General features: G+C 42.8%; 1 protein-coding gene across 1 annotated transcript; it reads left to right on the top strand.

Annotated features, from left to right (window-relative positions):
* Positions 1-2,033: 2,033 nt before the first annotated feature.
* Positions 2,034-39,361, top strand: Thegl (theg spermatid protein like). Its single transcript, XM_051198415.1, is given in 9 exon segments — positions 2,034-2,742; positions 17,446-17,479; positions 20,928-20,993; positions 23,775-23,903; positions 30,207-30,349; positions 32,072-32,166; positions 37,206-37,337; positions 38,609-38,784; positions 39,117-39,361. Coding segments are annotated over 9 exon segments (1,515 nt in total). The 5' UTR covers positions 2,034-2,117; the 3' UTR covers positions 39,232-39,361.
* Positions 39,362-62,743: the final 23,382 nt, after the last annotated feature.

Below are 62,743 nucleotides of genomic sequence, written 5' to 3'. Positions count from 1 at the left end.
TGAGTTTGAGGCTGGGCAGTGGTGGCTCTCACCTTTAATCCCAGCACTCGGGAGGAAGAGACAGGTGGATCTTTGCAAGTTTGAGGCCAGCCTGGTCTACAGAGAGAGAGAGAGTTCCAGGATAGGCTCCAAAGCTATCCTGCACATCTTAGAATGAGTCTCCTAGTTCTATTCCAGATATTTTCCACAAAAACGTTTTATTTTTTCTATAGGACAGTAAATTTAAGTACCCACCCCCAGTATTGTGTAAAAGATGTCTTTAACTGTACAGTTGACAGAAGATTTATTCCTTAACATTTTAGTTCCTTCCCTTGAAGATAAATACAAGACTGAGACTCCACCAATTCTGCCCTTCTTTTCCATACTATTATGGATGCCACAAAAATGAGATGAGCACTTTCCAGGCTTACACACACACACACACACACACACACACAGAGAGAGAGAGAGAGAGAGAGAGAGAGATGGCACTGAAAAGCTGGCTCATCACTTAGAGGGGTACTGCTCTTACAGGCAGCTGCTAACTGCCTATGATTCTAGCTCAAGGAAATTTTTTTTTTTTTTTTCAAAAACAGGGTTTCTCTGTATTGTTTTGGAGCCTGTCCTGGAATTAGCTCTGTAGCCCAAGCTGGTCTTGAACTCACAGAGATCCGCCTGCCTCTGCCTCCTGAGTGCTGGGACTAAAGGCGTGTGCCAACAACACACCTATAACCTATGTCTTCAGAGACTGTGGCAAGAGAATCTTCACAAGTACAAGAGTTTGAGACTAACCTGGACTAAATAGTTACAGACCAGCTTGAACTGCAGAGTGAACTTGTTTCAAGAACAAAAGAAGTTGGAGGAAGGGTTAAGAGGAGGGGGTGAAAGACACAAACAAGGCTACAAAGTATTTGGTATGTATCAGAAATATCACTATGAATAAGTCGATGTTCACAATCGTGCTGCTCACAAGACTATATGATTAATAACATTTGTGGTGATACAGGCTAGGGGTTTTGAAATGATACAATCTAGGGTCCTTGGTTGTTTTCGCTGCCAGTTAAATTAAAAGGCAGGAAAACCTGCAGCGCAGTAGATAGCAGCAGAATCGTCAGTTGAACGACAGCGTTTATTGGGGATGAGAAAACACACATGCGCAGACATACAAGGAAAAGACCCTCTGCAAAGCAGAGGAAGCAGACAGTCCAGTCTCTTCGTGAGAGGTGGGGTTTCAAAGTCTCTGAAGAGTTGTCCTCCCTTAATTTAGGGTTGGTCAGTTGGAAGAAAGTGGGGATGGTTGACTGGCATGTCTTGAGCAGGATTTAAGCCAGTGGTCCACCAGCAGGGGCCTGCAAGTGGAAGACAAGTCTACAAAGCCTTTAAGTTACACAGCTTTTGTCTCAGGTCAGGGGGGTGAGGAAGCTGGCCAACTTAGAAGTTTGCCACCTTTGTTAGCTAATCACATCCCCTCTGTCTGCTAGCAGTCTAACTCCTAGTCTCACTTTTTGATAGTGAAGCCCATAATGATACACAAGATGTCCTTGAATACAGGTCTTTAGAAGTGTTTCGTCCAAGTGTTTCATTGTGACGGTGTGCAGAGTTTCAGGTAAAGGAAAGGTTAGTGATCTAAACTATTCTGATGAATATTAAGCTCGTAATGTTCGCCCCATTCTCAGCCTTCATTCTGACTGCTGAACTTTTACTAGAAACCGATAACTGATTGCCTTAGCAGGGAGATTGGGGGGAGGGGGATCTTAAAAATCTATCCATTCCCAGGCTTTGTAAAGAGTATGGGGGAAACCTCGGAAACCTAAGCAGTCAAGAAGCAGGCAGGTTCAGTGAGTTGTTTTAAGTCTTCTCCCTTCACACCGGAAGCAGGGGAAGACACCCTCTCTCCAGGTGCTCTGTCTTCTGTGCTGCGCCTAACAGAGCCCCACCCTAGGAGAGCAATGCGTCTCCATAGCAACCGTACAGCGTAGGCACTGAGATGATGGGCGGGGCGGGGCTAGACGGCTCGTGGGTGGAGCTGAGTCTGTCCGGGGCGGGGCGCGGGCGGCCCCAATCTGTGCACGCAGCGAACTGCGCTTGGGCGGCAGGCGGAGAGTTCACACCCTGGGTTCCCGGAGCTTCTAACTGGAATGGAGGAAGGAGACTTCTTGGGTTCACCCGTGTTGTCTGGGGTGACTGGTGGGCAAGACACGACAGAAACACACACAAACTCTGAACTCCACCCGAAACCCCTTGTGCTCAGGCTCCTGGAGGTGAAGAACGAGCTTGGGAGTGAAGAGGTCAAAGGGGATGAGGAGGAAGAAAGACAAGAAGAGGACAATGAGTATGAAGTGTTCGCTGAGTCCAGTAAACACTCTAAGACTCACAAATCCCATGAGGCCTCCACATCCTCCAAGTCCCGCAAGGGCAGTGAATCCCTCCAATCTCGAAAGAGCAGCGATCCTCCCCAGTCCCGCAGCACCAGCTATCCTCTCCAATCCCGCAGCTCCAGCGATCCTCCCCAGTCCCGCAAGACCAGCGATCCTCCCCAGTCCCGCAAGACCAGCGATTCCCTCCAGCCCCACAAGGGCAACGATTCCCCCCAGTCCCGCAAGGGCAGTGAGCCATTCCACGCCCGCAAGGGCGGTGAGCCACTCCAGTCACTTCAGGTACACGCAGATGAAAGAGCCGATTTGCTTCCCAACGCGGTGATTACGACCTCCCCATCTTTGATGGCCAGATACATACCGCACCTCCAGATGGCTTCATTGAGCGGTAGGTTTCGCCCCCACCCTGCTGAATTCTATCCACCCAGAACTCAGAAATCCAAGAAAGGAACTTGACTCTTTTGTCTACCTGCTGCTTTGCAGCCAGCTCTTTACAAGGAACTTCAATGGGAAATTGACACTCTAATAGTGACAGAAACCACCTCATCATTTTCAGGATTGAACCTGGTGCCTCACTAGGCAAGCACCCTAGCACCGAAAGCCCTTCCAAATCCTTCAATTCAGCACACCAGTCTATCCTGCTAGGCTGCACCTCGATTAGTCATTATTTGCAGTTGATTTTGTTGTTATATAATTTGTCTTACTCTGCAACGACAGATCCTCGAAGGGAGGATGTTTTGCTAGCTTTTGGGGCTTGGGCCCAGGGGAAATGAAACAAACATTCAGGGGACATACAAGAACTGAAGGAGTTCATCATCCGGTCAGTCCTCCTCTAACTTACAAGGTAGCAAGGCTGGTTGGTGGAACTTTAACGGAAACACACTTGCTTTTTACCACTTAAACTCACTTCCAAGCTCTCCTTGGAGACTGTTTGCATTGGGCCTGTGATCCCATGTCACCCTTTTACCACATACATATCCTACCACCTCCCTAGCTCTGGCCAGCCACTATTCTCCTGACATATCTCCAACCCAGCTAAATGCCAGCAGTCTATATACCCCTCGTAGTTGACTCTTTCTATACAAAATTGCATTATTGTACTGATTGGTTTTATTTCAATCTCATTACTACAAATTTTAATTGGAGCTGGGTATTTTCTGGCAGACTTGTATTCACTGGGTAAGTTGGTTTCCTCAGGCTCTGATGTGACTAAATGCATTCCTTCTTCTCCTTCAACTTACACACTTTCATACTTCACCCAATGGGAGACATTACCTCCTATTTTATCAAGAATAGAACTATTGATCACAAACTCACTTACTTTCTTAGCACCGGGTTATTGGCCTCCCAAGACTGGTTACTCTGTCTGCCTTTTCTCAGCTTCCAGGAGAGAATTGTGCTTGTGTTGATGAAAGCCACCTTCTCCTCACATGCCTCAGATTGCACTTGTCCTCTGAAGAACTCTCCTTTCATCTGTCTCCACTCCTCTACAACATCCATTTCTCCTTTTCTAATGAATCACTCCCATGAGCCAACAGACTCTGAGTGCTGTGATTAAAGGCATGCACCACCACCGCCCAGCATCCTTTACTTCCGTAGGTCTCTTCTCCATTAGAACTGCTCCAGTGTGCCAGGCAATGTCAGTGCACACCTTCAATCACAGCCCTCAGGAGGCAAAGATAGGCAGATCTCTCAGTTCAAGGCCAGCCTGGTCTAAAGAGCAAGTTCCAGGACCGCTAAGACTACACAAGGAAACCCTGCCTCAAACAAATAAACAAACAAGCAAAAAACAAACAAAAAAAACAAAAAAAAAAAAACAAAAAAACAAAACCTTCTCTAGTGTACCCCATCCTGGTCCTGTGTGTGTGTGTGGGGGGGGGTGTCTCAGCATCTCTAGTTGTGAGCCACTGAACTTCTCATTCTGATAGCCTCATTGGGAAGATTTTGGCTTTCACCCCATCTGGGACTCTCCCTCCCCCTAGCTCCCCTCAATTGCTGTGCCATTTTGGAATCATTTTTTTTAAGTACGCTTTCCAGCTAAGCCCAATATTTTGAACTCAACTCTGTGCCTCCTTTTTACCAAAATTCACCTCAGAAAGCACCTTTAGCCCACTGATTCGATGGAACTTTGACAATATGCCACCACACCTTCATGTTCTTTCTCTTCTTACCTTATCTTCTGTGACCCACTGTTGCCACTATGCCATATTTTAATGATGTGCTTGCTCTCTGAAAGTCCCAGGCTGGCCTTGACTAGGATCCTTTTGAATCCTCTTAGTACTGGGATTACAGGTATATGCTGTCATGCTTACCCAATTCTCTCTGGTGGTAGACAGATGTTACAAGAGGAAGGTAGACAACTATGGGGATTGGTCTCTAAATTCATGACCTTTGAACTTTAAGTGGCCTCCCCATTCTGCTTAGCAGTATCAAACTACATTTCTAAATGCTTCAGAAATCATTGTCCATTCCCTTATTTCCCTATATCGCCTTCAACATCACCTAAGCAAAAAAGCATACAACTGAGATTGGAGAGTGGGTAAGAGGGTTTGTTATGTGAACATGGGGACCTGAGTTCAGATCTCAGCACTCTGTCATGAGTGTGGCTGTAACTTCTTGTAAACCCCACCCAGCACAGGGAGCAGGAGGAGGAAACAGACAAAGGCTCCCCCTCTCAGAGGAATAAGGTGGAGAATGGTAAAACAGGACACCCAGCTATCCTGATCTGCCCTCCTTGAGCACACATGTGTACACTCACACAACACTCATATGCACTCTGAAGTCTACCACAATGCAGCACCTATAAATAACCCCTCTCTCCAGTTACTGTCTTTGACATCTATTAATGGCCATTCTGCCTTCTATCTGTTGGATCTCGTCTAACTTTAACATTTAAAAAAATTAGTATGTGTGTATGCTAATGATGCTTACATGTGGGTGTGCATGTGTGCCATGGTGCTAGAGTTGACTCAAAGGACAACTTTATAGGGTCTACTTTTCTGTGAGTTCTGGGAATTGAATTTGGATTTGGTTATCAGGCTTATGCAACAGTCACTTTACATGCTGGACCATCTCACCAGCCCCCATCTACCCTCTCTGCTGCACCATGTGGTCTTGGACTTTTCCCAGTGATACAGAAACATTACATGATTACTCCACCTGAAAATGATCACAAGTCTTCCCTAGCCCCATGCCTCTTGCCTTCCAGGCACCACTAATTTTTCTGCTTGCCTTAAAGAGGACAAAAAAAAAAAATCTTCAAAATAGTTGTCTAAAAGTCGATGATTTCAGTGTCCTCCTTTTCTCTCCTCTTGAGAACTAGTTAAATTAAGAGTTCGTTCTGTCACCTTAGCTGAAGCACTTTTGTTGAGGTCACAATGATCTCTGTCCTGCCCACAGCAATGGCAAACCCTTCATTGAACACATTTCCTTCTGTCTTATGGATCTTTCTTGTTTCCTGGAATACTAGTAACTCTGTTGTCTTACCTTGTAGATTCTTCCTGACATTTCCTTTGCTTGGAGCCTTCTTTTCCCAGCCTTTAGGTTGAAGCTACTGATATCTTAGTCCTCTCAGATGCTTCTAGAACTCCCTTTATTCTCTGGATGATGTCATCAGTTCTGTGGCTTAATTGCCAGTAGCTTCTCAAATTATTTAAAGCTGTTACTTCTCCCCAGAACTCAATTACCAAGCCTTACTGCTTGACTATCCACCTTGACATCTTTTAAACCATTAACAAATCCTAACTTTGAGTGATATTCTTAGCATCAAAATTATCATTGTATGCTTTTTTTTTTTTTTTTTTTTTTTTTTTAATCTCTTGTCTTGTTCAGCACAATAGCCTCCAGGTGGCCACCTGCCTTGGCTCTTAGCCCTACCCTCTCCAATTCATTGTTCACATCGGAGTCAGGAGAGTCTTCTAGAATATATATAATATATATTTCAAGCATATTTTCAACTCTCAACCACCCCAGAGGTAGTCCCCATCGTATGTGGCATGTAATCTAAAGGGCTAACAAAGCCTCACTTGATCATTATCATTAACCTGAGCTTTGTTTTTAAGATAAATTTTCATGTAGTCCAAACTGGCTTCAAACTCATAAAGCAGAGAGCTACTTTAAACTTCGAATCCTCATGCCTTCACTTCTACAGTGCTTGGCATTACATGCATGGACCACTGTGCATGGCTTATGCTGGGCAGGGATCGAACCCACAGTTTTGTGTAGGATAGAGAGGCACTCTCTCTCTCTCTCTCTCTCAATGGAGGTACAGCTCCAATTCACTGTCCTAATCTTGAACTTGACCTGGCATGTCCCTAACTTTAGCACTTCCATTCTCCTCATCATTCTTTGCTCTCAAGACACATGGGCACCCTCTCCTACCTCAGAATCACTCACTTCTTCTGCTAGGAGACTCTCAATTCAAGTATTTGTTCCCCCTCCCCATACCAAAAATAGGTCTTTGACCTGATAATTTTCTTTAAAACACATATCCAACTCTAATATGTCTCTGTGTTTAGTTCTGTGTATCACACTCACATGAAGGCCAAACTTAGTAATTTTTGTTGGTGAAAGAAACTATTGACTTCTGTGTCATGAAATCCAATGGGTCCATTTGTGTCCTGAGTGATGTAAAAAGATTCAGAGTTAATAATACCCATGAGGGATGTAGAACAGATTTTACATAATTGTCTGGTGTGTCTGATAAGTTCTCAAACCTGGTTTGTTTTTTTTTTTTTTTTTCTGACATGCTTAGTTGGTTTTTTGTTTTTTGTTTTCTTTAAGATAAATTTTCATGTAGTTCAAGCTGGCTTTAAACTCCTTATGCAACAGAGGGTGACCTTAAACTTCTTTTTTGTTTGTTTTTTGTTCTCTGAGACAGGGTTTCTCTGTATAACAGTCCTGGCTGTTATGGAACTCACTTTGTAGACCAGGTTGGCCTTGAACTCACTGAGATAAGCATGCCTCTGCCTCCCAAGTGCTGGGATTAATGGCATGCACCATCTCCGCCTGGCTCTGACATGGTTTACCGCACCCTGTTCATGCGTTCCCAGTCTACTTTGGAAAGTTTACAGGCAGCTGCCTTTCTACTTTAAGAACCACTTATTACTCTGTACCTCACGGTCGTGCTGGACAGGTGGTGTCTGGGTGTACAGTGAGATACAGAGCCATTTGCTTTTGCCTCTGCACTCAACATGGAACCAAATTCTGCTTGTAAAATAGTTACCTGAGCAACATACAGCCTGAAAGCCATTGTTTTTACATAGTGCAGAGTAACTTAGAGCCATGCATAGCTTAATCCCAGCAGTCTTCAAGCATAGTAGACAGGCTCTCTCCTGATGAGTGGCATCCCTATGTCCCCTTCCACCTTTATGTGGGTTCCTTGAAACAAACTCAGGTCATCAGGCTTGCTTCAGGTGGTAGGTGAGCCATCTTGCCAGCTCTGTAATGTATCCATTCCTGTTCTTCCTTCTGTCTTTTATATGAAAGAAAATAACATCCAGTTACTCACACTAAAACAATCCATTCTTCCTAGATTTCTTTGTTTTTCGAGGCAGGGTTTCTCTGTATAGCTTTGTAGACCAGACTGGCCTCGAACTCACAGAGATCCACCTGTCTCTGCTTCCCAAGTGCTGGGATTAAAGGTGTGTGCCATCACCAGGCCCTAGGTTCCTTTTTTCTCATTCTCAAACCCAATTCAACCAACAAGTTTGATCTAACTGTCCCTGAAATCATTCATGTCACCTGCTAACACCCACTTGGCTATGGTTATTCCTCACCTGGATTTCTACTTTGGCTTCTGGATTAGTCTTCCTGTTTTCATTCGCATGCCCTGAAGGCCTGTTGTTACCCCAGTGACAACAGGTATTAGAAAACCCAAGTGTCAGGGCTCAGAGGTTAAGAATGCTGACTGCTCTTCCAGGGGACCCATACAGAGGCCATTTAGTGCCAAATGTGGCTCTAGAACTCTCAGAAGATTGCTGGGGAGTGCAATTAGCAATTAAGAAGATGTGCGGCAAGCACACCCAAAGGCCTGTCTGATGGAGTCCATTGTTATAGTGTGGTTCCTCTTCCCAGGTGACTCGGTGTGTGTCTAGTTGACTGCTGAGGCTAATTGTGAACGCGTGCTTATTTCTATTCCCATCGATTCATGTGCTTATGCCTTCCACTCGTTTGAGGTTGCTTATATGAATACACACAGGAATATGCTACAAAGAAGTGCATCTGTTTTAGGAAGAACAATTAATTCAGGGAGGGAGGTGAACACTAGTGGAGGAGGAAGGAAAACAAAACAAGAGAATAAATAGTAAAGTCCAGTGCAGTTTAATTCTGCCACCGCAAGCACACGCACTAGCTTTTCTTAATACAGTTAGTAATCCCCTCTAGTCCCAGCACTTAGCACTCTTCTTGGTAGAGTTCTTCCTTATCTTGTTCTCACAGGTCAACTTTATCTCACTGGTACTCAGGCATGGACTTCTCAGGAGGCAAGCAGGGGCAGAAGGAGATTTCTTCTGTGTTGATATTTTATCCTCATCAGAAGGGCTCATCATCTGAGCATGACTGGGTCCCAAGTGTGTGTGTGCTTGGGAGCATCCCTCCAGAAGGTGGCGGCCTTGTCCAATGCCTCAAAGCCCTGAGCTGTCAGCCTGTATGTTGGTTGTCTGGCAGCTGTGCTAGAAGCAGTGGGGTTCGGCACTATGGTGTAAAATTGAAACACTGGAAATGGAGTGAGAGAGCTAGAATGTTCTGATGGCCTCTGGGAGAAACATGTGTTCAGCCATCTTGCTCCAGACCCTTCAGCTGCTCTTGGCCAGATCCCACAGAGCAGAAGCAGAATCCCTCCAGGGTTGGAGGTCATCTGACCCAACCACTGTCCTTCCTCCTTGCTGTGTTCAGCCACCCTGGTCCACAACGTTGCTGTGCCTCTGAGCTAGTTCCTCCTCAGGGCTCTCACACCCACCACTTCCTCTCCTATAATACTGTCTTCAAATTCATCTTCTTCTATGTCAGTGGACATGTGGTACCTTCTTATCCTCTCTCTTCCATCCCCCAGTTCAAGTATCAATTCCTCTAAAAAGTGCTTCCCAAATTATTCTCCCTAAAGTAGGCAATGTCTTCTGAATACTGTGTTCTGAATACTGAATACTATGAGCTATTGATTTGATTCTTGTCCATCGTTTTGTCTATTATGTTAAGCTACCTGAGGATAGGACAGAGACTTTAGACTGTTGGTGTTTTCTATACTTCAGCAGGTGGATGAAGGAGTCTTCTATATGGACACTTGTGAAATCCTCTAGGTTCACTTGGTAGCTAGCTACTGAGCTCAAATAACATATGTCCATTGAGTGTTCTAAATATTTGAGAGCACTTTGTTGTATCCCTAGCTGTAGTGTAAGCACTAGCTGTATCCCTATTTTACTGATGAGCTAATTGGGACACAGAGGAGTCAAATGACTAACTAGAAGTCGTGCACACAGTGATAGTAAATACTGAACTGGGTGATAAGACCCCATAGTCTTCTCTTCATCATTACCCTATTGTCTTCCTCACTGCATGGGGGAAGTCCTGTTATAGTGCTAGGAGTGACCTAAGGGCAATGATGAGAATGAACAGAAAGAGCTTGGCATGATGTTTGGTCACTGTAAATGTTCAATGTTGTGGTTAGCAATGGTGAATCATGCCTAGTACTTGTTTACAGAAGTAAGACTTCTTGACTGTGCACATTGTGTGGTATAAGGAATATCAAGTTGAGCAGGGTATTCTCTAAGACATTTACTGCTGCTGGAAGGCCGGTTTTCAGCAGTGTTGGAGAAACTGGTAAGGAGGTGTGTCCGCAGAGCTGCATGAATGCAGAGGGGACTCTTTTCCTGAGGGCCAAAGCTTAATTCATTTTATTTTCCTCTCTTCTGGATGTTCTTTGCTTTTTCTGTTCTGTTCTTCCTGATGTTTCCTTCCTTCTTTCTTTCTTTGTCTTCTTTTTTCCCAGTTGTTCTCCTTCTAGATCTTTTCTGAAGTTATCCTTTTACTTCTTCCCTGATGGCTCCCTTCTGTTTCTTTCCTGATGTTTTCCCCCTACATCTCCCCCTTTCCTTCCTCCTATCTTTCCGTATCCCCTTTATACCCACTAATACAAAGATTTCTAAGCAAGAAAAGATTACCTCATAGCCACAAGTTACGTTTTCCAAAAGCAAATGTAAATCTTTTCATAAGAAGAAATCACATTAAGATCACAAGTTACATGTTTTCCTTAGAAGCTCACAAGTAGTTAAACATTTTTCTTTGTATTAATTTTCCCATCATAACATCTTAACCCCAAAGAGACAATTCTTCTATAATTGATTAACAAAGCTTCATGAAATCTAAGTAGATTTTAGCCAGCTCCTTTTGTTCTGACAGGAAGCTGTTTGCAGTTTCAGTGTAGCAGATTCCTACAAAACTTCATGCAAGTGGTCAGCTAACCATCTATTTTTCTTTCCACACAATAGGGTCATTTAATTTCCTTTTACAGCTTTGTGTGCATACTGGTGATTAATTCTGTAAGCTACATGACCAAGGACTCAGACCTAACCTTGGGTGTAGGGACATAATTGTTTTCTTTAATTGTCAGCCTGTTCTTTCACAAGCAAAATTCACGGGTCTATAATGCATGAAACCTCCTTGTTTTTGTTTTCCATCCTCTTTAAATGTCATATCTAACAAAGGGGAAGGTGACTTTTAGCCTATATTTGTCTTTTTGTGTCTCTTATTGGAGCAACTGGCAGAATAACCTAAACCATTTCCCTAATCATCTTTACTGTCTTAACCATTGGTATCTTTTAGGCTAATTCAGAAAGTCCATTTAAATCATAGTTCTAACTAATCATCATTGCTCTTATACGAATTATCTTCATCGTGATCTGAAAGTAAATTGCCCAGTGATGAGTGGGATTTTCCCAAGAACCAACCACACTGTACAAGATACAGTGGGATCCTTTCATATGGTAATCACACCATGCCAAATACAGCAGGAACATGGCAGCAGAAAACCAAAGGAGTACAGCAGAAGCAAGGGGCACGCTGGAGACAATCCTCCTGGGGCTTTGCCTCTCCAGGATGTATCCAGAGTAGCTTTGTTACCCATAAGCACCATTGTTGACTGCAGCTCCTCTGACATGGACACAGCAGTTTACAGGACAAGAGAAATAAAATGCACATAGCTGTAACAGACTACAGAGTCCAGATGAGTGTCATGGACATTCCACTTCATCACAATCAGATCCTCTCTCTCTCTTCCTCTTCCTCCCTCCCTCCTTCCTTCCCATCTTCTGTTCCTCCCTCCCTCTCTTTCTGTCCTCAAAATATTGTGGGCATCCTTCAGGACAAATTTTTTTAAAGACAATTATGGACTCCATGTCATTTTACTCATAAATTGCTTAGGATTTAAAACTTAACAATAACTATGCCATTATTATGCCAATCAAAATTCAGTAATTTTTCTAATGCTAATATCCACAATCAATAGTCAAGCTTCCTAATTTTCTCAAAAAAAAAAAAAAAGCTTTTATTTTAAAAAGTCATGCATGCCTACCTACAATTGCATCACTCAAGAGGCAGAGGCAGACGGATTGCAAGTTCAGCAAGTTCAGGTCTAGCCTGCCCTACCTAGGCAGTTCTAGGCTAGACTATATATATATATATATATATATATATATATATATATATATATATCTTAAACAAATTTTTAAAGAGTATTTTTATCCTAAGATGGGCAATGGTGGCACACACTTTTAATCCCAGCATTCGGGATGCAGAGGCAGAGGCAGGTGGATCTCTGGCAAATCTCTGTGAGTTTGAGGCCACCCTGATCTACAAGAGCTAGTTCCAGGACAGCTTCAAAAGCCACAGAGAAACCCTGTCTCGAAAAATAACCCCCCCAAAAGAGTATTTTTATCCTTTAATTGTTCCAATTAGGACACATATGGGGTCACACCTTAGGGGGACCATTACTAACACTGCTCTGTCTTTCTGAAACCTCATTTCTTCATTAAAAATACTGGATGAAATAGCCCACCTTGTAGATTTCTTTACATATTTGGTAGAATCTTAACTTGTTCTGCTGGCTGCCGTGTTTCGTGCACACAGCACTTAACAGACTAAGAGGACTGTTTCATGCAGAACAAATTCCTTTTGGCACTGTGTGCTTCCTTGGGACTCACACTTCAGGTGTCACATTGGATGTCCAACTCTTCCATTAGTGGGGTATCTAGGCTCGATAAGGAGAGCTAGCCATGACCACTCTATTAGCTGCTCAGGAACACTTTCCCTAATGGTTTTAGCTACCAGTCTTTTTCATTGTCTACATCCCATTGTGTTGCTGAGTAAGATGGGGTACTTGTGACTCTGCTCTTGAGGCTGCCACTGGAAATTATGCCACAAACCATTGGAAGTCATTCGTGTGACAAATGAATTCTCTTTTCCTCACTCTACAATCTTACATGTTTTGTTTTGCTCTATGTTGATGTTTTGAAAATAAATTTAAACCCAAGCCTTATGGCACATTCTAATCCCAGCACTCTGGAGGCAAGAGGCAGGTGGATCTCTGTGAGTTTGAGTAATTTTCTAAAGCTGTTTTAAATTTCTTCTCCCATTTTTAAATGATGATTTTGGTAGGGGGGTACTCTGTAATCCCGTTCTTGTATTTATTCAAGCTTTTCCATTTTCCTTGGACGGTGTTTATTGGCACAAAAGTCATTTAGAAGAAGCTGATTAATAGATAGGGCCTTACCAGGACTTCTATGCAAGGAAACCTGTTTTACAAATACATCCTGGTCGTACCTTGCTGGGAAGTTCCTCAGTGTTCTGAGTTTGATTTCATTTCGGTCGTACCTTGCTGGGAAGTTCCTCAGTGTTCTGAGTTTGATTTCATTTCATCAACGAATCAAGAGTAACCTCTGGGAGCAGGAGCGATAATGGCTCAGGGATTAAGAGCACTTGCTGCTCTTTCAGAGAGCAGGAGTTGAGATCTCAGGGCCCAGCACCCAGGCCAGCCCGCTTTCAAGCTGTGACTTGATCCAGGGCATCCCACAACCACTTCTGGCCTCTCTCTTGTCCCATTTACGTAATTTAAAGAAAAATAAACCTTTCTAAAAAGTAAACTTTGAAGAAGAAACAAGAAGAAATTCTGTTCACCTTTCCACGGTTACCACTACCTTAATCTGTGCCTTGCTCGACGCCTTTAAAGATCTCATAGGACAAATTTTACGATGTCAATATTTGACGCAGCGTCCCGCACAGGGCACCGCCCAAACAAGTCCTGCCGTGCTCCAGCCACTACCCGGCTCCCCCCGCCCCGGGGCCTTTTCCCACCTCCGCCCATGAAGCCGCTGCGGGCGTCCCCTACAGGACGAGCGCCACCACCTCGCGCTGCCACCAGAGATCGCAAAGCTCCATTGCCCACCGCTCCTGGACGCCCACCGCCACGCACCTCGGATGCTCAGCAGTGCCAGCCTTCTCCACGGGAGGGGCGTTCCCAAACTGTGCCAGCGCATCTCAGAAAGGGGGAACGCCAGCGTGCCCAAGGTCACAGAGCCTCTCCTGTGTGCACCAGAGGAAAACGTGGAGGACCAGGGCATTGTTCACCCAGACCTGCACAGCGCTGTCCGCAAACCGGTACAACCCTTGAACATGCTCCCGATGTTTGAACTCCGATATCTAGGAGATGGGGTGGGTGGGCATCCACGAGGAGTTAGGGCGGGGAGTGGGATGAGTATGGTAGAAATACACTGTATGCATGTTCATAATTCTCAAGACTAATAAAATATATTATGAAAAATCTGTCTATGAGAGACTAAAACAAAGAAATAAGAGTGATGAAGCTCTTGCTACCCTCCAAAAGACACCCCATTTTAATGCAGTAGTCTCCCTCCTGTCCACTGGGAAGACTTTCTAAGGCATTCTCCAAATGACTGAAACTACCCATTATACTCAGCTCATGTACAGTATGTTTTTTTAATGTATGAATACCTGCGATAAAGCTTAACTTATAAATTAGATTTTATAAGAGAAAACAAGAGTCTTATTAAACAATGGTAACATGTTATAAGGAAAGTTGTTTAAAACGTATAAATTATTGACTTCTAGAAGTTTCTATTTAATATTTCTAAGCTTCAGTTGACTGGAAACCACCAAAAATGAAATCAGAAATAGATAGGATTTCTGTGTTAAGAAAAGCTAAGGAGTGTACTGGCCGTGGCCAAATGTTCCAGATGATACTGTGCTGGGCTTTACTATATAATCTCTTGTTTCGTTTTATTTTACTTCCTCCTTCACTAGTATTTTGCTCCCTCCCTGAAGTAACTGTTCATCTTAAAACAGATGTGCCTCTTTGTAGCATGTTCCTGCGTGTATCCGTATGCTTAACCTCAAATGAGTGGAAGGCTTAAGCTTGTAAACTGATGGAAATAGATAAAAATAAGGGCATTTTCACAATTCTGTTTATCTTGCATTCTTAACCTTTTTATCCTTAGAAATTTAAACAGCATCTTGATTGAGACATTTCGGGAATAAATAATGGCTTCCATTGCTAGATACTTAATATTTGGGCACTGTACAGTATTTAATGCCCACAGCCTTATTTAACTTTCAAATACTTTGTGGACCCATTTCATACACCACACCAGCAAGATACAGAGAGCAGGAGTATACATGCCCAAGGTCAGAGTTTAGTCAGGATTTGGCTTTAGGCAGTCTGACTCTCGAGCCATTACTCTAAGCCATTAAACAAATTGTAAGAAGATCCAGATGTATATATACCTCTTTTAAAAATAGTGACGGATGTGTCCTACCTCCAGAGACTGGGATTTATGTAATCTGGGATGTGGACTGAGCCCTGGAATTTTAAAATTCCAGATGAGTCTGACCCAAGAGCACTTTAGGAATGACATAGCATTGTTTTAAGTGGGACATTACCTGATGCTGGCAAGCTACTCCATCCTGCCAGTGATGAAGTAACCTCAGAGTGTCTTTCATGAAAAATGGTGCTCGTTGGGAGACATAGCATGAAAGAGTAATAGTTTTGTTACTTGTTCCTGTTACCTGTACCTACAGATGGTCCATTAGGACTGGCTCAGCATTATAGTGACACTGACCCCGTGGATGTGAGGCTGAAAACCCACGTTAGTAGTATAGGAAAAGCCCATAGAATAAAGCTTTGACTTTGTAGATGACAGCCCAACAGAGTCATAAGCTACTCTCCCCCTTTCCATGGATCAGAACGAGTTCAGCCTTTAAAAGAACAACTAGAAATGGCTGAGGCCAATCCTTTTTTCCATCAGGTGGCCACCTCCACTTCTGCCTCCTCTGTGTTCTCTCATAGGAGCCAAGTCTGCAGCTGACTGGATTTTTATTTTTAACAGTGAACTAATAAAACCATGGGTACACTGAAGTTGTAAGTCATAATTCCAACTACCATTCATATATACAAGGTGCCTTAAATGCACACACACGAGTGAGTTATCATCTATCTATCTATCTATCTATCTATCTATCTTTGATCTTCACACAGATCTATTGTCAAACTGAATCTCACAGAGCTTAATCTGACTGTCAAAGATCATGTAGCAGATAAAGCAACAAAGCTGTTGTTTGAGCTGTCTCGCTGGTGCCAGCTCGGCCCGTTCTCCTTTCCAGAACACACCCCTGAGTGCGGAATGCACTCTTCCAGAGCCTTCAGATTGTGGTTAAAAACTCCCACAAAGAGATTCTGTCTGGAGCAGTCTGTCATTATGATGCCTATTTTGACAGGTCTCTGGACACAGTGACCTTATAATCAACTGCATTTTTCTACCAGAAACATGAATTTCTGTGCATGCATTTTCATTTGCATAATCATATCTCCTGGTATGGTACTGATATCTCAGATTTACCAATTTCTACCTGTCAAAGACACCACACTGAACATTTTTATGTATATGTCTTTGCCTGAATTTGAAACAATTTCCTTAGGGTACATTTCTAGAAACGAAATTGGGTTTCTATGTACCAACATTGCTAACTCACAGTCCCAACTTACTCTCTATGGTGCATGAACTTAAACATTTGTCAGCTATGCATGGGATGTACTTGCCATTCACCCTCTAGCACCTTATCCTCTGTTAAAAAAAAAAAGTTGCTAATTTAATAGCTTAAAGGAATCTCAGTTTTTATTTGCACTGTTTTGATTGTAAGTTTGATAAGAAAATAATAAAGTTGATTTTTAAGTGTTTTTGGAGTTTCATGGATTTTCGTATTTGAATTTAACTCATATTCTTAGCTTATTTTATTCTTGGCACATATTTTAGTATTTTTCCTGTTGTACTTTGGTATTCTTCAAATATTAACACTATTAAGTGTTTATCCTATTTGCTGTCTGATACTTACTGACCGTTTTGTTTCTTCTATAGATTTAAACTTTTTACACAGCTAAAAGTTTTTGAAGTTAACATACAAAACAGTAGGCTTCATTATTGCATTTTCATACATTATTTTTGTTGACCTTCCTCTTCCCCATTCTCCTTTCTCCCCAAATTCACTTTCAGGTTACATATAGACTATCACCTTCTTTATCCTTCCTTAGACTTCCCACCCCCGCCATGTTCCCCTTTCTAGTTTTGTGGCATGTCCTATAGACATCTATAAAACTTAAATTTTAGTATGAGAGAAAAGGTGATCTTTGTCATTCTGATTTTGTGGCTTGTTTTATGAAATACAATTCTAGTTTCACTTCGTTTTCCTGCAAATATGATTTTGTTTTTCTTTACAGAAAATAATTTTTCTTTACAAAAATGTCCTTTTGGATACACAGAAGTTTAAGTTCTAAATATTTTCATCTTTTTGGCCAATTTTAATCCTAGGAGATTAAAACCTGGTGATTAAATGTTCTATTTTCTTTCCAGTCCAGCTTTAAAAAACTTGAAGCTCTTGATTTGTGTGTGTGTGTTTTAGTACATGGCATGATATATTTAACTTCAATATTATTCCCCAATAGTTACTTTTTTATGACCTCTTTTGATTTGTGATGTTATCCTGGTATCTTTAATTCCTGTCAAATCTAATTTTTGCTTTTATTTTCTTTTAGCATATCCTGTTTCCTGTGACTATGTAAGGAAATGGTAAGACCAAGGATAATACCATTCTCACACCTGAAATGGTGACCAGCAAAGCTAGAGGCGATTCTTCAGGAGAATTTGAGAGAAAGCCTGTCCTGGGGCATCTAAGGAGTCTCCATGCTTTCCCTTTGTGATAGGCCTTTTTAGAATCAGCATTTCTATGGGAAGAAAGGAGAGCTGGGGGTGTAGCTTGATAGTTGAGATTTGTTTAAAACCAAACCACCACCAAAATAAAGAAATAGCACAGGCATAAGTAAGAAAGGGGCTGGAGAGATGGCTCAATGCTTAAGAGGACTGGCTGCTCTTCCACAGGATCCAAGTTTGATTCCAACACCCACAGGGCAGCTTACAGTAACTGTAACTCCTGTTCCAAGGAATCCAGCACCTTTTTCTGCTTCTGCAGTTACTACATGCCCATGTGTACAGACATACAAGCAGGGAAAACACTCATACGCATAAAATTTAAAAATGACCCAACAATAAGGAGGGAAGAAGAAAGACACAGCAAAAGGTGCCCGGGATACTCGTGTTTGGTGCATTTCATAGTAGACCTACACTTTCCAGGTCTTAGGAGTCTGCACTGACAATCTCATGTCATAGACTGCATGAAGCTCTAGGTGAATATATATCAATCCTTGCGTCTAAGTAAGATATAGTAGCTAATGACATAAACAAGTGCCTTTGGTGAAAAAGGGTGTGCATATGAGCATGAAAACAGATGCTGCCTCCTGCTTTGACCAGGGCTTGAGAGACCGAGAATGCAGATGAGTTAATTGTAATAATGGGGACAACTACGGGAATCTAGAACATGGGATGTAGGCGAGAAGGGCCCTGAGTGGTGTAAGTGGAAGGAAGTCACATCCTTCTTGCTGCCCTGTAACCTGTATTTGATCTAGCAACTTTCTTGAGTGACAGCAAATTTAAAGTGTATCATCACTGGATTTATTGATAGCCCCATGCTTTTGCTTGTAGAATGCTTAACTAAGTCTATATTTTAAACAATTAAATACCTGTTCAGTCAGCACTTACTGAATACAAGGTTGCCAGTGAGAAAGGAAAAAGGTACATGTACTGAGTATTCCGGGCACATAGCATTTTGGGATGGATCAATTCATCTCTTCTAATTATTTTTATTCTGGCTTCCTATTTGCTTTCAGGACTGTTGAAATTATTGTTTCCTCTGAAATGGAATGATGATCAGTCTGAAAAAATGTGCACAATTATCCATTGTTCAGATGCAACTTAGCAGCATTGGCTCTGACCAACCTACTGAAGGCTCAAACTCCTCATCAGACGCCTATTCCCTTCATTTACTTAAAAACTAGTTTATCACTTTTATTTACCTGTGGGTGAGGACATGCATGCCATGGTGTGTGTGTATGGAGATCAAAGGGCAACCTGTCAGAACTGGTTCTTTCTTTCCTACACATGGGTCCCAGGGATTGAACTCATGTCATCAGGCTTGCCTGCAAGCTATTTTACTCTGAGCAATCTTGCTGGTCACTTTTTTTTTTTTATTCCATTTCATGCCAACTAACTTTTTTTTTTCAAGACAGGGTTTTTCTGTGTAGTTTTGAAGACTGTCCTGGAACTAGCTGGGTAGACCAGGCTGGCCTTGAACTCATGGATATCTGCCTGCCTCTACCTCCCGAGTGCTGGGATTAAAGACATGTGCCACCACCTCCTGGCTGCCTACTAGCATATTATATGCTTATATTGTTTCATTTATTGCCTTTGTGCCCTGGCTCAAGTCTGTTTTCAGCACCAGTGAGTAACCTAATCCAAGGATACTCCTAATTTATAGAAAGTATGGAATAACCATGCATTTGATAAAGCCAGGCATTGTGGAACTTACACCTGTAATACCACCTCTTAAGAGATAAAACAGGAGGATTGCTTTGAGTTAGAGGCCAGTCTTGGCTACATAGAAAGACCTTGTCTCAAAAAACTCAAACAAATAAAAAAGTTACTAAATGGATGAACTAAGTTCATTGGTAACAAGAGACACCAGAGCAGGTCGGCAAGATGGCTCAGTGGGTACAGGCACTTGCTACCACAGCCAGCCTCCTGGGCTCAAGCACGGGGATCCACTTGTTGGAAGGAAAGAAATCACACCTTAAAGCTATCCTCTGACCTCCACACACATATTGTGGGTCACATACTTCTCCGTGCCTGTGTTCATGCTCACACAATGAATAGAGGAGTAAGTACATGCAAAAAATTTAAAGAGACCCCAAAACACAGAACAGAGAAATTCACAGTAGGATAATTATTGGTTTAGAAAAACCTGTATATTTCAAAAGGATTAGAAGAACAAAGCTCTCAACACACAAAAAATAAGTAGAAATGCCCACTAACCTGCTACATTACATACTACCGATTCACTGTAACTACCACATAAAGATGTAAAAATATTATATCTCAATAAAAATTAGTACAAGGATAGTGGGCTTCATTTAAAAAGAGTAAATCCCAGATTCCCCAAGGTGTTTGAGTAATAACCTCTTAGGTGGGCAGGTTGTGTTTCAACCCCGTGTCCCTGAGGCTTTTCCTGAAAGCAATGCTGGTATCTGGGGTACAGTTGCACTGTTTATTTTATGGTCTGGTTGTGCATGTCAAGTCACCATAGCTACCGTGAGATCATGAGTGCAACAGTGAAGTCATGTCCAGAAAAGAGTCTAGTTCTATGCATGGATTAGAAAGCTCATTGTGTACAGTGTGGGGAACAGGTGGGCGGAGGCCATGTGTAGAGATGGGACATGGAGACCAGTGCATCGGTGACTAGGGTGAGGATGATACAAAGGAACTGAAGTTTGGTCTGTTTTTATCATTAAGTGTATGTATTGGCATGTGCGTGTGAGTACAGGTACCTGTAGTGGTATCTTGTTTATATTCTAACAAATAGAGCATGCCTTAAGATCAGAGGGCAGAGCCAGCCACTAGTTAACCATAGAGGTCTGGAGGTCTGTACAGACAGACAGGAAGTGATATGGCTGGGCTGAGAGAGGGATGTAAGGCTGGAGGAGACAGTCACTTGCTCTCTTTTTGGCTGGGAAGTTGAGAAGGCTGTGGCTTTTCTCTCTCTGATCTTTCAGCATTTGCCCTGATATCTGGCTGTGGGATTTTATTATTAAGATCAGTTAGAACTCACGTTGTAGGTACCCTTGGAGGCTCAGGTTCTCTGGAGCTGGATTCCCTAAAACTGAAGTTATAGGCAGTTGTGAACCACACAACCTAAATGCTGGTAACTGAACCCAGGCACTCAGCAAGAGCAAGACATACTCTTAGCCACTCCATTGAGTCATCTCTTCGCCCCCCCCAGCAGTCTAAGTCACCCCAAATATTCACTGTCCCCCTTACCCCTCCCCAGATAGAATCTTTTTGACAAGGGGTCATCTGTTGTAAAAATATTTCTAAGAATGCTCTGAATTAATTAGCTGGTATTTGTTAGTTTTTTTTCTAGAAAGAGAATTGAAGATCTTTCTAGACCGAAAAAGCAATGGGGAACTCCGGATAGGTAAGGCAGTAGTTTACAGTCTTGTTTGCAATGACTGTGTTTGCTACATCAATACATAAGTAGTATTCTCAGTTAACCATTACATCTGCATCTCAGGTGTAGCCACCATTTTATTTATCTGGGTTCACTTTGTCAGTATTGTTACCTCAGGGGACTGAACACATGGAAGGTTCAGTGTTCAATGTGTTCAGGACATGAACACATTAGTAGGTGGTTCCAAAATTTGTCTGCACATTAGGATCATGGAGGGAGCTTTGATACTGATCAAACACTGAATGCCGTACCCAGAAATCTGATTTAATTAGTTTAGGGGTGCAGCTTTGGGAGAGTTTAGAAGCTCCCCAGGTGCTTCTAATAAAGTTTTGAGAAGCATCTCTCCAGTTGGACTCCACACTCTTTTGAAACTCTTGGGTCCATTCTGCAAGACCCCTTTGCAGCCTCTTGGCATAGTGTCCTTCAGCCTCTGAGACTTTGCCCAGGACCTTTCTGTTCTCTGGGTCTCCAGCCGCCCAGCCCCCAGTCTTCCCTGCTGTAGGATTTCTCTTTTTCTTCTTTGGCTCGTGAATAAAGTCTGGTAGTTTTTGGAGTTTTAGACTTACAGAAAATCATTGTTTGCTTTATTGTGGTATTGTTATAACAGAGGAGCTAACATTTCATGCATTCCTGGAGTTTGCCTTTAATGTCTTGTGGTTCCATGGGGTTTGACAAGTGTATGATGGGGTACAGAATAGTTCACTGCCCTAAATTCCACTTTGTCCTCCATTCATTTCCTCCCTTCCCACTCTCAGAACCTCTGGCAACCACTGATCTGTTCATTGATTCTAAAGTGTTGTCTTTTCTGGGATGTCATAGCATTGGAATCATGCAGCACAACTCCAGAGGGGCTGGTTTCACTTGCTAATAGGCATTCTATGTATCTCTGTTTATGTTCATGTTTTGATATCATTTCCTTTCGACATATTCCATTGGACCCACTAATATTTCACTGTATATCCACACACTTATATGAGGATTGTTGCTAATAGTTGGCAATTATGAACAAAGCTGTCATAGCATTTAGGTACAGGTTTTGGTGTCTGGGATCTGACTCTCTTCCAGTGTATCTGGGTCATTTTCTGTTCTTGTTTCCAATGGGTGACAGTCCCTGCTGTCTCTCATCTCCCTGCCAGCCTTTGGTGTTATCAGTGTTTTAGCCTTCAGCCATTATCATAGGCATGTAGGAGTAGCTCACTGTGGGAATGTGCAGGTCCCTTACGGCATGATCTGCACGTTTTATGGCCTTCTTTGCATATTTCCTTTATTTGAGGTATCTGGTTAGACCTCTTGACAAGTTTTAATTGGACTCCCTGTCTTCTTGCTGTTAATCTCAAGTGTTGTATTTTTTGGGAACCAGTGTTTCATCAGGTAAACACTGTCTTCTGGTCTGAGTTTGTCTTTTTGTTTTCTTAGTGGTGTCTTTCACAAAGCGAAACTTTGATTTCAGTTAGAGTCAGTTTCCTGTTATAAATTCTTGTATCTGCAGCTTCATTGGCAACATTACTTGGATTTTCTCTTGCTATTTAGAGACAGTATTTCAAGTACCTTAGATTGACTTTAAATTTCCTATGCAGCCCAGGATGATTTTGAAGTCTGGATCCTACTGCCTTCATCTCCCAGCATACCCTTCCGCTCTGACCCAAACCTGCCTAGTTCAGGAAACGATCGTCCCCAATCCCCATCCGACCTCAGCACGCTGTGGGCTTCAATTCCAGCTGTCTGGACTTTTCACCTCCTTCTGTGGAACCTTCTCAGGGAAGCCTGTACTGATTTCCCCTTTCTCCCTCAGCCTGGCACAGCAGGCATACTGTTTCACTGGGCTATTGGGACTAAATGCCATGATGTCTTCAAACCACTTATCATGGTGCCTAGTACATAGTAAATGTTCCACAAATGGTTGCGATTGATGCTATCCTGTTACTGTCTTATTTTATGACCACCTGGTACAGGGGTTCACCCAAAAAGGGAGCACTGTGTAGACTTTGGCTTATCTGCTTTATGCCATTCTGACTACAAATTACACTGCTAACTCCATGAAGGCAAAACTGATCTATCTTGTCCTTAATAGGTTCCTTTTAAGTCACCATCAATTTTTATCATAGTCTCCTCTCTCTCTCTTCTCCCCCACCTGTTGTGGTGTGTGTGTGTGTGTGTGTGTGTGTGTGTGTGTGTGTTGTGTTGTATTGGTGGTCAGAGGACAACCCTTGGGAATCAGGTCTGTCCTTTCACTGTGGGATCTGAGATTCGAACTCAGATTGCCAGTCTTGTGCAACAAGTGCCTTTTTAACCAGCTGAGCCATCTCACTGGCCCTTACCATTTGTTCTTTTTTTTTTTTTTTTTTTTTTTTTCCTTTCAAACCTTCTTTTCTTAAATGCAGTAGACAAGGTAGTCTTGTTATATTTCTATTTTAATGTTCATAGCTTATTTCTTTCTGGTTTCTGGAAATCATAAAATCCTATGAGAGATGAGGATAGTGAGATGGGTCAGCAGGTGAGCCACCTGATGACCTCAGTCTGACCCCTGGAATCCATACAGTGGAAGGAAACAGCCAATACTGCAGTTGCCCTCAATTTCACACACACACCATAGCATGTGTGTCAGCACACTAAACAAAATGTAAAACACAGTTATAAAAGAGAGCGAGTTCTTGAAGGCTAACCCACATAGACAATGAGATACCTTTGAAGTGCTTATTACAGGATTTTATTTTAAAACCATGGTTTACTTTTCTGTTTCGTTAACAGAAGGTTGTTTTGGGGAAATCAAGATCCTATTCGCCCTGTTTCTGAGGCTGCTTTAAAAGCTCAGCTGACCAGGAGACTTGAGGACCTCGCTCAGCCCAAGCTGGTCTCCCGACACTATGTCCCTAACAGGTTGGTGCTGACATGTCATCAGGTTGCTTTGTCAGGACCCACAGGGAAAACAGAGAGCCCAGCTCTCTCACTGACTGTAAACTATTGTATTCAGAATCCAAGCTTACAGAGTTTAGCTCCATTCCACTTCCTGGAGCTCTTTCTCTCCTCAAAATTTACATTTGTAATTTACCCTGCTCAGCTTGCTCCTTCCTTTTCATTATAAATCATTAGAGTTTACCACTAATATCCACACTACAGAGACTATACTAGGCTGTTCTGAGATTTCCTCTGCCAACAGAATTAATCCAAAACTCTTCACTTTAGTCTCTGGCAGAGTTTTCAGACAAGAGCTAAAAGCAGCCTCTTTCTTCACCAAAATATCACAAGAATGACCTCTAGGCAACATTTTAATGTTCTCCTCGATAACCTCTTGATCCAGCCCTCCACAGTTATCAGATCACGTGCAGCAGCACTGTCTTCCATGCTCCTACTTGGATGGCCCATTAAGCATCACTTAAAGCATTCCACTGCTTTCCTAATCCAAAGTACCAAAGTCCAAATTCCTCCAAACAGAAATATAGGCCTATCACAGCAATACCCCAGTCCCTGGCACGAACTTCTGTCTTAGTTAGGGTTTCTATTGCTGTGAAGAGGCACTATGACCATGGCAACTCTTATAAAGAAAACATTTAATTGGGCTTGCTTCTAGTTTCGGAGGTTCAGTCCATTATCATCATGGCAGAGACCATGCTGGTAGAAGGCAGGTAAACATGGTACTGGACAAGTAGATGAGAGTCATACACCTTGCAGGCAAGAAGAAATCAACTAAGACACTGGGTAGGAGGCAGTATCCCAAGCACAAGAAACCTCAAAGTCTGTCCCTACGGTGACACACTTCCTCCAACAAGGCCATACCCACTCCAACAAAACCACACCTCCAAATAGTGTCACTCCCTATGAGATTATGGGAGCCAGTTACATTCAAACTACAATAGTACCTTAGTGTGGTTTCCGATCTCATACTGTATGAAATGGCAAATATGAGTCTTTTCTATAAAATAATATAAACTTGTATTTTTTTGTCTCTCCCACCTTGTAAGATTTGCAAATGTCTTCACACCTTGTAAAAGCTTAGTTTACTTAGTGACTCCTTTCCCTCCTTGACTTTCCTTACCATCGTTCTTTTCAGACTAGCCAATTGAATGAGACCGAGGTTGGACACCAGCCAATAGGGAAAAGACACAGCCACCACCTTAGAATAAAATCCAATTACACTTCCTGTCCCTGGACACACCTTCTTGATCAAGAGCAATGTTGCCTAGTCAGACAGTCAGACACTTCAGTTGGAACAACTCCAACCTTATTTCTAACAGTACCACTGGATCAAGATCAGTTCTAAGACTAGCCTTGAAGATTTGTATCCTATTTCCTAATGCTTTGGCCTATGTAGGCTTTTTTTTTTTTTTTTAAGGGGATTTTAAAGTGTGTATGTGTGTGTATAACTGGGTCTGTTACTGAACTTGAGGCTAGGTTGGTGGCCAGCAAGAGCAAACCCCAGGATCCTCCTGTCTCTGCCCACACTGGGATAATAGGCCGGGTGCATAACCATTCTTCCCTCCTCCCCTTCCACTCTACCCTCTCCCAATTTACTTAGGAGATCTTGTCTTGTTCCCTTTCCTAGGTGGATCCATGTGTGTCTCTCTTAGAGTCTTTATTCATTCTTGCCTTCTTATGTGGGCACAAAATTCAAACTCAGGTCCTCATACTTGCACAACACATCTTACCTTACCCTTAAAGAGTTTTCTTTTTCAGGGTTGGAGAGGTGGCTCAGCATTTAAGAGCACTTGCTGCTCTGGCAAAAGACCTGGGTTCAGTTCCCGGCACCCATACAGTAACTCACAACCATCCTAAACTTAAGTTCCAGGGTACCTTACAATCCCTTCTGACCTCTGTGGGCACCAGGCATATGCATGGTACACATCATGCATGAAGGAAAAATACTTATATACACAAAGCAAACAACAGAAAAAATAGCCCTGAAGTTTTGGGGATTTGTTTGGTTGGTTGGTTTGGTGTTTTGTTTTGGTTTTTTTTTTTTTTTGTTTGTTTGTTTTGTTTTTTTGTCTTTTGTTTTTTCCTCTTTATAGTTAAAAAAAATCATCTCAAGCTATCTGTCTGGAATTCTTACAGAAGCCCTTAATATTTCAAGCCTAGGCCTCAAAAAAAAAAAAAAAAAAAAAAAAAAAAAGAAAGCAAGAAAAAGAAAAAAGAAAAAGAAAACCTTTTATCTTTTTGAGATCATAATAGAATTACATCATTTCCCTTTCTTTTTCCTCCCTCCAAACCCTTCCATATACCCCTCCTTGCTCTGTTTAAAATTCTTGGTCTCTCAAGAACACAACAATAGACATGCTAAAGTGTATGGGAATGAGGGTGTGGGGGGACTTGAGGTCTCAAATCTGCACAAAGAGCTACAAGCGTGTAAGGAGTACCGAGCAGGAGAAACAGTCTTCCCCAGGCAAACATTCATCCAAACTGTTTTAATGGGAGACATTTTAGATGTTATGGGAAATCTGTTTGGATTCCCTCAGAGGACTGGCCACACCCTTCCTCTCAGTTCTCAGGGGGTCTTAGATCTTTTCTGTCCATATTTCCATCTGGTCTGCCATGCCAGGCCCTCTCAACTGACTGTGGTTTCCTCCACAGTGTCCTTCCCTAAGTGCATCCTGTCCTAAGGGTTTGTTTCCTATGATTAAGGTCTCCAAATTTTTTCTCTCTCCTTATCTCAGGTTGCGGGTTGCCACACAAAACTCTCCAGCACCACAGGGCTCCTTCCTAATCCAATGCTGGTTGAATTGAACTTTTGTTTCAGAATGACATCATGTAGGCTCTACTCATTGATGTATTTGTTTTTTAAAGTTTTTTTAAACAGTTTTTTCAGAATCCTTAAAGGAAATCACCTCATTTGTCTCAACAAGAGAATGCCAGTTATACATGGTTAATTTCACCATCTCTCCCAATGATTGTGAATGATCTTGTCGAGTTTACTGGCATTTTCCCATCATGTTTGTTTAACAATATCACTAAGTACACATCTACAAACACATTGTGATAAGTGTTGAAGGGACACAGCCAGATAAGACATAATGACCATGCTTAGAGGGTTTAGTATTTACTAGAGACATATTCAAGGTAAAATAACAGGAAACCTGTTGCCTGTCTGGAGGTCCAAAGCAAAGAAAATATATTTACCTGTGATGGCTTGAAGGGGAGACAAAGGAAAGTTTAATCATTCTATCCCCAGGCCTCCTTAGTCTACTGTCTTCACAAGATGCCATGTTTGTGCACCAGTAAATTATCTAGTATGAGCCAGGTGTGTGGCAGATGCCTTTAATCCAGGCATTGGGAGACAGAGGCAGGCAGGTTTGTATGAGTTTGAAGCTAGCTTGGCCTCCATAGTGAGTTCCAGGCCACTCTAGGCTATGTAGTGAGACTGTCTCAAAAAGCAATAAAACAAAACAAAACAAAAAAAACAAAACAAGTCTTTTTTTAAATATTTAAACTTAAATGTACATATGTGTACTGAAACCCTTAGAAGACTAACTACTTCCTCTTCCAAATTCACTGAGTTCACTTACATGTCCCATGTCTGTCTCCCACCCTCGAATGTATGACCTCATATTTATGTATGGAACAAGAAACATAGATAAATACAGCTTGTTGTTCACATGCGTGTATGTGTTTAGGGATGACTGCTTGGGGTTCAATAAACTATCAGGACCCTCATCCCTAGAGAGACTGAATCTCTCTGTCACCATTAATGTCCTGTAGCTCTTCATTTAGGGCCAGGGCCTTGTGAGATTTCCCCGTGTGCACTGGCATGTGAAAAGGTGTTGTCATCGTGCACCTCTTGTTTAGGTGACTATATTTTTTGAGATGTCTCAGGCATAGCTTCCCTGTCGTACATAGAAGACACAGTCTCACAGCAGACATTGTAGCCCTCTGGCTTTTACAGTCTTACACTCCCTCCCCTCCACCCCAATGTTCCTTGAGCTTCAAGCATCAGGGTTGCATTGTAGATGTATCAATTGGGCTTGCCTCTGACCAGTTGTGGACTTCTGTGATGATCTCTATCGGCTGCAAAAGGAAGCTTCCTGGATGAGGACTGAGCTGCGCTTATCTTCTGGTGTAAAAATAAGTAGAATGCATTTCATTTTTGCTTTTTTTGTTTGCTTGTTTGTTTATTTTCAGACAGGGTTTCTCTGTGTAGCCTTGGCTGTCCTAGAACTCACTCTGTAGACCAGGCTGGCCTTGAACTCACAGAGATCCACCTGCCTGTCTCTGGAGTTAAGGTGTGCACCGCCACCCGGCTCATTTCTGCTTTTTTAACCAGGCCTTGTGCAAAGCATTCTTTGAGTTTTCATAGTCAACACCTCTGGTCCATCTGGATAAGAGATCGTGTGTCCTCTGTGTTGAGCATGTAGGACTCTATGAACTCTGTCAGTTTTAAATCTTCATCTGATGAGACTCGGACCCCCTGCTCCCCTAACATTCTCTGATAGCTATGCTCCCTCGGTGGTCCTCTAAACCACCTATGCAAGCAGGCTGCAGTGACAGTATGGTCATCAGCAACATTGTGGTGAAATCAAGTCCTTCTGTCCTCTTCAGCTCAGGAATCCTTCATCCCACTGTAGCAGATAGGGGAGTTGTTTTCCCAGTCAAAGAAACCACCCCCTCCCTAACTCCAGATGGAGGACTTCATCAGCTCTCTGCACCACACTTCTTAAAAAGCTGCCAAGCATCTTCGATGTTTTCCCATCTACTGCTTAGCTTCTGCTCACACTCCAGAAAACCACAAAAGTCAGTTTAACTGAGAACAGGGTGAGAAGAAAGCCGCTGATTAAAGACTTCATGGGAGCACACAGCTTCCAGTGCTTGCTTCATCTCTGCAACTTCTCTCTCAATGGTAGAGCCTGCCGCTTCTGTCATTTGCATCTTCTCGTGAGAGTCAGTCATCAAAGTCTCACCCTGTAGGAGCAAGAGGGATAATAAACTCAGCATACGCTATTGTTTCAGTTAGCATATGGTACAGTCACACAGTGCCTTCACGCTGTCCTGTGACGGAAAACTCTGACATGTGTAGTGTGGCTTTGGTGTAGGCTGTAAATTTGACCTTTTCTCTCTCATTGAGTACACCGGGTGTGCTCATCTGAAGTAAAGGATTACATTCAGGTCTACAATCAGCGATCTCAGCCTGGCTCCTACTATGCAGACACCACCACTGCAGGGTTGAGACAGGGACATGGGGCCAGAAAACCTACCTGCCTTCCTTTCTTCCCTCCCTCCTTCTTTCCTTCCCTTTCCCTTCTTTCCTTGCTTTTTTTTTTTTTTTTTTTTTTTTTTTTTGAGATGATGTGTTTGTGTGTGTATATCTTGCCCAGATTGGCCTCAAATGGAATCCTCCTGCCTCAGCCTGGTGAGCGCAGGATTACAGGTGTGCACCATCACTCCTAGAAGAATTTGGCTTAAAAACAGCTAATCCTAGCTAGGTGTTGGTGGCTCATGCCTTTAATCCCAGTACTCGGGAGACAGAGGCAAGTGGATCTCTGTGAGTTCGAGTCCAGCCTGGTCTACAGAGGTAGTGCCAGTGCTAGGACAGAATCCAAAGCTACAGGGAAACAGTATCTTGAAAAACCAAAAAAAAAAAAACCACGTTGGGCGCCATTTTGTTACAAGCAGGGTTTCCCGCCATCTTGATCCCACAGCCATGCCAGCCCCAAATAACACACAGAGACGCTGTATTAATTATAATGTTGTTGGCCTGTTATTAGCATTACTTATTGGCTAGCTCTGTCTTAAATATTAACCCATTTCTATTAATCTAAGTATTTCCACATAGTCTTATCTTATGGAAGAGAGGGCCCAGCCCTCTGTTCTCTTGATCTTACTCTGCTCCTCCCTCTCCCCTAAATCTCCTTGTCTCCTAGTCCCACCTATCTTTCTTTACTATTGGCCAACAGTGCTTTATTCATTAACCAATAAGAGAAATATATTTACAGAATGACATCTCCCATCACCCAGCTAATCTTCTCCTCTCCACCCATTTGGAAGATACACATTGTTTAGTAAAGAAAACTACCTGTTTTAGATTAAGATAATTGAAAACATAAGCTGTAACCATTTATAAAAAAACTGACTTCTCCCAGTGTGGGAAATAGCTCTGTAGCACACACATAAGCTTTCTGCTTGCTACCTAAGGCTGTGAGTCAATGCTGCAGGATACTGCAATAATCTGAATTCTTTTCTCTATGCAACCTGCAGGGCTCAGTATTACTACAGCTGTGGCAGAGAGTCTGTAATTTGGGAGATCCCTCCTCCTGCACTGTTTACCCGACCTTCTAAACGGATCCAGAAGCTGGCAAAACCCAACAGATTCAAAACACAGTTTCTACTACATAGGTAGAGTATCTTAAACTCCCCAGAAACCCTGATCTAGCTTGCTTATGTTTTACAACATCGTAGCTCCAGCTTTGATCTGAGTGAAAAGGCTGTTTATGTTTAAACATCTTGGATAAAACTTGAATTATCTGCAGCAGGTGAGGGACCATCAACTATTACATTTGACTGGGAATTCTGGGGCAGAAATTCACAGTAAACCTCCTCACTCTCACACAGTAAAAGGAATCTCTCAGCCTGGTATGATGGTTCCTGCTTGTAATCTACAGCACCCAGAAAAAATCCATTACAACATGTAAAAGCTGCTAACTGCTCTCTCCTACAAATATCCATATTCATGCATACATGTGTCCACACCAGAATGCTAGCAAATCAAATCCAGACATACAAGCAACAGTTCATATGCTTGTCAAAAACCAAAGGACCACAAATGCAAACTTTTATTTCTGGATTGGCAGTCCCACTCCATGTACTAATGCTTGTCTTTATGCAACAATACACAATTTTGATATCACAGCTTTTTAGCAGATTTTGAAACTATAAACTGCCTTTGAACTTCGTTCTTCATATTCATGACCATTTTAGATTATTCTGGGTCTTTGTATAACCATATGAGTTTTGTTTTTTGGGTTGATGAAAATGCTCTCAAATAAATGCTGGTGGTCTAGAAACCACTTAGTTGTAGATGCTGAAAGGGTAAATTTTATGTATGTTAATTGTATCTTAATAGTAATAACAAAACCTAGAGCTGCCCACCCTTAGAAAGTCATCACATATTTGAGAAAACCTTTTTCCATGCCAAGTTTGTAGGTTTGTTGATTGACTGGTAGATTTTTGATCAGAGGAAAAAGTATGTGGTATACATTATAATAACTGGCCAAGTGACTGAGAGTTAAGACAAGGATTATTTCACACTGCACAGCAAAAAAGAATGATCCACAGGTAGTCCTCCATGATGACTGAGGGAACTAAGTATTTCAGGAAGTATTATGAGGTTTCGGTAGGAAGTGAGGTATTTTTCAGACTGTAGGTCAGAACCCATCCAAAATGGAACATAAAATTCTAAGTTTTCTTTCTATTTTTAAGATTTGTTTATTTTATATTTAATATACACTAAGGTTTTGCCTGCATGTATGTATGAGGGTGTCAGATCCCCTGGAACAGTAGTTGCAGAGAGCTGTGAACTACCATGTGGGTGCTAGGAATTGAACCCATGTCCTTTGGAAGAACAGCCAGTGCTTTTAACTGCTGAGCCATCTCTCCAGCCCCCTTCCTTTTTCTAATTAAATAAAACTTTTTAAAAAATTAGGGAGGGAGAGGGAACTGGGATATGTAAAATAAATTATATAATAAAAATGTTTAATGTAATGTAAATTAAACGCAAAAAGGCCAATTTCTAGATTTGCCAAGATTACAAGGGCAAGGTAATAAAATAAAGCCCAAACTGGTTTAAAAAAAAATTTTTTTTAGATCAGATTGTATGGTGTAGAAGCAGTGTCTTGAGAATTTTGCTCCCTATGTACAAGTATATTTACATACACTGTGACACATTGTGGCTTAATGAGAAACAGCAATCTGTCTAAAGAACTCTGGTGCGTGTGAGAAAAGATGTTCCTGCTTTCAGAGCGTGTGCATAGCTGCAGTTGGTTTTAGCCATGAACTGTTTGTTCCTCCTTCTGAAGTAGTATTTTATTTCCATTTGCATGTCGCCCCCAGCAATGATAACTTAGCCCCAGAGGCTGTCCGTTTCTCCGATCCTTCTCCCCGGATTCTGCAGCTCTCCGTAGCCAAAGGCACAGATCCCAGCTATGTTCCTCCAAAAAGCGTAAGTGGCGCCGGCCTGTGTCATGCCACACTCTGTGTGCCAGTTACTTCCTGTGTGGCAAGTACATGGCCAGAAGCAGCTTGAGGGAGAAGGGTTAGCTTGGGCTCACAGTTTGAAGCATTCAGTCCATCGCGGAGGGGAGGTAGGACAATTGGTGACTCCATGGTGGCAGCAGAAGATAGGTGGGACTGTGGACAGAAGAGGAAGCCGAAAGCAGACTGGAAGTGTGGGCAGGTACACTTCAACGCCTAGTGTGACCCACTTCCTCCTCCCAAGCACCGCTTCACAGAGATTATTCAACCCTCTAAAATAGCAATGCCCATTGGATGAGACCAAGCGTTCACACATACGACACTAAGGAACACATTTCACTTTCAAACCACAACTCCTTTCCTCTTTTTCTTTGTGGGTTTTCCTCTCTTACAAAATCTGTCAGGAATAGATCATAAAAGTGGAAACATGTCTGATATAGAACAAGGGATTTATTACATATATTAGCCCTTGAATAATTTCAGAACCGGATGAAGTCTATAGCAGGCTGGTACACAGTGGAGAGGTCATAGGAATAAGTGGGAAGTTACTCAGAAGGTATCCTGGGTATGTGGAGTCTAGCGCCTATCCAGGTGGAGAGGCTGGTAAGGAAATTAGTATTTAAGGTTTAGAATGTTGTGCCCAGACTCTAACCCCCCCCCACCCCACCCCCCACCCCCCACGCCACCAAAGCATCAAAAGAACAGATCCGATGCAAAAGCAAAAAGTCTTTTTAATTTACTAGTTAACTCAGGTCCTCCGTCCATCCCACACAGCGGGTGGAGTAGGAGGGACCCCGAGCAGCAGAGGGGCAGGGCATATTCTGGGGGTGGAGCAAGGTGGGGGTCGGGGCCTACTAGTTGCACCTCCGGGCTGGGAAACCTCTCCTGAGTTGGTCAGCTGCAGCTGCAACTGCAGCTGCAGAAAAGTTGCTATGCCTGGAGGCTATCTGAGGGCTGTTGCTACCTACTGCATTCCATTATTATCAGCAAAGCTCACCCAGAGCAGCCAGCTAGCTTCTGATTGGTTCCTTACCACTTGGAAGGTATCTGGTGGTTTATTCCCAGTAATTAGGGCAAGGGGGGCGGGGGATAGGCTCCACACATCCTGCTGAGTCAAGGGCCTACATCTTGCAGCCTGCCACAGCAGAGGGCTGGGTGAGGGTCTGGGCCCTTCAAGAGTACTCACTTTATTGGAAACTCAGGGTTTAGGGTCTCCTGTTTTATTGGAATCTGCCCATATATCACCATCCCAATTCTCAAGGCACCAGTGTTTCCCAACCATTGCCCTAACTTTAACATTAGTGACTGGACAAATTTGAAGTCAGATTTTATTGTAACCTACCCACCCACAAAATTAGATTGTGCTTTTCAGATTCCAGCCCTGTGACAGTAGAAGATAACGGTTTCTCTTGATAGAAGTCATTTCTGACCCTTTATTTGGATTCTAAGCTGGAAATGTCACTGGGTTTTTATACTTCCTGCTCCATTTAACAACCAGAGAAGATTGTTTTGTTTTGTTTTGTTTTTCCTCAAGCCCTTCAGCATCCTTACCAGCAAAGAGCCCACTGTACAGATCATCTTTATTTCATTGACATGTTCTTGGCATTGACTGTTGTTTGTAACAAAGCCCTTCAAACAATTTAAAACTCTATAAGTTTATTCTATTTGATTCATTTGTAAGTGACTTTGTCACCTACATCAGCAAATAAAACCTGAAATATTAGATTGCTATCTTAAAATGTAATATATTAAGCTTACAAATAAGGTGCAAATAATTTTCAATTTTTTTAAAAAAATTTTATGTGCATGGGTTTTTTTTTTTTTTTTTTTTTTTTTGCTCCCCTGGGCCTGGAGTTACAGGCCATCCTGGAGTTACAGGTGCTGGAAACTGAACCCAAGCTCTGAGCTATCTCTCCATGTCCAAATGAAAAAAATGTTATAAATGTTCCAAGAATAAACACAAAAGCTGTATTCTAACTCAATTCCTTAGTTACACATGGAATAAACAAAATTCTCTTAAATACACTTAAGTATGCATATAGTTTTTATATTATTAGTTTAAAATTTACTATAACTTATGAAATTATCATTTTATTCCTTCTGCATGTATGTGTAGTGCTCTCAGAATAACTTCTGAGAGTAAACTAGATCTATTCCCCCACAAAATTCTTTCTTGTTAATTACCAAGACAATGACTTCTTTAATAAACCACAGAAATATTGTTATCAAAATCAGAAAGTGTAAGACTAACACTATCGCGGTAAATAAGGATCAGGATAAACAAATAGGCCGAATAGATGTTTATTCAGGGAGAAATAACTTACAACCTAGACAGATGAAAACCAGGAAATTCAACCCGATCCTCTCCTGTCCGAGTCACACCAGAAAGAGAGCGCCTTTCCTGGCCCCCTCCAACCTCCTTCCACAGGTCACTTCTGCCCATGGCTCCACCCCCAATGGGCGTGGTCAGTGCCACAGAACTATCTCACTACATAATACAATAGTACTTTATCTGCCCTATGGTCTGTGTTCAGATTACATTGTTGTTGCAGTATCCTCAACACAAATGATTAATTTGTGTGATCAATTAATGGTTAATTCTATTATCAGTTCCTTACAGTTAATTATAAATATACCTCAAGTTTAACAGTTGCTCTTGCCCTCAAAGGAAGCTAAGGTCCTCTGTTGGGTTGGGTACCTGACATCATTTTGGATGGATGAACTAAAGGAAGCCTTTAACTGGCTGTCATTCTGAGTCCCCTTTTTCAGGAACTTTGTCACAGTTTACAAAACTGAAAAATGTTTCATCTCACGACTCACCTAGCATCTATCCTCTGTTCTCTGTCCACTTAGCTACATTCCCTATTTCTACCCAGATGAACCAACCCACAGATAAACCAACCCAATTGGATTCAAACACTTGTTGGCTTTTAAGAGACCAAGAGTTGTACATGTGAATTCTGCAGATCTCACACAGCATTGCTCCACTTGCTGTCCTGATTTATAAGGTTTTATTTCTGAGAATAAAAATTCTGAGAATAAAAATTCTGAAAGTAACTGGGCAGTGGTGGGGTACACCTTTAATCCCAGCACTCAGGAGGCAGAGGCAGGATGGTCTCTGTGACTCTGAGGCCAACCTGTTCTTGTAAGATATCCTATATTTTCTTCTAGATGCTTTCTAATTTTTACATTTGTAATAGTATGGTCTACTTTGAAGTTTTGTTTTTTGGGTTTTTTTTTTTTTTTTTTTTTTTTTTTTTTTTGGCACATGCTGGGAAGAGATTGAGGTTTCTTTAGTTCCACACAGATATTCATATAATTTGATTATTCCTTTTCTCTGTTAAATTATCTTGGGTCTTTATGGACTCTGAAATCTGTTATAACTATTTACTTGTCTATTTTTACATAGGTACTATACTGTCTAGACTATTATGGTTTTACAATAAATGTTTATTCTAACCTGGAGAGAAATAAAGTAAGACCTCTAGTTTTGTTCACATTTTCACTTAGGTTTTGGCTGTGGTAGCCTTCTGCGTTTCCACACAGCTCAGACTCCATTGTGTTTTGTTGCTCTTTGTTGTGTTGCTTTATAGAATTGATTGATTGTTTTATTCCCCTTTTGATTGAAAGGCTTAATTAAAGGCAGTGGTTGGCTTATTCTTTCAGGTCGCCTAGAGCCCTGAAGCAGACAATGCTTTATTCATAAGAAGCACTTTAAACACTTAATTAGTTCTTTGTGGTGTTGAGACATGTACGGTCCTCAGTTTGAATCCCAGCTTTGCCATTTCCCAGTTATATAAATTTATACCATTGAGAACCTCCAGGGCTTGGTGCTGAGATAGGAATGGAAACGATAACCCGGCAAGGAATGAATTATCTAATGCACATGAAATGCTGTCACCGGTGACTCACCAATGTCATCTTCATTCAAACAGCACAAGGACAAATTTGGAAAACAATTTACTATTTCCTCTTCTGCCTGCAATTAAAGGCCTATTCTGTTGCCATTGATTGACACACATCCTCCCTTCAAAATCTTTTTTTTTTTTCAATTTAATTTTAGATTAATTCTATGTGAATTTTGCCTGCATGTCTACATATGCATCACTTGTATGACTGATGCCAGCAGCGGAGGTCAGCAAAGGACAACAGACATCCTAGAACAATTGGTTGTAAACTAGGTGTGGGTGCTGGGAATGGAACCCTGGGCCTTCATAAGAGCAGCAAGTGCTTTTGGCCATTGAGCCAGCCCATATCTAACTAGCTCCCTGGCAGAGGTGTGTGTTTCTGTTTTCTTCTGGCTTTGCTGCTTTTCTTACTTGTTCCAATTAGAAGAGAGCCACTTAGGTAAATGTTCTTACTGTGGTGATCTGTGATGCTGAGGCTCTTTTCCCCAAAGGGTTAAAAGTCTTCTCTTTTGGGTGTTCTCATATGATAAAGCATACCTTCTCTTGGCCGACTTCATATTTTGCTATTATTTTTTTTAATCACAGTTATTTAATGTGGTGTGTGTGTGTGTGTGTGTGTGTGTGTGTGTGTGTCTGTGTGTACCAGTGCACGGGCAACCATGCCATGGTATACTTATGCAGATGAGAGAGGACAGCCCGGTGGTGCTGGCCCTCTCCTTCTACCTTGATGTGGGTTCTGGGGACTGAACACATGTTGTCATGCTCACATGGTGATCACTTGACCTGCTGAGCCATCTCACTAGACCTTGGCTGACTCTCTTAGTCCATAAGTCAGCATTGTAGTCTATTTCTGAATTTTTATGTGGCATCAGTGGCTGTCTCTCCCACTCTGCCATAAAAACTGAACCTGTGGAAAGCTGGCTTGGTACCCATACAGTCCAGTTTGAGTGAGATAGAATTGATTCTGCTGAGGATTACTGTGGGATTCCCATCCTATTGGCTGAATTGTTGTGAAGCCTAGTGGCTCTGAGCTCAGATCCTAATTGTATAGTGCTGAGCAGGACCCACACTCATGTACTGTTTTCTTTTTCCCTCATAGATTGAAACTAAGATTTCCTTCTCTACCTTGAGTGCTGTTGCAAGCCCAAGGATTGTAGATCTTGCCCACCCAAGGATCAAGATAGAAGGTCTATGCTATGAGAGAGTAAAGAGTGAATTGCCCATCCGTCCCGTAAGCCATCCTTGCCTCATCCATGTCTTTCTGACTGCCTCAACAAGGCATACTCCAAAATCATCAGAAAAGATGATTTTGTAGTGGGAAGGGAGGCTTACAGATATGATAAGGGGAAAGGCAGAACATGGGCTGGTGTGAGTCTTTTTTCAAGACAGGGTTTCTCTGTATTGCCTTGGAGCCTATCCTGGAAATAGCCCTGTAGACCAGGCTGGCCTCAAACTCACAAAGCTGGTGTGAGTCTTTGCAATGAGCTCTCCACAGTGAGGACCGGCTGTTACACACCACTCTCCTTACTTTACCGATAAAGTAACAGTAAAGAGACAACACGGCAGACATGCCTTTCAAAGCAAAATAAGAAGACAATAGTCAGGTGTCATGTATTCATGTGGCACCTATTAGGTACTAGAGCCTGAATTAGCATCTGGCAGATAGTCTTTCCTGAGCAGTTCATGTTGTAATGGAAAAATCAGATGATGGACAGGCAGATGAGTTTACACTGTACATACATGCTATAAGGAAGATTAAATGGGCCAGGTACAATGGTACACACATGTGTTCTCTCAGTGTTTAGGAGTCTGAGGCAGGAGGAGCTCAGATTTGAGGCAGAGTTGAGTTGAATAGCATGAGCTAGGCACCGGGGCTTTAGGATTATCTCAAACAAGCAAAGGGACAAGCAGTAAGATTAACTAAGTACTGTAGTGAAGGCCTGTCAGAAAGGGCCATCTGTTCCTGCAGGTCGGGAAGCCCTCCTTAGGGTCTGATGAGTCTGATCTAGGTACAAATTGGGGGGGGGGGGTATCTCAGCCAAGACTGAGGAAAGACATCTTAAGTAGAGTAGTAAGTGCAGAGGTCCCGAGGCCAAAAGAGTCAGGACGAATGAGGCCTTGTGTGGCTGCCAAGAGTCACAGTGTCCCTGATGGCGGGGGAGAACAAGAGGTTAGAGAAATGGGGTGGCCTCTGCAGATACAGGAACCAGCCAATCCACTCTACCAAGAAGGGGTTAGTACCTGGGGGTGGTGTGCTCCTTAACTTTAGGAAGTGCTTGTCTGGCGGAGTGTTGTGATGATGACATGGGAATGGCAGAGGCAAGCCACTCAGAGCTGACCTGCAGTAGCCATCAGGGGAAGGCTGGATTGCTCAGGCTAGGAGGGAAGGCAAAGAGATCGGCAGGGAGTTCTGCAGACTATTACGTATTTTAGGAGAGGAACGGGAGGGAGGTAGGCATGGGAATCCTGGGATGGAGAGTTGTATCTCTGTTTTTGCTACAGGTAGCCCCTGCTGCCCTGCTTGCCAAACCTACTGCCCGAACCATAACTCTAGCAAAGTCCAAACCTGTTCATGTAGATTATCTCCCTGCCCGAGATGCCCGATGGCCTGTATCTTATGCTGCTGCCCACTCTCAGGTGTCTAGTAGAGTCCAGGAGCTGGCTAATCCACCCACAAGGTATGACAATTTAAGACTAAAGTGGGGCAGGAAGGGTTAGGGTCTGGAGAAAGGGAGAAGGTTGATCTAAAGTTAAAAATCAGCAACAAAAAGGGCAAATTTTGGGGGGCATGGAAAAGAGCAAAGCCTCTGGAATCTGACAGCGTGAGGACCCTAGATCATGCTTATAGTATCTTGAGTCTTCATTTCCTCACCTGTATAATGGAGACCATGAAATCCCTACTGGACTATAATACCCTAGTGCTTATCATGGGGGTGAGGTGTGCTTAGGAAATAGAAGTTCCTTTTTTTCTTCTCCTTAGTCTGAATGCTTTCTTTTCCTACTATTCCAGGGCTTCAGTGCATATTGTATACTACGACCCAGACGTCTTTAAAGTCAAACCTTCTGCTTTGAAAGCACAATGTTCTCCCAGGGTCAAGGAGCTGGCAGAACCCATTGTGCGCTAACTTCAGCAAGCTACCAGAGGCTGACATGGGTATCCAGAACATGCAGCTGATGACTCTGTTCCCTGCCTTGGTGTTTACATCTTACCAGTCTCCTCCCAAATGTGAGCCTTCCAGGGAATACCACCATGAGCATCAGATAGGCACTGTCTGTGATCCTATCTTTACCGAGTCTGGGGACTTCCAACCCTGTAATAAAGGGGAAATCAATACCTGTTTCAAAATCCCTCCCACTCACCCTGGCAGGCATCTTGGCTGCTCCCTCACAGTGCTGTGAGGAATGACTCACTTTCTAACAGTTGAGCACTCTGCTGCTCCCACCCCCATCCCCAGCCAACTGTCTCCAGACCTTCTCCACAAAGTCCTGGGAATTGAGGTCACCCTTCATGTTGCCGCGTCAATCTCCCTTCATCATCTGCAAAAAAAAAAACCATCACAGAAGAGCTTCTTTGGATGAGATGAAATGGCTTTCATAGTCTCTTTTAGGGAACTGCTTGCATACTTAAATTTACCTCTTCACCAGTCTCCACTGCCTGCGCAGCCACCCTCCATAAAGGACAGAAAAGAGATACCCACACGGTGAAGCAAGTATGCACTCATAATCCCATATAGGAAGGGAGCCCAAGAGCTCAGGAGCAGTGGGCAGCAGTGACATCCCACCTCAAAAAGATAAACACAGTTTTAAGAGGAAAAGGCTTGGTGATGTGGTCCATGTCTGTAATCCCAGAACTTCAGAAATTGGGAGACAGAAGCAATAGGATCTACCACATAAAAAGTTCCTGTCTTGGAGTGTGTGTGTGTGGGGGGGGGCCAAGATATTAGTTTTAATGGCAAGCATGAAAAATATTCTATCATATTGTATCTGCTTAGAGTTTTTTAATTTAGTCCTCTCCATGTACCACTATTTCAAAAATTTAATTTTTATGGGACATGCCTAGATTGGCATGAGTATGAGTTTACTTGAAGTCTTATTTTACAATTTAAGAGCTACATCTAGAAGGATTTTGGAAGGCAGTATTATATAATAGGTTTTTTGTTGTTGTTGTTGTTTGTTTGTTTGTTTTGTTTTCCTGTGAGCTTGGAGTTAGACAAATCTGGGTTTGCAGCTCTCCTGGACAATTTACTGGGCGTTTGAACTTGAACCAATTGCTTTATGCCCTATGCCTCTGTTTCCTTATATATAAAGAAGGCTCTCCCCACAATGTTGAAAAGATTAAATGAAAAAAAAAATACATGTAATAAAGTGTGAATATGAATTGAAATTTGTTTTTAAAATTCACTGTGTTTTCTGGGAGGGAGAAATGGCATACTTTATATCAATGAGAAAAACATGGCTTGATTTTTTTTCCCCATGAAGTGCATGTTTGTTGACTACTTTTGTAGGTACTGTGCAAGGAACTGGAGGTACAGTACAGTGAGCCAATCAGACGCTAGTTCTGTCCTCACAGCCTGTTCATCTCCATGACATCCCCTTAAAGAAGTGTAAAATGGCCACAGCAGTAGTAATATGAAGCAGTGTTGTGAAATTACAGAACAGAGAGCCCCAATCCCTTAGGAAAGGTGGGGAAGGTTTTCTTCAATGGAGAGACAGTTGAACTGGAACCCTGGAACCTGAATATTGAGTAGGAGAAACTTAACTTCAGAGTGGACAGTAAGGCATTCCAGAGAGCGGAAATATATGTTTCTGGGATGTATTTGAGCTTCGGGTTATCTTGGAGCGATTCTTCCTCCCTTTGCAGAGCATCTTCAGTTTCCTTTCCAGGAGTTACCTTCTACTCACCCAAGCTTTACACAGGCGGGTGGGCACATAGCTAAGGATTGGGACAGTGCTTGTCTAATGCACAAGACCCCAATTACAACCCCCAGTATCTACATTGTAAATAGATAAGTAAGGGGGCTGGAGAGATGGCTCAGTGGTTAGGAGCACTTGCTGTGCTCACAGAGTGTTGTGCCTAAAGAAGCCTGGGTGTGAGGTCTAGTAGAACTTCCTGAGCCTGGCTAAAGTTTGACAACCTGTCTTTGGCCTGTAACCTTTGCATGGGAGTGACTCAGCAAGGTCTGATATAAGACTGTAAGACCCTCAGAATAAGAAGTCTCCCAGTTTCAGTCGGTACCCCCAAGAACTCAATGTCCAGTCCAGTTGCTGCAACACGCAAGAGACTTTAATGAATAGGAATCGTTTGCGCAAATGGGCTCCCTCAGCATGCAGGCCAGAAAGAAGCCCCATTCCCCTGGCACAGGTGTTTTTAAAGGCAAAACTCACAAGCTTAGGGAAGGGGTGTGACCCTCTGTCCACTGAGTACGTGACCCTTGTGAGGGGAAGTTAGCAAATTCCAGGTCAGACTGTCCTTTATTTCAAATGGTGGTAGTGGTGGTGGGGTTCCTTAACTTTACTTTTTTGTCTTTCATTCCCCCCCTTTTTTTTTGTCAATAGTTCTAATCTTAGAATTAGGGAAATTAAGAGGCAGCCTCCTCTTGGCTTGAAAGACTTAAACTAGCAAAGAAATGAAATGAAGCCCAAATAATTGGAATGCTGGGTGGAATTTGCTAACCACCAGCCCTGAGATAGTAGGATACCAAGAATTCACACTGCCTCTCCTTTCCGTGAGTCAGCAGGTGATGAATAGGGTCCTTAAGAAACAAAGAGATAACTGTACCTCCGGTTTTCCCAGACAAGATTAATTAGCACACCCCAAGGTCCTAAGGTCTGTTGACCCTAACAGTGAGACCATCCGGCCTCAAAGGGTCACATATTCAATGGACAGAGGGTCACACCCCTTCCCTAAGCTTGTAGGTTTTGCCTTTAAAAACACCTGTGACCAGGGATTTCTGAATCTTCTTCGAATCCCCCATGACAGAGCCCCTTACCAGCAGGAAGTAGTTTGGAAAGAACAACGCCAAATTCCCAAATATTGTCTATAAATGTTTGTTTTCATTTAAATGGACTTTGTTATATAAAATAAATTTTTAAAAAAATTAAAAAAAAAAAAAACCCACCTGTGACCAGGGAAGGGGGCTTCTCTCTGGCCTGCGCACTGAGGGAGCCCGTTTGCACAAATGACTCCTGTTCATTAAAGCCTCTTACGTGTTGCAGCAACTGGACTGGGGGTACTGACCGAAACTGGGAGACTCCTCATTCTGAGGGTCTTACATGCTCGGGAGGTTCCTGTACTGTTATCTAAGTATTATAATCTGGACCACACTCATTTATTTTTTTTTAACATAAGTAACAATTTTTTCAACAGTAAGCAACAAGCAATAAAAATGAGCAGTTGTAAGAGGCTGTCCCTGGGTCCTATAACCTCGAGTGGCATGGGGGTGGGTCCAGAGGAGGAGGACATATTCGGGACCGGCTGCAAAGTGGGCCTTTTCACTGAGTCTCAAGGTTTCCTGTGCAGTGACATCTAATGTAAGCTGGATCTCCAACTTGGAAGTGATGTGGGACTTCCAAGTCTCCCACCAAGTAGGCCTCCCGGAGCTGCTTCCACGATCGCTGTCTCACCCACTCGAGCACCTTAAGCCTAGCAAACAGAGGCTGGGAGAACAACACATCAGCACTATGTACAGAGGCAATTTCCACCAGTGGAGCCCCCCCCCACACTGCTAGAGCCATTTATAGGTGTTCAGCCCAAACTTTTTTGTCTTTCAAGATGACCCCCTTCCTAGCTAACCGCTAGCTTGGTGGAATATTATTGGCCCTTTCTCTTCACATCACCTTACCCCATCCTAAGATTCCCACTCCCTACCCCAACCCTATATAAGTCCCTTCTTGATGCAATAAACTGAGTTCCTGCCCCTGACTAGGCTCCCTGTCACATCTGATTGTCCTTGCTGTGGGCAAGGGCTGGGGAACAGGCGGACAGCATGCTCACCTTTCCTCAGTCCTCTCCTCTGAGGGAGGAACTGTGGAGGGATGACCCGGCAACAGAGGACCCAGGTTCAGTTCTCAGCGCTCACATGGCAGCTCACAACTACCTGTAATTCCAGTTCTTGGCTATCTGAGGCCCTCTTCTGGCCTCCTCAGACAATGCATGCACATGGTACAGTTACATATATACTGGCAAAGCATTCATACATGTAAAAGTAAAATCTTCAAAGGAAAAAGCACTTGGGAGGTAGAGGCAGGAGGATCTCTCTGAGTTTGAAGTCAACCTGGTCTAAATATCAAGATCCAGTTTATCAGGGTTATACAAGAGACTCTTTTTAAAAAAAATTATGGTGACTTTTCTTCAGAGCAGCCTAGTGAAAGGATGGACCCTTGTTTAAGGCGCCCAGGCCTGATGGTCATTGTCTGAAACTCTGGGTCTTGAGAAGAATGATACCAGGGTGTGAGTGGCATCTGCTCTAGGTCTTCTGATGCTTTCCCACCTGTGACCTGGGACTCTTCTCAGTCCCCTGCCCTCAACTACTCCTTTTATTTAGGAACTGCCCATAACCTTCTAGTGAATCCTTTGCAGCAGCTGGGAGAGCACATCATAGGCTGAAAGAATGTTGGTGTGGCTCCAAAAGAGAAGTCTGCAAGACACCAAAGGAAGCTGGAGGAAGGGAGCCAGGCACTTGGGGCACTGGAGGTCAAGTTGTGCATTTTAGTCTCCATCCTAAAGACAATGGAAAGCTACTGAGTTAAGTACATTGAGTAGAAGAGGGTGTAGAATATCCCCGGTCCTTAGAAAGTGTGTCTGGACTTTGGACAGAGAGCAGAAAGCTTTCTTGCATTGCCTCTTAGTTTCAGCTCAACAAGTTTGTTATCACAGTAACCCCACTGTCCTTGGGTGAGATGTTCCAAGTCTTTTGTGGACATTTGAAACTGAAGAGACTGCCAAGCCATTTATACTTTTTCTACATGTGAATGGATATGAGGACATTTCATTTATTATCACTATTATTATCTTGGCTTTTTTTTTCTTTCATACAGGGTCTCTTTATGTAGCCTCAAACTCATAGAGATCTGCCTGCCTCTGCCTCTTGAGTGTTGGGATTAAAGATGTGCACCACCCAGGCCATAAGAAAGTTTAGTTTATGCCAGGCAGTGGCAGGTGGAAGTGCATGCCTGAGAGGCAGAGGCAGGCAGATCTCTGAGTTCAAGGCCAGCTTGGTCTACAGAGCAAGTTCTAGGACAGCCAGGGCTACATAAAGAAACTCTGTCTCAAAAAGCTAAAATTAAAAAAAAAGTAGTTTATGGAGTAGACATCATAAGTGATAACAATAGCTAATATTACTACAGAACATTATAACACGCTTATTAGTGTGATCCTTCCCTCTCAAAATATCTTCGTATGCAGTCACCCTTGTGATGATGTGAGATGGTCCAGGGCCTTCATGATGAGATGAAGCTGAGAGAATGACAGGCATGTGGTTCAGCACTAGGCTATTATTGGTCTTCTGATATGTCAGGCATCAACTACTGTAGATCACCCAGATGCATTTTATTCCCTATTTAGTTAGAAACATTTACCTTGTAACATAAAGGAAGCATGTTACATATTCTCTTTAGCACATTTAAATTACCCATGTCACTCTTCTTATACTTTGGGGGACATGACTGAGTAAAATAAGGATTACCTGAAGACAAATATTCTGATACCACAAGGACAATCTGGTAACCCAAGAGATGGGTATTAAGTGACTAACATACGTGTAGCAAAAATGATGCTGATACACTGTATATATACAAAAGTAAATCATGTCCCAGGTAGGAGGAGCTGGGGGTTATGGGGATAGGGGGTTATGAGAGGCTATTTCAATACTCAGAATAGCAAACAGTAAGAAACCTACAAGCTGTACCACTGGGGTTCTCTATTTAATAACTTTACAAAATGAAATCACAGATTATTGAGCAAGAATAAACTAATGGAAGGGAAGCCTGCAGACTAGCCTTGGCTCACAAAATGGAGAAAGAGGAGTGGTTTTGCCAGCTGTTGTCTGCTGTCCACAGGCTTGTGGGCCAAGGTTTTGCTTTGGTAGAAGGAGCAGGTAACACTTCATTCAGCTCCCTTCCGGTTTTTATTTTTATATCCATCCAGGGTTGGCCAATAAGAGCCTGCATGTTTGGAGTAGAGTACTGTGTTTGTTTTTTTTTTTTTTTTTTTTTTTGTTTTTTTTTTTTGTTTGTTTTTTTTTTTTTTGTTTTTTTGTTTTTTTTTAAATAGGGTCTTACTCTATAGCTCTGGCTGTCCTGGAACTCACTCTGTAGACCAGGCTGAACTCACAGAGATCTACCTGCCTCTGCCTCCCTAGTGCTCTGATTAAAGTCATTCTCCACCATGTCCAACAGGCTATGAGCTCTAAAGGACCTGTCTGAGGAGGTCCTGGCCCATGGTAGCTTTGGCAACAGCTATGCTGAAGGCCATGAATGCCTGGAGATGTTCTTTCTTTCAGACTAGGTGTGAATTTTTCTTTTCTATCTGGGAAATGTTCCCAGATTAAAGAATGTTCCCACCCACTGTAGCATGCATCTGCCTGCCTGTCTGGTTCCTATAGCGGAGGTGTGTCCTGCTAAGACTTCCCGGATGATGGGCATCCTGGGAGGGATTGCAAGATTAGGGTAGGCATCTAGCCAGGGATAGGGAGTAGAGATCGGAAAGCAGAAGCTTTAAGAGTGAGTGGGTTGTGAGCCACACCCAGATGCCAGGAATATAGTGGTCATGGCTAGGCAGCTTCATGGAATGAACTGTAATGTCTAAGCTTGCATACATTCCTTGGGACTTGAAGAGTTTGAAAGTGCCACCCTCTTGACTTTAGCATATTTAAACATGGCCAATGCCAGGGAGCCATTATAAATTCAGGCTTCTTTGGGATGATTAGCACATGGTTGGCTATTTATAGAGGAAAAAACAATGTATCATGTAAGTTCAAATGTTACATGGAAGCAGTATAGATCTATGATGAAAACTGCATTATGGGCACTGTGTCCAACCTCTCCGGGCCTCCATTTTTATCACCAATAAAATGGATGCAAAAAGGGGCTGGAGAGATGGCTTTGTGGTTTAAAACACTAGCTGTTCTTCCAGAGGACCCAAGTTCAATTCCCAGCAACTACATAGTGGCTCACAACCATCTATGAGATCTAGTGCCCTCTCCTAGCCTGCAGGTGTACATGCAGGCAGAACACTGCATACATAATAAATAAAACTTTTTAAAAAATGAAAGCAAAAATACTATTATTAAATTCTGGCTCCCAAAGGCCATCATGTAGCTTTGGAACAAAGCAAAGTAGAGCTAATAAGTTGCCAAGGGGCAGTGCATCAAGGCAGCATTAAAGAATGCAAAGATTTCCCCTCTTGGAATAGTTTAGACCAAGGATGAGCCCAAATTCGAATTCGCTACTTCTTTCACTATGCCTTTTGTCTGTTGTGTTGTCTGTTTCCTGTTGTTGTCTGTCATCTGTTCGTTGTGTGTGTCTGGTGTCAGTGTTGCTGTGAATTGATTTCATGACCACGCCAGCTCTTATAAAGGGAAACATTTACTTGGGGCTGGCTTATAGGCTCAACGGTTCAGTAGTCCATTACTGTCCTTGTGGGAAGCATGGTGGCATGCAGGGGGACATGGTCCCGAAAAAGTAGCTAAGAGTTCTATATCCGAATAGGCAAAACGCAGGAAGAGAGGGCGACACTGGGCCTGGCTTGAGCGTTTGAAACCTCAAAGCCTGTGACACATTTCCTCTAACAAGGCCACTCTCACTCCGAGGCCACTCCTTATGAGTTTACGGGGGATTTTCATTCAAACCACAACAGATACTTGCTGCTTGGTTTTTAGTATTTATTTATTTTTTATTTATTTATTCATTTATTTTGGAGACTGGGTCTCTGGGTAGCTCTGGAAATCACCATGTAGACCAGGCTGATCTTGAACTTGGAGATCCCTCTCCCTCTGCCTCCTGAATATTGGGATTAAGGGCAAGTGCCACTACTCTCAAAAAGGGATAGTTTTTCTGCAGAACTCTTACCACAGTTTTACAAGGAAAGACTGACCCCACCTAACCCACTATAACACAGGCTAGTAAACAGGCTGAGTAGCAGTAGGAAAACAGATAGGTTGTTTTGTTTTAAGATTTATTATGTACATTGTGTTCTGCCTGCATGTATGCCTTCAGACCAGAAGAGGGCACCAGATCGCATAGATGGTTGTGAGCCACCATATGCTTGCTGGGAATTGAACTCAGGAACTCTGGAAGAGAAGCCAGTGTTCTTAACCACTGAGCTATCTCTCCAGCCTCTAGAGTAGTTTTTTAATGTAATATTTTTATTGATTATTTTGGAATTTCACATATTGCAACCTGATCATACTTCCTAGTCCTCCCACATCTACTCCCCACAACTCTTGTGATACCCCCCCCCCCAAAAAAAAAGACCAAACCCCACAGCAATTTGTGTTGCTCATATACTCACTGGAGCATGATCAAACTCCCAGTGGCCCTTTATAGAAAACTGAGTCTTTCCCCACCTGCATCCCTGCCAGCATCCTTAGCACATTTTTATTTTTTATTTATTTATTTGGCTTTTCAAGAGACAAGATTCTCTGTGTAGCTTTGGAGCCTGTCCTGGTACTCACTCTGTAGACCAGGCTGTAGAACAGGTTGGCTTCCAACTCACAGAGATCTACCTGTCTCTGCCTCCCGAGTGCTGGGATTAAAGGTGTGCGCCACCAATGCCCGGCCCTTATCACATTTTTTAAGAGTTCCAGATTGAGTAGTTTAAAGTGGTCTCAAAGCACAGATACTGCAAGGCAGGGACTGCCAATTGGAAAGCTGGCGAGGCTAATGAGAGCTTTTTAGGACAGCAACAATAAAGGTTATTGACACTTTCATCTTTGTGGGCAGACTTCCCCAAGTCATATTCCGGAAGGCAGGAGTGAAAACTGTGCTCACAGAGACAGTAAACAATGTGGGTGTAAGTGCTTTGAGCTCAGTTCTTTCCATTTACCTTCAGCATAGCAGTAAAGATGAAGTGAGACAAAGAAAGAGATGCTCTGGCCCAGTGTGTGTACATGGAAAATTCTCAGATTGTCTCCATTCATATTGTTATCGTCTTATCCTAGTTCCATCCCTCTTACCAGCTTGCTAATGGGTAAAACTCTACCTCCAGAATTATTTTCCCATGACCTAAGGATTTAGGTCTTTCAAGAATGCAAACACATTCAGAAAAAGACATCTCATGACATGTTAAAAGCATTTACACCTCAACTGTTTATAAAATCCCAAATGGAGAGACTAGAAGCTTGAAATAGGAGCCTTCCTAAGCCATTAGGAGAGAATGCATCAGCGGTCCTCAAGCCATCCTGGAGGAGTCTTTCCCATGCCCACTTCCAAGCAAGACAGACAGTAGCACCAGACCCAGAGCCTCTGACTTGTTGTTTTAAGATTAATTTCTATTGGGGATGGTGAGATGGCTAATCAGTTAAGAACACTTGCTGCTTTTGCAGAGGACCCAGATTCAATTCCCAGCACCTATATGGCAGCTTACAACTCAAGTTCCAGAGGATCCAGCATCCTCTTCAGGCTTTCACAGGCACTGTACACATATGGTGATCAGACACACGTGCAGATAAAATACCCACATGCATAAAATACAAACTGTAAAAAAAAATTGTTTAAGATTTGTTTTTAATGGTGTGGTATATTATGTATGTATACCGAAGTGTGGTAGTTTGAATAAGAATGGCCCCCATAGGTTCAACAGGGAGTGGCACTATTTGAGAAGGATTAGGAGGCGTGGCCTCATTGGAGGAAGTGTGTCACTAGGGGTGGGCTTTGGGGTTTGAAAAGCCCATGCCAGGTCCTGTCAAGCGCTATCGCCTTGCCTGCAAGAACGACGCTCAACAACGACGCTCAACAACAGGATTCTTCTGCAGCTATGTTTATTGCGCAGCTCATTACAGCAAGTTGAGGGAAGACCCCCCAGGAGGAAAATGGGCTCTGCTTATATATGCTCATAGGAGTCGTGTCCGTTACTGACAGTTGCAGCCCGTTACTGACAGTTGCAGCCCGCAACTCTCGTAACGGTCACCCCATGACGTGGATTGCGCATCTGCGCCTTGCTGGCTTATGGACAGGAAACCTGCGCCATCTTCAGGAATGGCACCGGTGGCTCTCTACAAGGTCCAGTCTCTTTCTGCTTGTGGGTCAGGATGAAGAACTCTAAGCTATTTCTTCAGCACCATGCTGCCTGTTTGGCACATGCCACCACCATGATGGTTATGGTAAAACTCTGAAACTGTAAGCCAACTCACAGTTAAATGCTTTCCTTTATAAGAGTTGCTATGGTCATGGTGTCTCTTCACAGCAAGCTAGGACTCAAGTATGCAGTTATTCACAGAGACTAGAAGTGGGCATCAGAATTCCTGGAGCTGGGATTATAGAGGATTGTGAACCACCTGGTATGCATGTTGGGAATAGAATCCCTGTTCTCTGCAAGATTAGCAAGTGTTCTTAGCCACACAGTGACATTTCTCTATCCCTGAGGCTCTGACTCCTAGCCTGGTGTGTCAGGCTTTCTGGTTCACTCAAATGTGTCAAGTCCTTGATAATAGGGTGGCCTCTGTCACATAAGGGAGCTAGATATGACAGTGGCAGAAGAGATGCTCTGTTATCTCTACAGGATAGATCAGGGTTGGTCTTTGTCTTAGTTATTGCTGTAAAGAGACACATGACCATGGCAATTCTTATAAAGGAAAACATTTAATGTGGTGTGGCTCACTTATAGTTCAAAGGTTCAGTCCATTATCATTATGGTAAGAAGCATGGCAGTGTGCAGGCAGACATGGTGCTGGCTACATCTTGATCAGAAGGCTACAGAAAGTCAACTGGGACATTGGAAGTGACTTTAGCATAAGAGAATCCAAAGCCCATCCCTGATGGGAGATTTCATTCTGTAAATATGTTTCTCTTATTGGCTGCACCTTGGAGCCAGCAGGACACCTCTCAAATAATACTGAAGCTGGATACACCCTTGTTACCTTCCAGCATGTACCTCTTGGCCAACTGAGTCAAAATGTCAAGGTGGACCCTGGGGATACTTGTTTTCAGAAATTGCCTAGGTGATCTTAACACTTGGCCTGCTGAGAAGCTATGCTGTGGATCAGCTTTGCCCAAACTCCTGAGAGGAACTGCTAACACAGATCCAGTCAGGGCTTTCTGCTCCAAGAGGTGCTGGTCACATGGGTCTAAGCAGAGGCTCAAGAGTAAGCATGTCAAAGGCAATTCCCAGGGATGCAGATGTGGTGTCACAGGCCAGGGAGACATCTACCACAGCCCTGTGGCTAGCTGGCTCCTAGTTCTCGAGGCTGTGGCTTCTGAAGTTGAGGTGCTGGCTAGCTGTTTTCTTTTGCGTTTTGGCTTGAAAATCTGTGTGCTCATGTGGTCTGCCTTGTGAGCCCACCTGAGTCTTTATTTCCTTTTCTTTTGGGATACTAGTCAGTTTGGACACATTAATGACCTCACTTGAACTTAATTACCTCTTTGATACACATTGCCATTTTTTTTCCCTCATCTTGGCTATATGATATAAAAAACATAGGCAATAAAACCAAAGAATAATCAGGAAGACTACATTAAATTTAAAACTTATGCATAGCAAAGGAGGCAATCAGCAAGGTTAAAAAAGAAACCATTGTGAATGGGAGACAATGTCCTTAAGGATTGGTTCTAGGCTCCCATCCTCCCACTGCACCCGCATCTCTTGGATATCAAATCTCATAGATGTTGAGGTTCCTTAAATAAAATGGTGTGGTGTTTGCATGTAGCCTGTGAAACTCCCGAAGACTTTAACCATTACTAAATTACATACCATACAACACACAATGTGAATGCTGTAGGAATGGTTTTATAGTGTGCATGTTATTTTGGGAATCATACAACCTGTACCATCTTCAGAAAAGACATTTTTTCCTCAAATATTTTCAGTCTGTGGTCGGTTGAACACATGGCTAGGGGGTCCAGGACACTAAGGACTGACTATTTTAGCAAACCACATAAGTGGTAAGGTGATGATGACCTCTGAGCTATGCAAGGAACTCCTGTAACTCCCTTGTAAAAACAAAATGGCCAGTCTCACAGCCTTGGTGTCTAGGAAGTGGCTGCTGCAGGAGTCCAATGAAGAAAATTGTTCACAATCCTAGTAGGCTCTGCGAGTCACGGTGCAGACTTTCAGCATCCTGTCTGTGCTGTGACCCTGCAGAGCCCAAAGGCTGTCAGTCCTACAAGGGAAGTGGCTGGCAGGGCCTCAACACTGCCAACCATCTATGCAAAAGGAAATCCCTCCAAACAAGGATATAGGAACCCAGGAATCAGGCCGACTCTTGAACAGTTCAGAGGGAAACCTCTTTTAACTAATGGTTGTTGCCCAACTCCTTAGACTCTTTCCATAAAGGGTGAGGGAGAGAAAACTTTGAGCTTACATTCCAAAGAAGATTTTTTAAAAATTGTAGGATAAAGTCAGTTGTAACTTAAAGGTACAAAACATTCTGGAAGCGTTTTTTGTTTTGTTTTTTAATCTCTCAGTGTCTTTAATGTATGTGCAGTTCAGGGGGCTGCTGGCTGGGGTCTTCCATCTGCTGTAGAGACACATTCTAAGCAAATATGACTTGCTCATTTAAAGTAGAGTGGTACAAAAACATCGTCTTGCAGTGCAAGGACCCATTCATGCTGGCTCCCGAGAGGCCCCTTCAGCTTGCAAACTGTGACATTGTACAGGCTCTTGGTCAGGACTCTGATAATTGAAAAGGCCTGAAATTGTCTTAGGTTAGTGTTCACTACATTGTCATTCTACGACTATTACTCAGTTGGAAAAACTATAAATCCTATAAAAAGTAACACTCAAGTGATGATGTTCTGAAAACTTTTGATGAACAATGGAACTGTGGACTCAAAACAATTCCAGAGTAAAAGTTGGATGTAATAAAATTCTCTGCACAGGCAAGCTAATACCATGTCCCGACTCAGGAGACAGCCCTGTGAGAAAGCTCTAAACATGCTCTAAACAACAAAAGCAACACTAAACCAAAGTCATGTTCCCTTTACATTCAAGAAATAGTTCCCGTAGTCTCTATTTCCTATGGGAAAAATCAGAACTTAATCACGAGAGATTACCAAAACCTGTTGATTTAATAGAATAGGACTCTTTGAGGAGGTGGACCAAATCCAGACATTTAGTTCACAAGTGGAAAAAAAAAAAAAAAAAAAAAAAAAAGATCAAGCTGTGTTCCAGTGTTGGTTGCTTTTGTTGAAGAGTTAGATAATTCATACTGTGGGGATTCCTTACACATCATGGGAGAGCACATGCACGGAACCTGGAAATAGGGCTATGATGTAATGCTGACTGGGAGCCATCAAAGGCTGGAGATGCATACCCTTGGCTGATGATGAAGACTGGAACAGGATTCCAAGTGATGTGGTGAAAGACTCAGGTGCAGAGTTGGCCCCCAGGACGTGGTTTAGTGAAACCAACGCACACTATAAATGGCACTTGACTGACATCATTGGATTCCCGTGATCTCTGGAGTGGTGTGATGAGTGAAAACAAACTGGATGTTTCCAGGGCTGGTGGATGTTTCCAGGGCTGGAGGGATGGGGAGTGAGGAGGAGTAGGGGGAGCACAAAGGACTTCTAGGACAATGATCACTCTCCATGATTCTGTTGGACACTAGCCATTGCATATTTATGCAAGCTCAATGTGGAGCACCAGAGTGAACCTAGTAGTGAGTATGAATGTTGATTAAGAATAAACTATCCAGGTGGATCTCTGTAAGTTCAAGGCCAGCTTGGTCTACAGAGCGAGTTCCAGGTCAGGCTCCAAAGCCACACAGAGAAACCCTGTCTCAAAAAACAAACAAAATCCATTTTGGCTCATCAATTATCAACTGTATTCCACTAATGCAAGATACTGTAAGTTTTGTTCATTTCCTACCTGTAAACTTAAAACTCCAAAAATTCAATCTAGGTTTTTGTTTGTTTGTTTGTTTGTTTTTAAGTAAATGGGTGGCAGAGAGCATCAGCTGCATTACCACATTCCTGGGGAAATCCTGAATCATCCAGTCAGGCTGAAACATGCTTATTTGCAAGGCACGGAAATTAAGAACTAAATGAGAGAAAGACCTTGTATCCATTGCCCAAAAAAGTGTTCTCTCTTAAATGACTCCCCTGAGCATCCCCTCCACATACTCAGATGAATCAATTTTATCTTTTAGGAAAAGTTTCAAATCTCGATGAGCTTGTTTGTTAAGTAACACCATGTTAATAATTCTAACCTTAGGATTCATCCCACCAACAAAAATACATTAAGGTTTTCAACAAGCTGCTTTAAGTAGTGGTGATTCTAAGGTGACTTATGCTTTTTAAAAGCAACATCAAGATTAGCATCGAGAAATATGCATCTTTTTGATCCAAAGCTACACATTGCTTTGCTGGAAAACATAGCTTTTGCTTAGGCAGAGAAATGAATACAACTTTGAGTTTTTCTCTGTCGTGGTAGTGTGGACAAGCTAGGAGACTTCAGACTGGCTGGCTCTGCACAATCAGATATCAACCTCCTCCAGCACTGAGGCCACCTGCTTCCTTCTCTCCCATGACACTAGCCAACTTTTGGGTAGCAAAACCTGAGCACAAACTTAGATGTATGAAAAACAGGACTTCGTAATTCTCATTGCTTTCTGATGTTAAGCCTTTTCCCACCCAGATAGTGGGAAAACAGTTTCGTATTTTGGGGGGGATTCCCAAAGATTCCTCAATGCCACGATATGAGGAGAATGGGGACAATCGCATGGGATCAGGAAGATCTTTGGGTCCTCCTGGTCCACTCTGGTTACTGCTGAGACATGCTCTCCCCTCCCAGTGTTCTTGTCATGTCCTCTAGCTTCCTAGAGTTCTCTGCCCTGCCTGAGTTTTCGGATGATGTGTGCCAGGCTGCTGCCAATGCTACTGGCTTACACACAGCTGTTTCTCTAGGGTTTTCTTTCCTTTCTGGTGACTGTGTAACCAGACACTATCATTTCTGCTCTGAGAACTCACCCCCCCCACACACACACACTTTATTCTCCCCTATGGACGTCTCTTCCTGAGCCAGAGACAACACAAATTCTCTTCCTTTAGTCTCCTTCACAATACCTTCATCCTAGAATACTCCAAACAGCTTTAGGAAACCGACAAAATCACTTCCAAACTATACCCATTTTCTCTCATGCTATGTTCTTTCCCTGAGGCAATGAGACCAGAGCCCGGTGGAAACAGAAGAAATGGAGAAGAGTCCTCAGGGACAAAAGGAAGAAACTTCTATATTGCTTGGTCATATATTTTATAGTTGGCTCCTCTATATTTTGTAGGGTTTTTTTTTTTTTAATGTTAACTTTGTAGGTTCTGTAACTACAACTTCAGCCAAAACAGATAAAAACATATAGTAAAGCCTGTAACCTTTATGCATATCTAATATCTGTGTCTATAATGGACATGTACAGTCCCCTTTTGTGACTATTCCCTAAACAACTATTTATAGAGCATTTCCACTGTAATGAGTGTTGTAATCTAGAGGAGGTTTCAAAATAAGGGAGGATGTGTATAGGTTATATGCAAATATCTCAAGCATCTATTAGCTTGGGATTTCCTCATGGGATTATGAAGCCCCATGGAAATTGAGGGGCAACTGCAATGATCTTGTCTTTGTCCCCTGGTATATTTTAAGCTGTCTCACAGCAGGGTTTTTGTTTTATTGTTTTTTTTTTGTTTTGTTTTGTTTTGGGTTTTTGTTTTCCTCAGCAGGGTAGAGTCTGAGGTATGCTGAGAGTCTCTGTGTGGCCCTCCCTGAAGCCCTGGTCAGTCCTGGGATTATCATGTGGGTCCTAAGAGCCACACACCTGCTGCTAAGTCACAAGACTTTCCATTCCAGTCTTTCCCCTCTCCTCTGAAGACTCTGAATACCTCCGAACAAAAAAAAGTCCACCAGACTGCATGGAATTTTAAAATTGTTTTTTACAAAACAGAAAGACTCCAGTCCAAGTTACTAAAAAGGATGGCAGATATTAACAATCACAGTGCTGCGAGGAGGAATTCCAGAATTCACATAGCAGGCACAAAAGGCTCATTTTAAAGCCTGAGTGAGTGCTTTGCTGAAGTCCTTTTATAAACTTGGGGGTTACTACACAAGTGAAAACCCCTGAAAGGATGATACAGAGAACAGACAAGTTTTAATGGAGGGAGTGGGAAGAAGGGAAGAAAAGGCCATAGATTCTCAGGGTGGGAATGGAATATGATTCTCAGACACTAATCCTAAATTCAACTTCGCCCAGGCTTAGCCTTGCTTCTGCAGAAAAGCAATGCTCTTGAAGCCACTGCATTCCTTTTGAGAGTTGTCCCAGGAGAGCATTCGTCATTCCCAGCTGGGCATGGAGCCCAAGGCTGCATATTTATCCTGGCACGCAGTTCCCTGGGGTTTCTGCTCACTCTGTGGGATAGAATCCCAGGGTCTAGGCTGTGGCCCATGGCTGGAAGGAAAGGCAATCTGCTCTTTGCCCAGTATCTCCACCACTGCCCACACAGGGCTGCTGGTGTCCTCCAGCCCTTCAGCAGTAAAGCCTTCATTACTGCTTTCCTTCTAAACCTCCAAGGAAAGCATGACATACATAAAGTCTTAACTTCACCTAGACGAACTTTGCCTGCTGGCAATGGGAAACAGAACAGTTGTGTCATGGTCGTGACCCTTAAACGTCCTATTTAAGAGGCTCTGGAGTGTGTGGTGAGAACTGCCCGGGAAACTCTGCAGGGACATCTCAGAATAAGTGAGGTGGTGCTTTTCTGTCTTACATTTCATCCAGAAAGGCTGAGGTCCTGACTCAGCCTTGGTCTCTAATCTCTGTCCCATTCTGAAGGTACATGCACACCATCCCCTCACATAGGAGGCTAGGGTTTCAACACATTGGGATCAGGAGGACACAAATATCCCATGGGGGTGATGAAATGCCCTGGAAGTAGACAGCAGTGATTGACATTCATGAACAGTAGAAGAGAAGCCACTAAAGTATGATCTTGAGAGGTGAGCTTTATACGAGTTACATCTCGGTTAAAATTGTAAATTACTATTGCATGTGCAACACATACTTGTGCCTGCTTAGTAGCTTGCTGAATACACTTCTGAATCTAGCTTCTAGAATCAAGAGCTATAGTCCTTAACTTCCTTTACATGTTAAAAATCACAAGTTAGCTTAAAAATATTGTGATGCTCAGACCACATCTCAGACCAGTGAAACTAGACTCTCTACAGCAGGGTCCAGACCAAAAGTGGCTTTGAAAGCATCCTATGTGAGTGTGTTTTGCAGCCAAGTTGACAGTAGATGTGTGATTAGAATAAAAAAGGCCCCCATAGGTCCATAGGCAGTGGCCCTATTAGGAGGTGTGGCCTTGGAGTAGGTGTGGCCTTTTTGGAGGGAGTATGATTCATTCTCTCCTTGCTGCCTGCAGCAGGAAGATGTGATCTAGAACTCTGAGCTACCTCTCCAGCACTATGTCTGCCTGCACTCCACCATGCTTTCTGCCTTGATGATTAGGACTAAACCTCTGAACTGTAAGCCACCCCCAAGTAAATGTTTTCCTTTAGAAGAGCTGCCATGGTTATGGTGCACCTTCACAGCAACAGAAACCCTGACTAAGACAGTCACAGACCTGGAGCATCACAGCCTGCAGAGAAGTGTTTCTCTTTTTTGTTTGTTTTAGGGTTATTATGGATCAGGGTCATTATATATCCAGAGCTGGTCTTAACTTTCCTACATAGCCTAGGCTGCACTCAAATGTGTGAGCCTCCTGACCAATTGTAAGTTGCAATTACAGGTGTGTGCTATTGCACCTGGTGAGGTGACCGATCTTGCTTCCTGTCCACTCACAGCTGAAAGTCAGAACGGTCCCTTCACCCTTGCTAATTCTTTTTGTTTTGTTTTGTTTGTTTTAACTTTTGTGGGGACTTAGTGTTATAACTCAGGCGAACCTGCCCCTGCCCCTTGGGGACCTAGCAAAATGTGCCACCTTTGAGCATGGCAAGCAGTACCCTGGCTCTATATGTAGATTCGAAGGTTCCTTTAATAGGCAAACTCTGCCCACTTCTGCTCTCTCTTTCTGCTGTTTTTTAGGAGGCAGATCAATGTCTCCCTATCTCTCTGTCTCTATCTTTCTCTCTTTTCTCTTTCCTTCCCTTATCCCCTATCTTCCTCCAATAAACTTTCCGCTTTAGTTTTGTCAGCAGATCTCTGTCTCTCACCTGCCATTTGTTCCTCACCCACCATGAAATCTGACAAAGGCCACCCCTCTCTAACTTGGGATGTTCACTATTTTGGAGGAGTTGAATTTTAGGCTTTTCCTTTCCTCTTTGGATTTGGTTACTGTGATTCAACTGCGAGCTGACATGCATTTGTTCCACGTTAGAGGAAAAGTTGGAGTCCATCCAAGTGTGCTGGCACCTCTGCTTGGAAAACCCTAGGTTTTATAGTTAGTGAAATTCTAGGCAGAAACTCAAGATCTAAAGAGCCAGGAACATGCAAGTGTAAACACATGCCTGTGCACCCTCTTTAATGATCTGACTCAAACGCCTTGGTTTGTTTTATAAGACCTAACCTTGGCCTCTGTGGCCTTGGCCTCCAGCGTGCTCTGTCCTCCCTTGCTAACTGTTCACTAAGCCCCTTGGCTGCCATGTTCATCCATAGTTTGGCAAATGTGTCTGGGATGGTATTCCAAACCACAGGGGCCTTAATCAAATCCACCCATTAAAGACCAAGAAACTTTCCTTATTCATTCTTCCCCAGAAGCTGGAGCCAATGGGTTGGAAAGATTTGACTAAGTAAAGATAAGAATGGTAAGGACTAGCATGGGGAACAGAACAGGGGTGGCTTCTACTTTGAGAAGGTTTTCATTTTAACAGGAAACTATGCTCACTGACATCGGAGGACTGCTGTAACAATGAACATGACTCTCGGTGACTTACACAAAGAAAAACACTCATCATACATTTCATCTCAGTTGGGTTTGGACTGCTGAGAGAAGATGCTCTGTTCATGTGATCATCCTGGGTGCCAGGCTCCTTTGGCTGTGTCTTCTAGAGCCACAGCATCTCCATTAAGCTAGCAGACTGGAGACAGCCAGGAGACTGCATGTGTAGTCTCTATAGCAGGAGTAGGTAGCAGGGTTTGGTGAGCATTTTATGCCTCAGTCTCTGGGGTGAATGAACAAGGATGGATAAGCCAGAGTGGTAAATACTGTAATACTTGGAGGAAGGGCTCACTGATAATACAGAAAAGGTTTCTACCCACACACAGGCAGGTAAATCCTGAAGAGATGGATGTCTACACTGGGGTGACATTCATTATATCTCTTCATGATCCTGTTTACTAATGGGATTCTCTCGCATGAACAGTTTGTTCAACCTTTGGTTATTTTAGGTTTATTTTATTATTTTATGTATGTTGGTGTTTTAGGGATATTGGCCACCTTGTAGCATGGGAATTGAGCCTATGTCCCCTGGAAATACAGCCAGTGATCTTGACTGCTGAGACATCTCTGTAGGCCTTCCTTGGGAACCTTAAAACCTATTATTAGCTATTAAGAAGCAATAGCCTTTTCCCTGAGCCATTCCCTGCTTTAAGAAGCAACAATGTGACCAACACTGTTGCAAATGACTGCTTGCTGAGTTCTTTTATTTTTCCTTAGTAAGAAAAAGCCAGTTCTCTTCAGGTATCAAGCAGCAGCCTGTCCCAGGAAGATGGGCCCCAGGAATGTGCTATGAGTGGCCTAAGCCAATCATGGCAGTCTTACTCACCTTTTGTCCATTTATCAAATACTTATTTAATAAGCTTGTGCTATTAACACCAGTGGTTCTGATATATCACAGGCACACGTGCGTGCGTGTGTGCATGTGTGTGTCTGGATGCCTAATGAAGAGAAGGAAGGACAAGAATGATGGGGAGATGCTGGGAGCTTTCCTTCTCTGATAAAATAAGTGAAGAGGTACCTAAAGAAGAAGATGGGCTTTTTCCTTCAGCCTTTGGGAGAGAGTCCTAGGAATGGAGAGTGAGTGAGGGAGAGGCCTGGCCTAGCTGCCTAACCAAATCTGGACCCACCGAATTCTGCTGTGCAGGAAGTAGGGATTAGACTCACCATTCTCAACTAAATACTCAGTCATTGTAGCCAAAAGCAGCCTAAAAGACACATACTATCCACCACCACCCCCCACACCCCCATTATCTCTTTTGGGTAAGAATGAATAAAAACATCATTAAAAGGACAGAAAATTTGACATTTGTTTTGTTTTCCATCATAGCATTACTGTTTGATCATAGATCTCTGTTCCAAGATAGATTTGTGAACAAAATCATGTCTGAATTATATTCTTTGTGGCTACGATGGCTGGTTTTGACTGTTCATTTGACACAATGCAGAATTCCCCGGGAAGGGAGTCTCCATGAGGGATTATCTGGATTAGGTTGGCCTGTGAGGGATGTCTTGTTACATTAATGGAGGAGAGAGGATCCCCTCACCATGGGTGGCCCCATTCTCCAGGCATGGGATTCTAGACTGTGTGAAAATGGAGGAGAAAGCTGAGCACCAGATGGCATGAGTCCATTCTGTCTCTCTGCTCTTGACTGTGGATGTGACCAGTGGCTTCAAGTTCCTGCCTTGACTTCCCTAAAATGAGTTGTAACTTGGAATTATAATTGAATAAACCTTTCTGTAGTAAGCTTTCTTGTCAGACTATCTTTGGACCACTAGTCTGCAAATAATGACCCAAAGATTTAATACTAATTATGAAAACTTGGACTTTGCTTAGGCTTTTTCCCAACTAGGTCTTATAACTTAACCCAGTTTTTTTTTTTTGTTTTTGTTTTGTTTTGTTTTTTTTTTTGTTTTTTGTTTTTTTAAATCTACTTTCTGCCACATGGCTCAGTTATGTCATCTTAATTCAGCACATCCAACTTGTTCAGAGTCTACTAGCAAAATTATGCACCTAGATTCCTCCTTCCAGTTTCTCTCTCTCTGCCTGGAAGTCCTGCCTATTTTTTCCTCCCTGGCTATTGGCCATTTAGCTCCTTATTAAACCAATCAGAAGGTGCCTTAGGCAGAGACACATCTTTACAGTATAAACAAATATTTCATAACACCTTTGTCCTTAAAGTTTCTTCACCTGAGTATTTTATCACAGTAATGGCAATTTTTGGAAGTCTCCCCAAACTTTGCCCAAATAGCAATTTAGAAGACACCCTATTCTCACTCAAAACTTCTGGCTGAACTCAATGGAACCCTAGCTAAGGAGTCAAGTTGATAAGCCAATGATTGTAGACAAAAGATATTTGAATGAATGATGGTGAGATCTGAAAGTAAGATTTAATTTTTGAATTAGTAGATAAAAAAACAGTTTAATGGAAGACTTGGCTGAAAGCTATGGCTATTTCAGATGTTACTTGTTTTGATGGTGATAATAAAGGGAATATCTTTCTAATACACTGCATGATTGAAGTGAAAATGCATGTTTTCCCTGATTATTACATGATTGATCCAAAAGATTTTCATGTCTGCCCATTTCTTGTATAACTGATTGTTTTAACTAGCAGCTACCATTTAAGGGATAAGGGTTATGTCAGGATAGGCATCAAGTGAAAGTATATGGCAGATACAACTGAAAACAATTTAATGAAGGGATGATACAAAGATATGAAGACAATTAAAGGAAACCAACAAGGATTGGTGTAGCATGGGGCTGACAACAGTTATCACTTGTAGCTTAGAATGGGCCAAGGAGGGAAATGTTACTGGAAGATGGAGAGATGGAGGTGTGACAATGGTCTCTTTTGGGCACAACTTAGTGACTATCAAGCCATAATTCTGGGTGTACAGAGGCAGGTAAAATCTTCTTCTGTGACCTCCCATTAGTGCCTCTCGTTGGCCTAACCTAATGTCAGAAAGCAAGGGACCCTGGTTGAGACAATTGTGTCACCTTCCTTGTCCACAAAGTAGGTTGGAAAAGAATGGCTAGTAGATCTGGAAGGGCAAGTAGACACTCTCCAATTGGGTAACCCGTCTTTATTTGTCAATGACTTCAGAATCAGATAGTAGGCAGGCAGCATTTTGGTCTATTCTTTGATAATTATATGCTTTTATTGTTTAGGACACAGGTTGGAGTCAATAATAAGATAGACATTTGTTTCTCATCCAGGGACTTTGTCGTATAAAAGTCTGGGACAGGAATGTTGGCTTGATGATAATGTTGAGTTCCTTGGAACCTATTCTTGCTGCTGAGGTATTTCCAATTTTTTTTTTTTCCTCTTGAAATGAGAGTGCTGTACATCTCTGCCCCCTTGGGGTTAGATACGGCCATGCACCTCACTTTGACCAATGAGATGTTGAGTCCAGCAGGTGTGTCATGAAAATAACCAGTTGCCTGTGCAGGTCTCTCACTTTTTCTCTTCCAGGGAATTTTGTAAAAATACTTCAATGTGGAGAGAAGCTATACCTTAACCAAGCTAAGGGAAAAATATTTGGGGGAGCAGGAAATATACCACTGTGTTTCAGTCACTAAGAATCAAGGTTGAGTGTTATTCACTAAGCCTGGTGTTTCCTGACTAATATGGAACCTGAGCTCTTTCTGAATGGTTGTCTTCCAAGCCTAAGGTGTTGCTGTCACCCACGTGATCTAAGATGACTCAGTATGACTTAGGATAACTGCATTATAGCTTAGGACATAGGAAGGCAAAGCAAGAGTACATTCTTGACCAAGTGTGAGAACAGTGCCTCTATAATCCCAGCACTTGAGAGGCTGAGACTCCCTGATTACAGGCCAACCTGGGCTACTTGGGAGGACCCTTTCTAAGATTGATAAGTGGCACAGAGCAATTCCTTGGCATGCTGGGTGTTTTGGTTATCTATTACCTCATAGAGCGTTATTCCAAAGCTTAGCATATTAAAGCAACAAATGTTAAGTAGATCAAACAATTGTGAGGGTGGCCTAGGTGCATAGTAGCCATCAAAAAAAGGCTACCATGACCTGACTCTGGCAGGAGAGTGTCCTCCAAGGACAGGAGGATGTCTCACCAAGATCACACACATAGCTGCTGGCTGTTATCTGGATGCCTCTGTTCCTTGCTAGCTGGGCCCTACTAAAAGCGTTTCAGGAGATCGGCCATTTTCTCATAGAGTGAGGAGTCACAGAGGAAGAGATGGCAGCCATTGTCTTTTAGAACCTAATCAGGAGTGACTCCTTCCATAACTTTTGCTGTGTTTTATGAATAACACCAACTGCTATGGTATATTGTCGCTGAAACTTACAAGTTACAAGAAGCTGCTATGGAGGGGTTGGAGTTGGGTCTTTAAGCAGTGACTGGGTTAACAAAAGAGATTAGTACCCTCCTTTGGAAAGTGGGGTGGGACTTGGGCTACAAGAATAGGTTTTGTGAGCAGGGCAGCTCCCATATTCCATTTCTATAATCACTCCTGTCCCCCTCCCCCCCCCTTTTTTATTACTTTCTCCATGTTTTGAAGGGAATCAAGACCCTTACAGAT

Source organism: Phodopus roborovskii, unplaced genomic scaffold, assembly GCF_943737965.1.
Source record: "Phodopus roborovskii unplaced genomic scaffold, PHOROB, whole genome shotgun sequence".
Classification (NCBI taxonomy): Eukaryota; Metazoa; Chordata; class Mammalia; order Rodentia; family Cricetidae; genus Phodopus; species Phodopus roborovskii.
This window is presented reverse-complemented; position numbering and strand designations above follow the sequence as displayed.